At 33.1% G+C, this 72,089-nt stretch overlaps 5 protein-coding genes across 6 annotated transcripts in view; 4 read left to right on the top strand and 1 right to left on the bottom strand.

Moving 5' to 3' along the window:
• Window positions 1-4,561, bottom strand: part of LOC133204907 (protein NDNF-like) — a 23,219-nt gene extending 18,658 nt beyond the window's left edge. Inside the window, exon 1 of one of the 2 annotated variants that reach the window (XM_061340659.1) lies at window positions 4,317-4,561. The gene's annotated coding sequence lies outside the window, so the exon portion shown is untranslated. Of the gene's footprint in view, window positions 1-3,844; window positions 3,883-4,316 lie in introns of those variants that run through there. The other variant, XM_061340678.1, reaches the window with a different exon arrangement.
• A 23,962-nt stretch (window positions 4,562-28,523) lies between these two features.
• Window positions 28,524-30,536, top strand: LOC133178335 (actin-binding protein IPP-like). The gene has a single exon (XM_061313068.1). The coding sequence runs from the start codon at window positions 28,758-28,760 to the stop codon at window positions 30,531-30,533; it is 1,776 nt and encodes a 591-aa protein (XP_061169052.1). The 5' UTR covers window positions 28,524-28,757; the 3' UTR covers window positions 30,534-30,536.
• A 439-nt stretch (window positions 30,537-30,975) lies between these two features.
• Window positions 30,976-34,294, top strand: LOC133178334 (kelch-like protein 24). Its single transcript, XM_061313067.1, has 2 exons — window positions 30,976-31,019; window positions 32,400-34,294. Exons 1-2 carry the CDS (start codon window positions 30,998-31,000, stop codon window positions 34,115-34,117), a joined length of 1,740 nt encoding a protein of 579 aa, XP_061169051.1. The 5' UTR covers window positions 30,976-30,997; the 3' UTR covers window positions 34,118-34,294.
• A 1,609-nt stretch (window positions 34,295-35,903) lies between these two features.
• On the top strand, window positions 35,904-59,775 carry LOC133178333 (WW domain binding protein 1-like). The gene is made up of 8 exons (XM_061313066.1): window positions 35,904-35,992; window positions 36,588-36,624; window positions 49,698-49,769; window positions 52,411-53,112; window positions 57,366-57,399; window positions 57,546-57,605; window positions 57,702-57,901; window positions 59,479-59,775. Exons 4-8 carry the CDS (start codon window positions 53,044-53,046, stop codon window positions 59,497-59,499), a joined length of 384 nt encoding a protein of 127 aa, XP_061169050.1. The 5' UTR covers window positions 35,904-35,992; window positions 36,588-36,624; window positions 49,698-49,769; window positions 52,411-53,043; the 3' UTR covers window positions 59,500-59,775.
• Window positions 59,776-59,995: 220 nt separating this feature from the next.
• Window positions 59,996-67,406, top strand: LOC133178332 (WW domain binding protein 1-like). The gene is made up of 5 exons (XM_061313065.1): window positions 59,996-60,076; window positions 64,489-64,531; window positions 64,643-64,708; window positions 65,136-65,347; window positions 66,861-67,406. Exons 1-5 carry the CDS (start codon window positions 60,011-60,013, stop codon window positions 66,879-66,881), a joined length of 408 nt encoding a protein of 135 aa, XP_061169049.1. The 5' UTR covers window positions 59,996-60,010; the 3' UTR covers window positions 66,882-67,406.
• The last annotated feature ends 4,683 nt before the right edge of the window (window positions 67,407-72,089 follow it).

The following is a 72,089-nucleotide window of genomic DNA, read 5'->3' as shown; positions in this document are numbered from 1 at the left end:
GAAAAAAAGAGGAGGATTCAGTAAAGACATATTGTATCATGTCACATGCACCGTCAGTATGAGATAAAGGCGGGAAAACAATGACTAATGTAAATAGTTTTTTTCTGCGATATGATTTTATCAATAGGATTCATGTAATGCCTATAATTATTTTCATGACTTCACGCAAATGGAAAAAAGGTGATTTACACTTTACATCGACCCAGTTTTTATTTACAATTTGAAGAAGAAAAAAATATTTATAATAAATATAAATTAAGGCAGAACCAGATAAAAAATAATTCATTATTAACAAAAAAAAAATACAGACTCGTTGATCTACATAGAAACAAATTGAAAGGGAGGGGGGGGGGGCTAATTGAAAGAGAAAAAAAATTTCAAAACTTGACAACCAAGGAAAAAAAAGGAAAATTGAAAATTGTCCAGACCCGAAAATTCTATTTCGTGTGTGTGTGTGTGTGGGGGGGGGGGGGGTTGAACTCTTTCAGTACCAATACATTGAAAAAAAAAAGTGGGGGGAGAGGGGCTAAGCCCCCCCCCCCCTTCTGACGCCTATGTTCCAGGAGACCCTACAAAGGGTAGATCTTCAGGGGTTCCCATCGCTATTCCGTATTTTCTTGGTTCCCTTCCCTATTCCGTTTTTTCTTGGTACCTTAACTTTAGAGCATCAGTGCAGCAAGACATCATGTTGAAATCTATATCTTGAAGGCCAGTCTCTTTTTCCCAAAAAACCTTAACCTTAGGCTTTAGCGTACACAAGGTCAGTAACACTGCTATAAAGAAGACATCTATTTGTTTTATAAACGTATCACTATTCACTAATAATTTAAGCTGTCTATGTATGTAAATAACAGGCAAAACCAAATTGGTTTCAAAGCCATTTCGATAGTACAAAGTGTTGACGAGGGCGTGGAGTATTATGAACCATATACCACAAGCCATAGTAATGATTCCAAAATAGCAGCTTGCTGGATAACAAACCAGTAAGTCCTAAAGCCGTGGTTTCCATCTTCACCAATGACGTCACGTATTAAATGTTTCTAATTTTATGTTTCCGGACAAACAAAAGGTCAGAAATCGTGGGTCCCATGTTGAAAGAGCCGCCATCACTTTAATTAAGAATTGATTGATTATCCATGACTTCACAGATTTCCATTCATCGATATTCAGCATAACAGATCCGATTCTGGTCCTATGTTCGGGTTTTATTTTGTCTGAATAAATATAAATTCACTTTCCTGGGATTTATCTGTTGATATAACAAGATATTACAATGTCTTTAAAGCCAAGAAGTTAGAGACTTTAAAAATCTGACATAAATTGGATTAGAAATTTAATGATATTTTGGAGAAGTTCCATATCAATATATTTATGCACGATCTCTGAACGCCTAATTATTTATATCATTGTGTAAATCCTTATCTTCAAAGAATACACATAATTATATGCAATAGCATACAGTTCAAAAGGAGTGATATCGCACATCAGCCTGCATGACATCTAAACCTGTAGTATAAATATTATTAAATTTGAAAATTTTGACGATGGAATGACAATTTGAAAAAAAAAATGACTCGGCATATTTGCGACCAAACTTTAAAATGAGAATTCAGGTCAATCAAACATTAGAAATTCAATTTGTAAGGAAGTAATAATGAAATGTCTATGTCATTAATTAACAGCAAAACAATTCACGGAAGAGACAATTCAATTGTTCAACATGTCTTCTGTTCAAAATTCGAAGCCTCTGGCATCAGTTAACTAGGCATTCATGGCCCTTAGATTTACTATATATGTTTGAGATGCCTTGTATAGCTATCACTCAAGAACTATTGATTCACACGTTCAGACTTTATTGTGTTTGTGACATTAAAAACAAACGCATGGAATTTCATTTATTGTTCAAAACATGATATGTGAACCCTTCAAGAGTTTATCTATATCGGGTTATGATTAGCAAGGGTTGTCTCATTCTTAAAGTAGAGGCTTCCTAGTAAGACACCGTCAAAATCCTGGATCAGAAAGATGGGAACTATCAAAGGTTCCCAACATTCTTAAGGTTAGCGGGATTATTCGAGGAGGGTGGTATCCGGAGACCCATGATTAATATGAGATTGTGAACGATACATCACAAAGAGCACAAAAAGCAAAACTGTAGATGTTTCCAATATCCCCACAAAATAATTGGTCCGGTCTCCTCGGCATGGGGTAGAAATGTGACATTTTTACACATCTCCTTATCAAGGCGGAGATATAGAAATATAATATAAGTGTATTTTGTAACAATATCGGGTATTATTTGGATAATAATGATGTATTCAGAGAGATTGTTACGTAGGCCGGGTAGGATGACATAAAGCATTATAGGCGTCTTTTCTCCTTCTTCCAAATCACCTTGAATTACAAAGTACGATTTTAAGGAATCCCGCCAGTTGCATGCTATGTGGAGGGGTTTAAATTCCTAAATAGGGATAGGGGTAGGATGACGGATAAACGCCAAAATTACCGGTTACGCTTTTTAAACCGAAGGAGAATGACCACGCTTCATTAAGAAATGTTACTAAAATTACAGAAGATACACGTTACCAAAGACAAAAATAGGGACCATTTTTTTTCTCATTTTCATGGTTGTCACCTGATGAAAGGTAGTGTGTTATTTTAATAATCAATTATGCTATGGAGTACAATTTTCTCTCGAAAGTCGAGACACCTATTCCCATACACACGGGATAAGAGATGTGGTGAATTCTGAAAGCACGCAGTCATATCGTTAGGTTATCAAAATATGAATCTGCCACTCATTTCTTTATAAGCCTTTTCTGACAGCTGGAGAACATTCGAGCTCTTGTTGCTAAAGACAGCTTTTTTTTTGTAGAATTTATTTGATGTCAACTAATGATATTAAGTGTCATCCCTGTGTTTAACACGGAATACAAAATAACATTTAATAAATGTACCGTGGAAAGATATCCCCGTTGAAATATTGTATAATTGTATCTTCTGATATTTGCCATTAGAGAAGTTGAAATATAGGTGCATGCCTTCCGACAGTAAAAAGTTAAATATAATTTTAAAAATGTATCGTTTTCTAAAGTTGTATGCAATTTCTTACGTGTGAAATTTAAAGAATTTGACTAAAGTTTTTATTTTGACGAGTGTTGTTAAATGGATAGACGTAATCATTTGAATATGTGACTCTGTCGTTTTAAGAATTAAAAAAAATCAACCTTTTACATCATGAATAATGAAATTTAGATATGAAATTCTCAACATTAAATAAAAGTAACAAATATTTCCTCGTCAAAATGTGTGCTTAGTTTAACATAGATAATACATTTTTTGTACATTTCTTTAATATATATAAAGCCCGGTTTATGAAGCATTGCCTGAATTAAACAGATGTTGGACCGCTATGAATACATGTTGGTAATCTCCGATCGCACGTTCCAGTTGAGTGCCCAATTCTACTCCCTGTGACAATTTCAGCTAACCGGGGTATAAATTACATAAATTTTTACAAACATTCGGACAATAACAATCTGCCTCGATATCTATAATCCTATTTAGAAGAAGTCATTCCGATTTTAACAAGTAGTTCATGTTTTTACTACGGATATCGATTCTTGCTAAGTCATGATAAGAAGTCATACAGTTCTAAAACAGAAATATTCTGCTGATTCTCAAATTAAGACATACTCCTTTTTTATATAAAAAAAAAAAAAACGACTCAACGATTTTTTTTTTAAAGTAATCTAAATTTTAAACAATAAAAACTCAAATAAAAAAGAGCGCTTATAATAACATCTTATCGTTAAAAGACGAATATATTTACAGGTAAACTTACCTGGTGAACTGCACATTAAAATTTCTCACATATATTCACTTAAAGTATTCCTCCATCAATACCAGATGAATGACTATTTAACTTTAGCATAGCCCACTGAGCTGTATTTTGTGCCCAAAATTAAATATTTTTAAAGAACCCATCATACTAAAACATTTATCGTAAATTGACATTTTTCATTGTGCCATTTATGTATTTTACTCCCACCGAAAGGCGGGGCTTTTGTTTTCAATGAAAAAAAAAAAAAGAAAATCGCGCCAATCTCTGAATCTCAATATCCCGCTTAAATTGAATTATATTTACTTCAAGGTTTGCGTCTTGCATGGAGAGGAAAGGGCCACAAATTACTTTTCATTGTATAAAAAAATGAGCAAACAATGTTGTATTTGAAATCTGAAAAAAAATGAAACAAGATTGAATCATTTTCTTGCTGTATATACAAATAACACATGCAACGTTTGACCGCACTAACCTGTACGAGTTCTCCTAAGGCGAATTGTCCGTTTTATTCCTTAACCACATACAAGGGCGAACTGGGGACCCTCACAGCGAATAAAGCACACTTGGAATTGAAATATTACTCCACAATTAAACCAAGGAACTAATTTATATATGATTCATAAAAATGATTTGAAAGACTCCGTCGATCTAGTTACAGAGAATCCACGACTAACTATGGAGCAATCAGTGCAGATTCATCAACCTGGCTCATTAGATGTCGAAGGCTAAACTGCCAACTTGGACTCCTCTGTCAATAAATACTCTATCGACGTTTAAAGTTTGTTGCTTTTTAATTTCAATATTTATTTATTGTTATTTAAACCAAGAAAACATTGCCTGCATACCCAACACGAGATATTCAACAGTGGCTAGGGATGCCTTCTTATTTTCACGAAAGAGTTCAATACAGACAAAATCAAAATATCGGCATAGTATTATCAATTAATAAACACAAGAAGCCATGACAAATGATTTTTTGATTTTGTGATCGACCTTATAACCGACATGTATTTAATTAAAGATCATCAAATACTCATGTTTAACATTTGATTAAACAGAATTCCCCGCGCTCTTCTTGAGACAGAAAGAATGTCAAGAAATATCAAACGAATGTATATGAGCTAATTTGGTGACAGCGGACAATTTTATAAACTAATTGCTTATTTATTAAAGACACCATTTCTTATCAGAGCGTACTTTTGCATTGACAATCATTAGCGAAACAAGAATGCTAAAGCCCCTCCCTTGCAGGTAATGTTAGTCTAGAAAGAGACAAAAGATGTTTCAGACTAATCAAGGGCGCATTCCAAATCGCTTTAAATGTACACCCTAGTAAACGTCAAAAAGAAAAACGTCAAACAAGGGAAGTAATTCAAAACTAGATCCATACAAGGTCATTTGCAAAATACCAGAAATACCAAACAGGCATAAAATATGGTCCCCGTGAAGGAAAGACCGCACAATTTGATATCAAAGTAAATATTGTCATATCTACACACATTTTGGTTGTCACTTGAAAGTTTTATATCAAATCTGATTTATTATTGACACAAGTAATCCATCTAAACACTCTGTGATAGCTTTAATTCATTTTCAATACCGATCATCTAATGCTTTTACAGAAGGGGTCCTTCATTTCAAGAAGTTTATTATAAACATTTAATCCTGTGGTATGTTTTTGAAAATGCTAACAATGTGGACAATATTGGCTTCCTGGAATGGACTAAAAATACACACTAGTATCTTAATATATTTATAGAAGTATATTTTGCAATATTTGAAATACACAGCTAGAAAAAAATAGCGGGTGTTGCTACTAGACAGCGAAGAAAAGAATTACAGGAAAAAAAAACTCATAGTACAAGGTCTTGTTTCAACGTCATGGTTTCACTGTTACTCGTTTTACCTGAATTATCTTACCGACAAAAGCTTAATCCATCCCTAATACCGTGTTCTTTATAATAAATGTATGTTATACGCCTTCTTTTCTTTCTTAAATGATGTTTATCGCAATCAAAATCTTTACGGTTAAACAGTTCATAATGTTGTCAGTTATTGTTGCTGCTGCTGATGATGATGATATATATATATATTCTTCATCACCAACAACTTTATAATATTATGCATATAAATATATATTAATTTCTTCATTTATCATTTAGATATTTTGTGGTTTCTATAAAAGCACTTTTTAAACAGTGAAAAGCTGTAATTTATCTATTATAAATAAATATGGTATTTTTCACAGTACTATTTTTCTCCTTGAAAAGACTCGAGATTTTCCTTCCCTTAAGGACAGTGTTAAAAATACCCCTCTTATAGGATGTATTCAAACCATCCTGACACGGACTTTATTTAAAAAAAAACTGCTGAAGTTTCTCCAATTTGTTGTTAAAATCCATTGTTTACATTTTTCAATCTCAAAATTGCTTAGCTATGACGTCTCTCACAACTGCTCAATTATGACATCATAGCTTACGACACTTCGCTACGAAAAAAATCAAAGAAAATGTAATCAACGTTTTGTAACTGGATATGGAATTTATTTCATTCGTGAAATTTTATATTTTCACTTCTAAACTCGAGAAAAATCTTTTAAAAAGTGAAGTAAATTTCATAACCAACTACAATACATTTAATATCCTCTTATTAAAACACTTTCAAGCGATCTCTACACCTACATGTGGCACACAAAAACTATTCTCTAGAGTCTGTTGGGCGTATGAATACAAGAACTACTTAGTTTTACAAACACAACGTCTGCTTACGAGTAATGTTGACTACGTCACAAGCGTCAAACGTCGCAACGTCATAAGCGGAAATCCAATAACGGTCCTTCGAAAAGTAACGGTTGCTCCACCAATTCAGCTATATTTCCGTGTATACCCAACTCCTCCACTGTAAGCAGAAAACACGCTGCGCTCCTCTCTGAATTGTTCGTCAATTTGTTTTTCCCTTGTATCCCTTAGATTTTACCTTAAACATTATTTTTTGAACTGTTAACAAATAATGCAGTTATCGGGATTACAATCCGTCACCCAAACGTTTTCTATCATTGCATTGATTTTTGCAATTTGTTTCTTGTCCTCTCAAAAATAATATAATATTAAAAGATAGTTTTTAATGATTTAAAATAGAATGTAATTGTATTAAATAAAAATATTTACATTTCACATGTATTTTGCTTATAAAGCGTGAGGAAAGCTACGGCATTCATCAACCATAACACGGACAGGGGGTCAAAAGGTTAAAGTAGGCGTTTTATTTTTACGTCACAAACGTTGAGCGTCGTTGAAATGCAATATCATAAGCGAAAATCAAAATTCACGCTCACATTGAACAGAAGGCTGTTGCAACGACTCTTCCATTAATTGTAACTTACCCGAAGGATAATACAGGGATTTTGAAATATAAATCACATTTGCAATCAAGGCAAGGAGTTAAAAAATATAAATATAAGCACTGAATCATTATTGCAACGGTGTGCTGACGCGCGTTATGAAAATTGGTTTGCACACACCGTTGCAGTTATAAGACTATATCATTAAAAAAAAATCATGATTCAATGCTTAAGTAACAACAGCAGCAAAAATAATATTAACATAACGTCTTTCGGCTGCAATAACGACGTATTATAACATTCTCCCCAACGTGCAGTGCATAACTGTAACAGCAAATGTAGACGAAAAATAAAATATTCAACATGGTATGTCCAGTGATTCCTTTGACATCAACCTTCCTAAATATGGCTGACAGATGCAAATAAGTATATGGTGTCACCTATGTCAGAGATATCGATATGATATACCGCATAGGTGGAAAAGTGCTTACTGATTTTACAAAATATATGTAGATACATTAGATTCGGTGAAATAACTAAATTTCTGACGCATTCTTGAATGGACTGTTATAATGTCTCGATATTTGAATGTAGAAAAATTATATCATAATCACATTCGTGTATAAACAATATGGAGTTTCCCGAAAGTGACGGAGATGGGGGTAGTGACGGAGTTGAGGGGTTAGACGATACAAGTAACAAGTACGGTGTGTGGCATAATTTATTCAAAAAGGTAATATTTTATCAATACACCATATATATATATATATATATATAGATCGGTCCTTCGGATGAGACCGTATAAACCTAGGCCCCGTGTCGCAGTAGGTGCTGGCACGAAAAAGATCCCTCACTGCTCAATGACCCTAAGTGCCGAGTATAGGTCAAAAATTTTGCAGCCATCCACTGGCGTCTCCATATGAGTAAAAAAAATTCGTTAAACAACAAACAAAACAAACAAACATAACTGCAACGGTGTGTGCAAACAAATTGAGTAACGCGCTTTAGCGCCTTGCATTTGCAAATGTAAATATATGTAAATTTAGGTCATATAAATACTTCATAAATATTGAATTGTAATTTTGGACGTTCATCGTTTAATTTGTTTGATTTGAACATACTTTATTGTTTAACACAAAAGGATTAGAAATAAGTTCTTACAACTTACATGTTCTTCTTTAATTACATGGACGGCTGTGCAGTCAGATTTTCATAACGCGCGGTTTTGTCGATACAGGCGTCCGTGTTATGTCAAGATGAGTGTCACCATGCTTGATGATTTGCACACATCTTTGCTAACAAAGGCTTTTCGGTCCACTCAATCACGGGGGATAGGCCTAAACCATGATTGTGTCTTTTATTAATTTTCAATCTAAAGTTGAAAATGACTACATTAACTTTAGATTGAAAATTAAAAAAAAAACAATAGTAACGTGTGATTGTACAGATTTCAGTTCTGGAATACACGTAAGACGGAATTATTTCTTCTTCGATTTACTTATATTATTTAATTTACTTGGACTTAACAACTTGATTATGATCTATAAAAAAAGTCCATGTACTTTCTTAACAAAAATATTTGTAATCTGTAAATTTGCGAACTGTTTTTTTTCTTTATCATAACAAAAGGGAAGTAATCATATCACGTAGACAAAAGGAATGTATTTGCTTTACCAAAGTGATAATCACATGTATATTCTTTTTGATTCTCGGGTTTGTGCATGTTCTTAAAAAATTTCTGATCCTCGAAATGCGTAAAATCAGATTAAAGAGCCTTAATGATTTTTACTCACAAAGATAAAAAAATCAGTTATTTGCAGAACTGATAATCTTCAAAAATCATGCACAGAATAACAAACAGTCCAAGTGTTTGATCAGCCACATAAATATCATATTATATTGATATAACAAAAAAAAGAAAGAAAGAAAAGAGAAGAAAACAAGAGAAAAAACAAAAAGGAATAAAAGTTCGCAGAATATAACTACACGCATTGTTAAAATACCAAAGGAAGGCAACCTGAATGTCTGCAACAATTGGCGAAGAATATCAAATTATCGGTGTCATTCATTTATACAAACTGTACAAGTTCAAGTTCAGTTTATTCTCTTGAAACCTTGTAAATGGTACATGAGGTACAAAGGACATATATACTCGTACATATAATACATGTACAATGGGTCAAGAGAGAGGTTTGATTCAAGTCTAGCTATAGGAAGAACACATAATTTCACAGAACTTTAAAGTGTTTGGCTTACAACAAAATTTCTGGTTTAAGAACGCTTTCCACAAATATCCAAAAGCATTACATTCTAAGAATATAATATATAATATTTATCTTCTCTTTTAACTATCGCATAAATTACAGAGTCGTTCATTTCTCTGAGTACAATTCCATGTGCCTGTTTCAACTGGGAGATAGTCATTTGTTGTTTTATTTTACAAGAGTTTTCCTTTTACATGGTAACAGAGATAAATATTTTTCACATTCAAAATTGGGTTTAAAAATTATATATATATATATATATATATATATATATATATATATATATATATATATATATATATATATATATATATATATATATATATATATATATATATATATATATATATACTTTTGAAGATTCTTGAACTTCAATATTTCACTTTTGAATATAGTGATCGTTTAAACTTTGTTTACTGTTCAATTATCCATTATACATTGTAAAAAGTTTGCTCCTATCATAAGTTTTATAAACTACATTTGTACAAAGGAAGCCCAAAGGTTTAGCACTTCACCTTTATCATATTGTTTTACGTAGATACAAATATACAATTGTAGACAACTTATTTTCTTTTTCATACACAAGTTTTGTCCAGTATAACTCTAAATCATGTACACTAATGTAAAATGGAAACCGACCGGTTTTTTCCCATATATCATATTACTTGAGCATACTGCTTTTTAAATTCAAAAAATGTTTCACATAGCGTAATTGTACTCGTTCAATATTATCAAGAATTTCGAATCCCTTATTTCACAGTCATACAAAAATAGAAGTAAAACTATTTTATCAAACAAATCGAAGACTTTCGAAGGGTAGATTAAATTGTCTGATCTTACGTATCACATTGCCTTTTGTGTTTGTTCACATAAAAGTTTTCTTGCTTTACATAATGAGCCTGAACGTGAATAAACTATTCCCAAATAATTAAATTCCTTTACAATTTCTTACGTATTACCATTGTATGTAAAAGTATGATTTGGCGGTCCAACCTTTGAAAAATTAAGTATATTTGTCTGACCTATTACTATCCGTTTTTGTCCGTCGGCGTTCGTCGTGCATTAACATTTGAACGTTTTCAGCTTCTTCTCTGAAACCACTGAACCAATTTTAACCAATTTTGGCTTATAGCATCTATGGATAAATGGGAACAAAACTGTGAATTTCATGGTCCCTGAACCCCTGGAGCCTATGGGGTGGGGGTAAAACCACCAAAATTAATGCAATCTTTAAAAACTCTTCTTCTTTACTCCAAGTAGTCAAACTGGTGGCATGTAATTAGCATTTAGCCCTCTACTAAAATTGGGATATTCATGGCCTCAGGGTCAGGGGTTCTGATGCTAGAGCGGGACTATATAGATCATATAGTGAAAGTGTATTTTTTTCTTTGAAAATCTTCTTCTCTTCTCCTGATTAGGTACATAGTTATGATGAGGAAGGGTGCTTCTTCCAAAAATTGTGAATTTCATGGCCCCTGGGTCAGGAGATCTGGTGTTAGGGCGGAGCTCAATTGATTAAATATAGTGTAAAAGCATTCCTTTCGATCAAAAAGAAGTCCTCTTGATCGTAAATATGCAATGAAAATAGGAATGGTGATACATTTTCTCCCTGTCGTACATCAACATTGCAATTGAAAAAGTCGTATGACAGCCCTTCATCTGTATTTTGGATTTAATATCATTGTATTTTTTTTTTTTATAAAAGTAAAGCATTTACCATTAACACCACTTCTAAAAAGGTTTACACCAGAGACCATACCGCCAACCTGTATCAAATGCTTGCTTAAAATCTATAAATGCATAAAACTATTTTCTTCTACTATTATGGAGTGTTTGAGACATAAATTGAAGTAATAGGATGTTATCCAAAGTAGAGTATCCTTCTCTGAATCCAGTCCAGTTTCTTTGATAAGAGCTATTTGTACATCTACCGCATAATTCTCTAAATGATTATTAAAATTAAAAAAAAAACTTCTTAAAAGAGTAATTGGCGATAATTCTCAAGAAGAATTGGATCACATTAATTTATTTTAATTATCTTGACAATAAAGATTAACCATTTTTCTGGTACAAATCCTCTTTCAAAAAAAGAGATTAAATAAGTTTTCATAAACTGGTTAAAAATATGACAGAGTTGTTCGAATGTGCGCATTCACAACATTAGCAAAAGCCGGAGCCTTGCTGTTCTTTAAATTATTAATTAACTGACAAAGAAATTTCTTCCCTAGTAATAGGGTGGGCTAGCATCTTATTAATAATAATATTATCCATGTACTTTTTTCCATTGACTTCATTCGTTTATGAATGAAATTACACGAATGCTTATCTCCACGGGCCCCAATACGTGAATATGTTATTTTTTCAATCTGAAGTTGAAAATAATTAGATGACAAATTAACATTTTTATAAACATACATGTGTATTGAGAAACAGAAAGTTTTTCTAGCTCCGTCACAAATGTCGTTTATGAATTTTCAGTTAGGAGTTTAATATGACTACATGACAAAATTAACAGACAAAAAACATACTATTTTGATACTTAACCGTTGATGTTACAAATGTTACGTTATTTGTATGTGAGCGAAAAACAAAAAACGGGTAATCAGCGCTTTCCCTTGTCAGAATTTCACGGGCGTTTCCAGCATATGAGTAATAAAGAAATGCGCCAATTTTAAAGCACATTGCGTGAATGAAGAATTTGTCCTCTGGGAACAAAGATACTTTTTCATTGATGTTAGGTAGGAAATGGTTGTAGCTATGATTTTTTTTGAAGACAATAGTTCCCGCGGAAAGCCATTTTCTCTCATTTAAACTCAAATGAGAATACGTCAATGAACACTTGCGTGTCATGAGTTTTTCCTTAGGAGGACAGAAAACTAATGCATTTTTGGACTATTTAACGTTTCATTGCATGGTACAGCAAACTGAACTTCCAACCAATAGGCAATAGGGATACCGCAAAGTACAGAGTATTTAAGAAACAATAAAACGTAAAACTCTTGGAAGGGATGGGCAAACAAAGCAATAAGGTTGATGAAGAAGACTAATTTAAGATTTTAACGAAGACAAAAATTTCTTTGCATAAAATGGTTATGGTTAGTTTGCATTATTCTATCCTCGTATTACGAAACAGGAGATTCTATTGTAAGACACGGTAATTACAATATTATAAAGAATGGCAGTGGCTCTCTTATTAAAGTATTATTAGGCTATGCAATAACAGTATTATGAGTCTCTTTAATACTAGTATTATTTGAGGCTGTAGTGACGGTATAAATAGGCGATTAGGCGCTGTAATTAGTATTATTAGGCGCGGTAATGTCAGTATTATTAGGGACTGTAATGATAATATAATTAGGCACTGTGGTAAAATATTATTAGGCTCTGTAATGCCAGCTACTGTTTTATTAGGCATTGTGGCACTTATCGGATATCATCTGATCTCTGTATACTAATATACCCACGTCTTGTAAATGACAGAATCTTTAACGACTTTTAAAGGTTAACAATGTAAATCAGATTATTAATCATTGAATGGCTTTTACATTAACTGAGTTCAGAAAACACTGCAACCACCATAAAAGTTAAATCTTACAAAGAGAGACAATGGCTTAATGTAGAAACAGAACTTTAAATCCAAATCCAAATAATTAAACCAAAACGATTACATGTAAATATAATCATTAAACTGTCATTAACTAAGTGATCCAGTAACCGATACTGTGTCGCTGATCTTTCATATTACCAGAGCATTTGCTTATATGTTTGGTATGGATGTACATATGTCTGTTGTACAAGAACATTTATAATGGTTATGTATACATAACAGACCAATGTATATAAGAGACTTCATCTTTGTTTATCTGGAATTTGGTATTATCTTTAAGTAAAGTTAGGCTTTGTGACCTTTCAGGTCAAGCCCAAAAGCTCAATTGCCCATTAAACCAGTGTTACACAACATGCTGCTACGAAGGACTCGACCACAAACTATTTCAAAATATTTTAAAAACTACAATATCAAGGTTATACTGTTATACGTCTAATTATTTCACAGAAACTCGTTTTTCAATGATTTTTCACGCTGACAGAAAATGTCTCTTCAAAGCTATTTAACTTAATTGATAGATTAAGAGATTTTTTTTTAAGTTTTAAAAAACTAAAAGAAAGATTACATTCTAACTATAATATGTCAGGGAGACGAAAAACTAGAGTCAGCTGTTTTCTTACTCGCAATTTGTCAAAAAGATACAAAAGAGAAGTTGCATGCGGTCTCTTAAGCTTGATAGAGACTTCGTGTTCTCAAGCCCACTCATTTTCCAATATACAAATCTAAATACTGTTTTGTTCCACGACAACATGGAAAACTTTGATTTGTATATGTTCTTCCGGATATTGTCACAAGAAATCGACTTCCGGAAGTACTACCACATTTTTAGTCACCATGATTCAAAAAGAAATATATTCATCGTGTCGCACAAGAGATTGGAAAGAGAGATTTGGCAGATATGTCACTATATATCACAATCATTAAACAAGGAAAACTGCAATTAAGTTAATTAAACATTTCTCTGTTATACTTTGTCAGGTTTTCATCAAAATTGAAAGGTCCGAGTTAATTATTTCTTCATTATAATAACATATAATAAAAAGGTATAGGTGCAAAATTCCCGAAAAGAAATGATGTGTCATACTAATAAAGGTAAATTAAGAACTTAATTTAAATGAATCTTACCTATACTTGAAATACCTGACAACATTCAAGATTTACAACAAATGCATTGGAGTAAAATTACTTAAACCCAAATTCTTTGGTCTAACTTAGACTGAAATAGATCGAGCATTATTTAGGAATTTATATTGATAAACAAAAATGCTACCCAAAGTATGTGTTAACATTTCGTTAAAAAACTCTTAGTTCTAAGATGTGAATAAGCTGAATTTAAAATGTCATCAACTGTATATCTCTCAAAACAATCCACATTTGCCTAAGACTGAAGATTGATTCGTTAAAAGAACTAAAATCATCAGAATTAATTTAATCAGCTATGAGCCCATGGTCCTCTGTAATGCAGACTGATTGTTTTTTAAACGGGCCGTTGAAACTTCGGTATCAAATTTAAATGCACTGTTCTTCTTATCAGGAATGTACCCCAGCTATTGATGGCGAGATATATAAATATATATAAATTTGTGTGTCCATAAAAGGTCCGCTAAACGTAGGTATTATGAGAGGATAATTTTTATTTACGATGTGCCACGCCGTGTAGGTTGACAAACTCGTACGAAATGCAGTGCCTGTAGCTTAGTGGTATGCAATATTTACTTAAATTCAACAACTTAACACCCAAAGTTACAAAGCTTTTAATTGAAAATGAAGCCAAACAATTTCCAAAGAACAGTTTAGTTAAAAAAAAAAATGGCCTAAATGTTTGCGAAACCACGTTCTTGTTTGAATTGCGGTATTTTCGTTTGTTCATTAAATGTGATAAAATATACCTAGTGTTTTCTTTGGATGAAGTCCGAGTGTTTGTGTTTTGTTTATCATCTGAACTGAATAGTACAAGTGCGACTGCGGTTGACAGACAGAATAGGCATTATCGCTCTAAATAAAGAGGCAGTGAATATTTATAGTATTACGTGCATAAATTGATATTTGATTAATTTTCAATTCCCCAAAATTTATCAAAGAAAACCTGATTCGATTATATATATATATATATATATATATATATATATATATATATATATATATATATATATATATATATATATATATATATATATAGTAAATAAATATCAAATTGTTTGAGTGGAGAAAAATACATATTTTGTATGTCCTTTTCTTTTGGTTTTGTTTTATTTTGTTTAGGATAATCAATTTTAAAAACTGACTGGTAAAATCAAAACTTAAAACCGTTAATATAGTTTATGCATATTAAAAAACCAATTTTGCTTGGCGAAAATTAAATGATACTAATACATACGCTAGGAAAGCTTTGATTAAAAGAGTCTCATAAATTAATATATGATATATTAAAATTGCTGCGTCACAAAGGCATCTGTATCTATTTCATTCAGCATTTTTTTTCCATACTAGGAATTTGTCCTGGAGACAACCATCAAACGAGGGACGAGATCGATTTCCGGCAATTAACACGACTTCAAAGATAGAATATCACTCCGAGTGTCAAAAATAGAAGACAAATAGATGGAGGCGATAGCTGAGGTTGCAATTGTCTCTTCTTAGAACATAATAAAAAATCCGCCCTGCCTCTGAAACTCCCAGCATTCCATTCATAAAATACCATCTAGAAAGGTGTAATTTCATTTGACTAACGAATTGGATAACGATAGACTGGAATTTCCTAATCAATCAATCAATCGATTTTTTTATCAAACAGTTCAGTGTGGGTGTAAGAGTAAGGGCGAACGGTAGCCGATGTTCAAACATTAGTGCTACTGTTGTTTATCTGTCCTGGAGATATAATCACGTGATAGCAATTGATGGAGAAGTTTAGCCGTTAAATAAATAGCCAATGATGTTTTATGGCCAATAAAGTCTATAAATTGCATTTTCTACTTTAAGAAATCGATACAGAAACCCCCCTGAAAAGTCAAAAATTTAAAGAATCACAAAATTTCAATCATCAAAAAATGTGAAGCATTAATATATATATATATATATATATATATATATATATATATATATATATATATATATATATATATATATATATATATATATATATATATCTGTGTGTGTGTGTGTGCGTGTGTTCTATAATGTAAGATTCCTATTTTGATTGAAAAATTAACGTATTACATGCGTAACAGTATTGTAAATAGATAGTGTGTCTTCCAAGAGGCCGACTTCCATTTATTTAGAAAGTGTAGGGGTTATTTTTATCGCCAAATGTCAAGAAATTTGACAGTAATTAAAATTAAGAAGCCGAGTACAGTGCATATCTTCCCATCACTGAATTTAAGAAAGTCAGCTTTATATTTTAGAAAAAATGTGAACAAAATTTATTATATGTCACTATTTTCGCAACAGAAAATAAATGAGCGACCGTTGAGTCACTTGAAGAAAACCCCCTAACTGGTCAAATTGTCAAGGTCGCCGTAGTCAAGAGTGCATCATATCGCAAGTCAAATTCTAGGTTAAGAATTCTAGATTCAAGTTAAAAACTTCCATCTCAACCATTAACTAATAGGGCCTCTGCTGGTGTCCTATTTTTTTCTTTTCATAACTCACGCCTTTAAGATATGGTAACCTATTAAGATAGTTGAGGGTTCAAGTCTCCTTAATGATTTTGTAACCTCTTAAGTAATATCAGGGTTCGAATCCATTTAATGAAGATTATTTGATAATCGGCTCGAATCTCTTGATAATTTGGTAAACTGTTAAAAGTTAGACTGTAGATGGTTCGAGTCCCGTAAATGATGTAGCAATCTTTAAGATGAGATGGTCAAGGGTTCGAGTCCTTTTTCTTTTAACTGTAGTAGATGGTTGAGGGTTCATTGGGCTAGTTCATGTTCTCATTAACAATATTTTAACCACTGTTGTGACAACTGAGAGTTCAAGTCCCTTTAACAATATTGAAATGCAGTAAATTTGGATGGTTTAGCATTCAAGTTCAAATCGGATATGCATTAATGACTACACAAGCTAGACAAGTAATTGGACCTGCATTGACAAGGGGGAAATGTTTTGGGTAACTTTCTGGACACGCTGCAGATTATGTAAAAATCGTCATCAAATCAAAAAGGATCTTTATTATTATTATGAAGCTGGAATATGGATGCATACAAAACACGAACCTCTCGATATAAGACTTAGAAAGGACAGTTTAAAAGTACATCATAAAATAGTTTTAAGGCAGGTAGAAAGCCATAGAAAAATGATTGTTACACTTGTTGGCGCCATTATTAACGCAAAATATTTTTGACATAAGTGTAAACTAGAACAAAATGTAATTTCTGAAAGAATATTTTATGACTGTTGCCGTTTTTCATCTATCTTATGATTAGTCATCAACTGCTAAAAGGCCTAACATTCTCAAAAGATTAATTAGGCATACTTTCATGGGTCATTTTGTAAATATCCCTTTACTATGAGTTGAACTGTAGAATTCTTTCAATACAAACTATTTTTCAATTTCATATTCGTTTTGAATAATTAAGCATTGGATTTGCCGAAAGGATAAACCAAATGCTTACATTGGCACTTTACAAATGTCTTTCCAACAATAACTCATGAATACCAAAGGAGAATATCAAGAAGAAAAAATTAAATTATTTTAAAAATAAAACTTTTAAATTGTGATTCATCTGACAGAGAGACGGACAATATATTCCCGGCTTTTCACAGCAGCTAGTTCTGAAAAGGAACTGTATTTTGTATCTAAATGGCGTCGAAGAATATAGTTGTCATCCCTGAAGCCAGATTACGACGGTCAATGTTTATAATACCGGAACCCGGGACACTCCACAAGAGTGTCGCCGACATATCTGCTAGGCTATGTTTATCATAGAGATTTTGAAATGTATAGACAGTGTTATAAATATTACACCTTGAGGATAATTTGTGAAGAATTCTTGAATTATTATAGATGGCCGCAGGATTCAAGAGAACTCGAAGTAAATTTAGTAGAATAGTCAGAGACTATTGGTAACATATCAATAGGCCAAATTTGTGTACGAACTTAAAGATAGATAAAAATACAGATAGACGCTGCATCATGAAGACACTATGACGGGTACCTGAACAGTCACTTGATGACGTAATGGCATATCTGCGTCAGAGGTCTACTTCCATTTTTCTCTATATAGTACAGTCCGTGTGTACTTTATGAATAGAAGGTACAGAAGGAAGAGAACGATAGTAACTTTATCGGAACAAGATTGCGTACTCTGTGACCTCCAGTCGGCGGGTCATCATTAGAAGAGCCGGGTGGACTTCGTTATGTTCCAATCAGTCTATATCTCAGGTGGAAACTGCCATTGCAAGCATTAAAAAATGAAAAGTAAATTTTTGTTGTATGAAGAGATAAAAATTATATAACTTTTCGATTGTTGAAAATCTACAGCTTCTGTTGCAAAGCTGGTTGTAATTAAATCAATTATATAACACACAAAATCCCGCTGAATGGTGTGCAAGATTTATCGAAGACTTTACGAAAACTTCAGTTTGTATTAATTAAATTCGAGAAAAGGTGACCAAATTCCTAGTAAGAGTTCATGTCTTTCTTTAAGTCCATTTTCTAAAATCTAACATCCTACGAGGTCAGTAACCCAGTTTTTGCTACCTTTGCCCAAGTTGGACGTAGCAGGTACACTAAGAACCCGTGAGTGCACTAGAGTAATGTCTGAAATAGACAGGGGTTGTCATAATTGTTGTTTCAATGTTGTTGAATGGATTTTGAATTAGTTGTTCACTGGAAAGAAATGTTATGGTATCACTGGGAGCACTTTCATATGACTTTAATTTAGCATTTCCGTCATAAAACAAGACATATTTTTTGTTTTCCGTTTAAAACCTTACCGAAATCCCACGTTTAAAGTGCACATTTGTATGAAATAAGAATCATACAGACAGACTTTCCTTTGACGTAATTTTGTTATGATGAATCTGTATAACATGCCTTTTTTCATTTTAAGGTCCTGAAAATCAGTGGGGAATTCAAAAACCAAACCAGACAGGGAGGGAACCAGTCAAATGATCTCGTGTGTGTTTCATTCATTGAAATTACGATTTTTTACACCGACTTCAATATTAACTATTATGAAAGTTTTTAAACACTAAAAACGATGTTCTTTTCTTGATACTTTTTTCTAAAAACTCCTGCGGAGCTTATGAGTTTTTTAAAGTTATCTTCCTGCGCAAAGACTGGGCACAGAATTCAATTAGATTCGTTAAACCCTCTTGGTTTTCCGAACCATTATTCGGGGGCGATACATCTTCTTATTCAATATTGTTTATTAGCTAGTTTGCACGGCGAGGAAAGCCACAAAAACGGTTTGTTACGAAAGGGGAGAATAAGTAATAAAAATATAATAGAGAAAACCTCGGAGTCAGTAGCTGTTCTGGTAATTAGCGGAGTTCATTGTCTGTTAGAAGTTATATAAATTAGTCTAGAACATTATTGCCGTCTGGTAACAGTGAGCTCGATCAGCAACCTGTCGCATTCAATAAGAGAAACAGACAGGTCGAGGCCAGATATACTGTCAATATTTTATTGTGAGTCGATAATACTACCAATCATACTTTGAAAAACATTGTTAATTTATGCTACACGTCTTCCCCTCTTTGACCTTCTGTTAGTTTTTAAGCCTTACTATCAATAGTAGTGAATAAAAACAATATTTGCCGTTTAACTCAATATAAGAAAATAAAAACATTGATTTTTTTGTCTTTAATTTAAACAATTCCCTGGTTCTTGTACTATCAGTGCACATTAAACACAGCTTATACACATCAGTTGACTTGTATAGGTTTTTGCAGGTGAAAACTTGTTTGCTTAACAGAATTTCAAGGGTTTACCTATTAATAAAAAACAATGGAGAATTCTATTTTATTAATTTAAATTGATGTTACGTATAGAGGAAACTACGAAGACGCATACACAACAAGCAAATCTCGCTGTATCCTCAAAAGTGCTGCAAATAATTGAACTGAATTCAATCTTTGCATTGATATTATTCCGTGATGGTATAGAGGGACTGAAATTAATTTGTCATATACCATGTCCTATAGTCATCGCCTATTAGGTAAGTCTTTGGAACTCTCGCCAAATTAGCGACAATATCTTATTTAGTCTAATAAATTGTTGTCTTGTTAGCTCCGGACTACTTGATACCCAATAAAAATGTTTGCAAGCGATGTAGAACTTAAACACCTATGCGAGTTCCTCCTAATGTATATTTTATCACAAAGATTAAGCTAAGATTCAGTCTCCTAAGGTTATCCTAGTATAATTGAATTTAAGGTTCATCGATAGACGGACCACAACAAAAATATCTATCCTACGTCATGTTTTGACTTATAATAGTTAAGGGTAGGGTATAAGTGATGAAAAGAAACTCGGACATTAAAAGTGCGTCTTTTATAAATGGTATCAAATGCATAAACCCATAGGCTTCATGGATGACTTTCGTCAAAAATACATTTCCAATACATAACATAGATCTGAAACTTTTATACTTTGCTTCTTGATTTACAAATATAAAATCTCTAAACAGTAAGAAAATTTTATTTCATGCATTAGTTTTTGACACCCAGCAATGAAAGAAGACTCTCAGTTTGAAATATCACAAGCGGATGCACTTTATAGACTGCTTTTGTCTTTTATTATGTTGAAGATCACATCTAGTGGGGGCTGAATATTGTTGTAAATATTGTTATTTTCCTGCTTAAATCTGTCAAAATTGACGTAAAAACTCACTCTGGGGGTGATAATATTTTTCAAAGCTTCTCAAATATATATATTAAATCATTATTACATAGCAAAAATATGCAGCTGGCCACACGTATTAGTACCTGAAAATACTACATTAATTATTTTGGGGGGATATTAAATTACAATCTACACAGACTTAGGATTATCCCAATTGTTCTAAGGTATTTGATTGTCTCCATAATCCTTGAACACAAAAGGGACACAGACTGAAGTTTAATATCAATACATTGTTACTATTCCTACAATGTATACTCTTTATAGATCAAGGCAATAAAATTTCGTGTGAAAGGACCTCGATATTAAAAACTTCACAAAATTTATTGAGCTTCGCTTCTCTGTAATTAAGTTATCCCAGCTGAAAAGAATATTTCGCCATATAAAAGATTGCTTAATTATATTTGTCAAACATTGATAAAGAGTAGCAATTCCTGGGCGATTTATCAGCCCCCATTGTCCTCGGGGTGGCACAAGTCCCCCGCAAGGTTCATCGTGGAGGAGAAGTCTACGAGGACTAGATGATCCTAATGTAAGCGGCTGATGTAAAGTCATTTCACTTGTAGGGAAGGTTCGTGTGGACTTTCTGTTGAGAAAATGAGAGAATCTGATGAAGATTTATTGTGAGGTGAAGGAGACCTCGGATTTCCTTTTGTCCGCTTTTATACGTGTGTGGTAAAACAGCTTTAAACACAATTATTTACAATGTTACAAATCTTATAATGTTGTGAACATTATAGAAAGACACTGGAAAGTGTGTAATTAAATGTTCAAATATTTAGTAATTAATCTAGTATTTGTGTGTGGCTCAAAGCAGGAGGTATTCATAATGTTCAACGATCATAACAAGGCCCGCGCCTGTCGATTGGTTCGGAACTCTATGTATCATGAAAGATAATCCAAACTCTGAAATTGTCGAGGGATTTTACCTCCCTTAAAACAACTTGATATATCGAACAGTCTAAATCATTTAATAAACACCTTGACCTTTATATTAATAGGAAATATTTAGTGAATTTAAAAGCGGAATACAAAATATGGTCGGAAATCAAAATTTCATTTGATCTCAATAACTGACATCCACGAATTTTCCAAATCAATGTTTAAAAAAAAGATTAAACATATTTTTTCTATTTTGCACCAAGGCAAACATGTAAAATGGAGAAAGTTCAAACATTAATTGAATCTTAACGTTTAACAATGTTTACCCCTCCCCCCCCCCTTTGACCATGTTTAAACCTCACCCATCCACCCAGGTTTGAAAAGATACACATAGACTGCAAACTTGCTAAATCAAAATAGATTTAACATTCTGATAAGTTATAACTTTGCTGAAAAATACAGAATTAATTGTATTTACCAAAGAAATCTAATAATTATCTTAATGGTTTGGGGGGGGGGGGACACCGATTTGGTTGTGCAGCGCTTTCTGTGGCATCCATAAGCTTTTAGATCACTTTATTCGACTGATTTACCTAGGAATAATATATAAATGGTGCCTGTTTTGGAGGGTAACGGTCGAATTTGACACCCCAATGAAAACCATTGTCAACCAACGCGTCAGTGTATGTTGCTAACGCTGAGGTTAACATTACGGATTAAATGCGTCTTAAACAATCATATTTTAGTATTTAACATGAAAGTATAATAGAAAATATTATACCCCCGGTGTGTCAGTGAATTAAATCGGTCTAAAAGCCTATGGTAGCACCACCAAGTATTGTGCTCGGAGTGGTAGTCTTTTAGACCGCAAACAATGTAATATAACAAGGTGGTATCTTAAGCCCATCTCTCCTTAACACTTTTTATCAATAGTATTGTTCATGAACTTAAAACAGGCAGTTGTAATCCTGTTCAAATTGGTGAAATATCTCTAAATTGTTTATTACATGCTGACGACATTGTTTTATTGTCCGAAAGTAAGACTGGATTACAGAATTGTTTGAGCATTCTTGCAAGAATCGAGCATTGTTCCAAAGGGAAACTACAGGTTAATGGTGAGAAGTCTAAAATTCTTATTTTTAACTTAAATGGTAAATAATGTGTCAATGAGTTTCCATGTACATATGCATGATGGAAATGTTCTTCAAACAGTATCAGAATTTTGATATTTATGTTCCCCAAACGGAGTTTGGGAACATATTGTTTTTACTCTGTTTCTTCTTCTTCTTATTATTATTATTATTATTTTTTTTTTTTTTTTATTCTTATTTCTTCTCCGGTACTTTTTGTTCCGCTCATCCAATTGAGTTAAAACCTTTTTAGGGTTAATAGGTATGTTGTGTAGATGTGCGGAACGAAGGTCATTTTGCGCGCACATGCATGCACGTGCGGGCGCGTGCAATGAGTGAAATGACTGACATAATTTATATAGCCGTAACTTTTACATTTTTTTATGAAATGCTTTGAAACTCATAACATAAGTATATATTAGTAGAGTAAACAAGATGAAATTGATGAATTAGCATGAACTCACGCGCATGCACGTGCGCTTCTCTCTGATTGGCTGAAACAAAAGTCTTAATATCTTCCTTGTTTTTTGACAAAATACTTTGAAATTTAAAACATAGTCATACATTAGAAGGTTCTACAATATAGTATATAAGAATTTTCATGAAAACACGCGCATGCGCGTGTGCTGCAATCTGATTGGCTTAAACTTTAAATGGCTATATCTCTCTTGGTTCTCAACAAAACAGGATGAAATTTAGAATATAAATAGGTATAATGGATTCCTACATTATGCTACTATCAAAATTGAATTCAAGACCATGCATGCGCGTGCGCGCACGTGCAATGCGAAAAATGACCAATATAATTGATATAGCTGTAACTTCTATACTTTTTGTTGAAATGCTTTGATACTTACACTATAGACAGATACTAAGAGTGTAGAAAAGTTGATATGGTCAACATGCACGTGCGCGCGAGTGCAATGCTAAAATGACCTATAAAATTGATATAGCTGCAACTTTTATACTTTTTGATGAAATGCTTCAATACTTATAATATAGAAAGATATTAATGGTGTAGACAAGATAGTTTGGTAAACATGTACATGCATGCACGTGCGCGCGCGTGCAATGCTAAAATAACCTATACACTTATATAACCGTAACTTTAATACTTTTCGATGAAGTGATTTAATATTCATTATATAAAAATATATTAATAGTGTAGACAAGATGATATGGTCAACATGCGCGTGCATGCAATGCTAAAATGACCTATATACTTGATTTAGCTGTAACATTTATAATATTTTATGAAATGCTTTGATACTCATTATTTTAAGATATATTGATCATACAGACAAAATGGTGTGGTCATCCTGCACTTGCGCACGCATGAAATTCTAAAATGACTCATATACCTGATATAGCCATAACTTAAAACATTTTTTGATGAAATGTTTTGACACTCAGAATATAAAGATGTATTAATAGTATAGACAAGATGACATGGTCAGCATGCACATGCATGCACGTGCGCGCTCGTGTAATGCGTAAAACAACCAATGTACTTGATTGCCTTATTTAATGAAACTTATTGGAAATAAGACACCAAAAGGAGGTTGGGGAGCGTTTGGGGAACATCTGTAACGGTCCCCGTTACAATTATAACTAGTTTGAATTAACTTTGGAATGTAATAGAAACCTGAATTTACACTATAGCTATGTCGGTAATAGTGGAAAAGGCAAAAAAAGCTCATTCTAAGATTAAGAAAACCATTGATTTGGATAATCCATGTAAACTTTGGAAACCTTTATGGCTCTATTTGTAACACTGATTCTTCTGTATCGCTTTCAGATTTGGAGTAATATTAATCTTCTTGAAAATTTTATAACTGAAAATTTCACATGAAGTTTATAAAGGAGATTTTAAGAGAACATTGTAAAACTACTAATGCTCCTTGTAGAGCAGATTTTGATAGATAACCTCTATGAACAAGAATTCATTTTTTATGTACAAAATTTTGGAACCATCTTTTTAATTCTAAGAATATATTGACATCTATAAAATCTATAAAGCAACATCCCAAACAAACTCTTGGACTAAGAATTATTTTTTTATTTTTAATTGATAAGTTAGAATTTTCATTTATCACTAAAAAAGAAGAAAAAATTTTATTCACAGATGTAAGAGTGAATAGGATTGGGCAGCAGGCTCAGCCTATTTTAGCCCTCTCCCTACATCAAGGTCAAGGTGAATACATAATAAATTAATAATTAAAGCAAAAGTAAGAATGTACAAAAGAAGAAAGCAAATACAAAAATGAACAAAGTTACAGAAAAGAAAAGGAGCAAAATTGCAAAAAGAGAGAAAAAAAAGACGTAGTGCACATAAATCTAGCATAGAAAAAGGGAGACACTTGTCTATACCAAGAGATGAACGATTTTGCAATATTTGTAACACAGGAGCGTTTGAAGAGGAATTTCATTTTCTATTCAGCTGTCAAAAATACAATAATCGTAGGTTAACTTTTGAAGGAAACTTGATGAATTGTATTGAAGGAAAAAAGATTTCAGACAGGCAAACAAAAAAAGTTCATCAGACGTTTTAATGGAGGGGCACAAGCATATAGAAGCTATGTTTTCTATAGTAATCTATATATCGACAAAATTATAGGGGGCACGCCTCCTTCCTACGGCCATGTCAGATATGTCTAATACTAAAAAAAGTTTTAAAGTTTTGTTTTGATAGCAAATGTCCAAAAATACTGAAAATAACACACTCATTTATTAACAAATGTAATTTATCTCGAACTGATTGTGCTACATAATTATTGTATAAATGATTGTATGATTTATGCACGTCTTTACATAAGATCTAAAACATTGAATACATGTATGACCCAAAGACGCTCCCCATCTAAATCAGCAAGTTTAAAAAAAAATGTACCCCTACACTATAGAATTAACAAGGCCTGCAACTAGCCGCCATTTTCATCCCCTAATCTCGTCGGTAAGTGCCTGAAGTCTGTAACTACGTTTGTTTCAAGCATTGTATGATATATATTTTCATAAACAGTTTACATTCATAGATGATCAGTTATTTTGTTCAGAATTATGTCAAACACTTTGACTACTTCCGGCCGAAATATAATAGCCAAAATAGCGGAAGTTGGAGGCCTTGTTCAGTTGTTGGCGTCGGAAGCAAATTGAAAGTGGGGGGCTAATTGAAAGGGGGGGGGCTAAACCAACGAAAAAAGATAAGCCCCTATTTTCAATGCCTATATTATGTCTATCTTTGCAAAAGAAGTGGGGGTGGGGGCTAAGCCCCCCTAGCCCCCTCCCCTCGGTTCCGACGCCTTTGTATAGTGTATAGTGTTTTTTTAATTATTGATTTAGATGGGGAGCACCTATTTTATGAGAAAATGATGATTCTTATATGTTGAGCATAAAAGTTGCTGTTATAAGAACCCTGTTATTTACATAATGAGGAGTATCAATCGCAACTTCTAGGGCCTTAATTTCCGATGTGTTATGTAGGCGTCCATGACAACCACCCTTTTCAGAAACATTGAAATAAATGTAGGAAAATCTAAGAGTACGACCATTTGTTTGATTTTGAAGGGGGATGAGGGGGCTGGAAGATTTTGGAAATAATAATCTGTCCTCAAAAAAGTTGGAAATAAATAATCCGTCCTCGACTGGCAAGAAAATAAATAATCTGCCCTTGACTGGTGCTAACCACCCACCCCTCCCCACCCCTTCCAGGATATAGAAGTTAGGAGTTTTGCTCTCTTTTTTTCTTTTTTTTTTGGGGGGGGGGGGGGGTTAAGACTTTTTTCGTGAACCCGTTCTCCGTGATATTTGCAATGATAACCTTTTTTTTCCTTCTGGAAAAAATTAAGGAGCACGTTCTATATACTGTCTAAATTTGGGTTGCTTTGCTTATTTTTTTTCAATCTGTTTATTTATATATATAATTTAAATATATTATTGGATTAATCCAAATTCCCACTACTCCTTTCCCATAGCATAAATATAGTGTTACTGGCTGTTCTTCCTTAAGTATACGATTAAAGTTTTAAACAATGAAATATACATCTAATTTCTCCACGATACTGAGTAAACTTCGCTGATTCACACAACAATGTACAATTATTATAAGTGATACCCAGTATTGATGTACACGTACAACAAATCCCCCCTTTTTTTTAAATTCTGGCAATATATGATTTTCTCTCTTAAAAACCTCAAAACATAAAGGTGTTTTGTACGATCCAATTTTTGCTTTGAGTTTCCCGCTGCAATTTACTCAGGCATGACCTTGACACTGACCCGATTACTCGTGTTTACCGGGTATCGACGTCTTCTGTTGGAATGATTGAATGATCTTGTTTTCTTTCAAAGGTAGGTGGATTATTTTTGGTTTCAAAATGTGGAAAAAATTGTACAAACAAATTTTTACTTTTTTACACAATCATAAACACTAAAGCAGATATATTGATCATGATATATAACGTTAAGGTAAATTATAAAGGCCAATGTTAATTAACTCGTACGTATGATAGGACAAAAAATACTAGGGCCCGTTTCACGAAACTATCTTATGACTAGACCGAAAATATTATTTAAAGCTGTTTCACGAAACTGTTCTTGGCTTATCTTGTGATAAACTTAACTAGTATCAATCTTAATCACATGTCATTTACATGTCTCAATTCAAATTTTAAGAAGGTGGAAGCCTACCTTTTGGTTCTAAACATTAGGCACTTGAGAGAAAAATTGAATAAATAGTGAAAGGAGCAGCTTCTTGGACTATATGAATGATTAATAGGAAGATCCAGCTGCTGGACCAGAGGGTTTGGACTCCCTTCATGTTATCAACTTTATATAGTAATGTTTCAAAAAGTGAGCTTAGCCCCACTAGGAAACACGTACCCCTCGTAAATTGGTAAGAGCTAGGAGTTTTGCATGTATTGTACGTGAAGGAAAACGCTTGTTGGAATGTCCATTAGAAGTTTCCAAGCTCACCCCTCTTTACAAAATAGGTTTTACGTTCTGTTCTTTGTTGTCGGTTTTTTAATTTTGCTTGTCAAAAATTTCTTATAAGGATCTCGTATTTTTTCTTTTTTAGAGTTATTTAGTTATTTAATGTTAATCAATATTTAATTTCTCCTGCATGAATTCGAACTTGTTCACATTTTAGAGAGTAATTTAGCAGTCCCCCCCCCCTCCCTCAGTAATAATGAAAAAGAACGTAAATTTGTAGTTGGGGCATTCACAATTTATTTTTAAACTTATAAATAATATTTTTAAATTTTACTTTAAAAGCTTAAAATACTATTCTTTAAAGAATCACTATCATGTAAAAATAATTAAATATTAAAAATCGAATAAAAGCAAAATCCAGATAACTTTGAGCAAGCTTAATTTTTTTTGCAAGTTCCTATAAAATTGTGGTATGAAATTTGTTTTAGTACCTGTCTTAATAATTCTAATACTTAGATAGCTTTGTGAATGGCAGTGACATACATGCATCTTATAATCGTCATAAGTCATATCTTAAGATAGTCTTAAGTCGATTCCAGGACAGATCTTGCGATAGTTAAGAGAAACCCAGCCGTGAATTGTAGGAATTTAACTTTTATTTACTATATCTTGTAGATGAACACTCGCCACAGCCAGCTTCTAATAAAAGAACTGTCCCGACTAAGAGAGGAAAAAAGACACGTAGATTTCTTACTGATCTGCAAGGAGAACAAAACGTATTGTCGTAAAGTCGTTCTGGCCATATTTTCGCAAAGGGTATATGATGTTTGTTTGGGATCGCTTTTAACTGAACTGAACACAAAGGAAAATGCAGATTATCTAATAGAGAAGCTCTATAAAGCGTCATATGACGGCATGGAAGGCGATGTCTTTGAATTTGTCAACAAAATAGCTAAACCTGCAGATGAACTCGACATTAAGTTTCTTATTAAATCCAAAAAAGTTACATCTTGGGAAGACATTGAGCGGGAAAGGCTAAGAGTATTTTCAAAACAAATGATAGAATTTTGGAAGAAAGAAAAATTTACAGATGTAGTCTTACAGGTTAGTGGAAAGGAATTCGGATGTCATAAAGTCGTTTTGGCGGCCATGTCTCCTTACTTTGACGCCATGTTTTTGTCTGGCATGAAGGAAACTGGAAAAAATGCTATTGAACTGCATGGATTTGATAAGAAAACAGTTGGAAAGATAATAGAATATATCTACACAGGAGAATGCGCCATTGACAATAATAACGCTGATTTTATATTCACAGCGTCCGTGTACTTTCAAGTTAAACCACTACAAAGATTATGTGAGCGATTTCTTGCTTCTCATATAGACTTAGATAATTGTATTGATTTACTAAGGTTGGCAGAATCATGCAGTTGTGAAATTCTAATAAACGATGTCACGAATTTTATGAAGAAAACTATCGTGAAATCATTTCGAAATCGATCTTTCGCAAAACTCAACTACGAGACACTAGTAAGATTAGTATCAAGCGACGACTTGATAGTTTCTGAGGAGATTCATGTTTTAGATTTGATTCTTCAATGGTTTGATGGCCAGGACAGTAAAGACGAAGGGACTCTTCTATCTCTAATGGAGCATATTGCATGTTCCCAAATCAAACTGGAAGTTCTTCAGCACTTCTGTGAAACAAATAAATACTTGCAACAATATCCCTCGTGCAAAAGAAAGCTACTGGATGCCGAAAGAGGCAACGCGAACTCATGTAAATTCAGAAATGATGAAGTATTACTTGTTGTTAGACCCAACACTTTTTCAGATCATGTAGACATTGTGTGTTACAGTTTGATGCAAAACAGTTGGTTTTCATTGAACAAGATAATAAATTACAAAACAGGAGCTAGCCCAGGAGTATGCTATCACGAGAAAAATGTCTTCATATCCGGGGGATCCGGAAATCTCACAAATTTCATCAGGTACGATTGCCACACAAATGAATGGCAGTATTTGCCACGAATGAAATTGGGGCGTTTTGGTCATTGTATGTGTGGGACCGAGACAAGCATATTTGTTATTGGCGGGAAAACAATGTCTCATGACAGCTTTAACTCCATTGAGAAATACAGTTTAGTTGAAAATAAATGGTCAGAAGAGGGTAAACTACTTGTTTCAGTTTCGGATGCCACTTGTGCATATGTGGAGTCAAAGATTTTTGTATTCGGAGGTTCACAAAATGCTTTTAGCTTTACTCATGCCATTCAGTGCTACGATATGAAAACCAAAAATTGCACCCAAATAAGCACCTTTCCAAAAGGGGTCCTTACTGGAATAATGAGAATTTGTTGGTGTGAAGACTACTTTTACCATGTGACTGCAGAAGGAAAAGTTTTACAATCTAATAGAACAAATCCTTGCGCCCCGGAGCCTAGATACATAGGGACCATTCAGAAGCGCCTGATGATGTCTGGCTATTCTGTTGTCTACTACAGAGGAAGTATTCTACTGGTCAGTGATACAAAGACTGCTCAGGGAGAGAGTAAGGTCATTCAGTATGGGATATCGGAAAATAAACGTTTACTTTGTGATATTAAGCAGATCCCATTTCCTCCTGATTCAAACCAGTATTTTGCGGTCATTACAAATATTAGCAAGAAATTTTTGATTTCAATAGTTAGCTAATCATGTAAATGATATTGTTGAATAAAAGTTTTGAACATTTATGAAGATATATTTTAAATTTATTCATCAAATTATAGACTAGGAGGAAGGGACTAGGATGTAATTGCAGAAAAAATCAAATTAACAAACATTTAACGTAATTGTATAATTCAAAAGAAGTACAATGTACATGTACAGTAGGTATATACCACGACCTTCACTGGTCTGACAATTTATGATACGTTTGACCCTTGATGATTCTATACTTATATAGGAAAAAATTTATACCATAACCTTGATGATAGATTATGGTAAAATCCCTATTATCTTAATTACAAAATGTCTTTGTTTTGATGTAGAATAATATCACGTCAAAAGTCTACGAATTATAAATTATAAATTTTCTTCAAAGCTCCGTACATGGTTTATTCAGTATTATGGAGTTATCTTTCTTGGAATCCTGTCCAAACAAGTTAAGACGTTAAATGTCGTATTGCATGGAGAAAGGTAGGGTAAGATAAAATGTTGTTGTCTAGATATAAGATATATATTTACCTTTTATGTTATCGAGTGATTATGTCTTGTTTACATTGTTTGCTAATCAGTATGTTGTATAGGTACATACAGTGGATCACAGTGAATTATCAGAAACACGAGTGCACACTTCCAGTGAATCTCTATCGATCATCACAGCATAAAAACACACGTTTTTTTTAATTCTGCATTTTTGATACGAATTATTTTTAATATTATGTGTACCTCTTGTGAACTTATCTTAAGAGGTTCATATTTCAGCGCCTTGCACGCTATCTTTTAAATCATATTAATCTATTGAATGTAAACAGATATAATGATTTCGCTATAAGGCTGCTCTAAATTTTGATATACGAGATAAGTACTCTAGGGTGGCATATTTCTGCCCCCTACATGCAAGATAAACTATGTCAACATGTGAGAAAAGTATATCAACATATGCAAGATAATTAGTAACTTGCATGTCAACATAATTATCTTACATGTAGACATAATTATCTTGCATGTTGACATACTTTTCTCGCATGTTGACATAATTTATCTTGCATGAAGGCGACAGAAATATGCAACCAGAGTACTCTTACTGTTATTAGTCCCCTACCGGTGAAACCGGAGGGGACTTTAGGTTTCCTCTGAGTCTGTCCGTCCGTCTGTCCGTCCGTCTGTCTGTCTGTCTGTCCGTCTGTCTGTCTGTCTGTCCCTCTGTCTGTCTGTCAGTCTGTCCCACTTGGTTTTCCGCACTTTTTTCCTAAACGCTTGCAGATATTAAGCTGATTTTTGGTATGTGAGTGTATCTTGATGAGTTACAGATCAAGTTTGCATTTCGTTCCGCTTCACTGATTTTTGACGGAATTACGGCTTTTTCAATTTTTACGGGTTTTCCGCAATTTTCTTCTAAACGCTTGTAGATATTGAGCTGATTTTTAGTATGTGGCTTTACCTTGATTAGTTATAGATCAAGTTTGCATTTCGTCCCGCTTCATTAATTTTTGACGGAATTATGGCATTTTCAATTCTTACGGGAACCAGATTACACTTGCCGGTAGGGGACTAGTATTGCTAATGCAATACTCTCAGAATGCTTGTTATTTAACAATCATAACCTGGCTAATTCAGATGACTTTGTCCACACATCTTTTTCATATATGTAGAAAACCCACTCAATTAACCCAATAAATAAACTTTATGTACAGATACAAATAAGCTATAGTGGTAACTTACCATTAGTATTGTGCAGTTGTAGTACAGATTAAACAAACAACACAATAAATTAAACTGAATGCATCGATACATGTATATCTAAATCATGAGTTGTTATTTAAATTCTAATGACGAGCACTTCTTTCATTTCAGACATCATGGGAAAGACAGAATCGGATCGTCTACAGTCTGACTACATCACAGCAATGGTTTCTGGTCTACAACAGTTGTACGAGTCTTCTCAGTATACTGATGTGGAAATCGTAGTTGAAAGCAGGACTTTCCACTGCCATCGTCTTATCCTAGCCGCCATGTCACCTTACTTTGATGCCATGTTTTCATCCGGGATGATAGAATCCCAAAATCATAAAGTCAATATTCAGAATGTTCCAAGCTCCACGTTTAATCTAATACTTCAGTTCATTTACAGTGGAACACTCGCCTTAGATGAAGAGAATGTAGGTGATGTGTTGCAAACTTCCGTTATGATGCAGATTAAATGTCTTAAAGAACGTTGTGAAGAGTTTATGATATCGAAAGTTGACATCGAGAACTGTATCGGCACGTGGAAGCTTGCTCAGGGCCATGGTTGTCATTACTTGACTCAGAAATCCTTTCGTTTCATCCTGCATTACTTCGCTGAGGTCTGCCAAACTGAGGATTTTAGAACCCTGGATGTTTTTGAAGTCATCAGTATTATAAGTGACAATGATCTCAATGTGAAAAATGAAGAGATAGTGATTGAAACAGTATTTGATTGGCTACATGCTGACATTTGTAATCGAAAACAGCACATTAAAACTTTGTTCGAACATCTTAGACTTCCACTTCTGCAACCAGAGTACCTACTTGAAGTAGTTGAACAAAATCCTTTGATTCAAAATGAGACAGAATGCAAAGAAATTTTGGATGAAGCAAAGCGTTATCATCTCCTGCCTGCAAGAAGACAGGAGTTTATATCTCCAAGACTGGTTTATAGAAATTTAGGGGATTTCGAAGAGGTCGTCGTCTGCATCGGCGGAAGTAATGAAAGGGAACAAACGACGAGAACAGTAGTGTGTTGCCGTAAGAACAAGAATTGGAACTATCTAGAATCGCTACCATACGATCCTGGTGTTGAATTTGCGACGTGTTCTTATGGAAATGCGATATTTGTGTCTGGTGGAAGCTCAAAACTGAAAGGAATGCTGTGCTTCCACAGTAATCAAAACATCTGGACACGGTGCCAGTCCATGTTGCTAGGGAGAAGACGTCATTCTATGGAAGCTGTCGGGGATTCTGTTTATGTTTTGGGAGGCTTTGATGATGCAAATGAAGAAGAGTTTCAAACGATATTAGCTATAGAGAAATTTAAGCTTTCTACTGGTGAATGGGAAGACTGTGGATATCTCAGTACACCAGTCCGATCGGCTTCTTCCGCTGTTGATCGTGAGAAAATATTCTTGTTCGGTGGAGTGACAGGAGAAAACTTTGATACAAAGATTGTTCAGTGTTTTGATACTCGCAGAAACACGTGCAGTGTTATTTCCCAACTTCCAGTTTTCTGTCGTTTATCGTCTGCTATTGGTTATCAAAGAAAAGTTATCATAGTATGCCCTGATGGGAAAATATTGTCATTCGAGGATGGAACAGTTGAGGACATTGGATGCATTCCAGGATTTGAGCGATACAGTTTTGGATCAGTACTGCAGGGTGATTCAATTAATATATATGGCGGTATTAAGTCGTCTGAAGTATTTAATGACGTAATAAGTTTCAATTTATCAAGCAAAACAGCTTCCTTAACGGGAACATATATGCCAGAAAGTGTGTTTGGGTTTGGTTGCGCAAAATGTGTTATTCATAAAAAGTATTTGAATAAACCAGTGTAAAAACAGAAGTGTGTCTCCGAGGATCAGAGATGACTACTTTATAATCTATCAAAGCTGTTCAATGAATTCTCTTGTCGCGCCATATATATACTTTATAAGGCATTAGTATATGGTTTATCTTTGTTGTTTAGGGGTCTCCTCTTAATTTTACTATCATTCTTGCGATGGGGTATTGTTCCAAATTACTAGGTCATTGACACTATATAAATCCAATGAAAGCTAAATATTTCCTCCATGCTGTTCATACCAATTATCACATCATTCTCTATATGACTCCGCATTAGGATCTCCCGTGGTGCAAAGCAATTAGTCCTATTCTGCACTTCATGCAGATACTGTTTTATATTTATAATCGTTTGCAGCATGCAGATTACAATATAGACCGCTGTGACTTCTAGTGTATCCTCTACAGAGGTCCAGTGTGTACATTTCACTAAACTTCCCTTCACATGCGCCCAATAAATCTTAGATGTAAATTTTACTCCAGTTACTCATATATGGCGTGTAAAATGTTGCATTATTATACTTTTTTGTTATTCCTATTCAAAATTTTGTTATTCTTATTCTAAAACACATCATTCCTATTCGATAAAGTGCGATTCCTATTCGATAAGTTGCCATTCTTTTCCGAAAAAATGTGATTTCTATTCGATAATTTATCATTCGATAACTTGTTATTCCTATTCGAAAACATGTGATTCCTTTTCGATAATTTTGTTATTCCTATTCGATAATTTTGTCATTCTTATTCGATAATTAAATGATCTGAATAAAAATCGTATGTTTTCAAATAGGAATGATATGTTTTCGAATAGGAATAACAAGTGTATTGCTTATAAATCACATTATTATCGAATGGCAAAATTATCGAATAAGAATGACAAAATTATCGAATAGGAATCACATGTTCTCGAATATGAATGGCATATAATCGAATAGGAAACACAATGTCATGTTTTCGAATATGATTGATATAATGTGGAATAGGAATCACATTTCTTCCAGAAGGAATAACAATTTATCGAATTGAAATGACGAATTAACGAATAGGAATCTTTTTTTTTAAATAGAAATGATAACTTACCGAATAGGAATGACATTTTATCAAATAGGAATGATGTGTTATAGAATAAAAATGATGAATCTTTGAATAAGAATAACAAAAATGTATAATAATGCAACGTTTAGATCGCCATACTTTTATGTGTAAACTTAAGAAAATGCTACTTAAAACAATATTTGAATTGACATAGAAGGTGACTGCTCTTACCTAATCAATATAGAACATGATGCAAGTTTTATGGAAAGACTGCAAAGTTGTTTTTTTTAGACAATTTAGGATGAAAATTTTGGTATGCGTACATGTGGCTAAAACACTCAAGGAAATTTATTTGCACTTAGTCTGACTAGATGTATTTTGCACTAGGATCAAAAATACTCACATACTAACATGCCAAAATTTGTGCATATGGAAAATTTAAATGAGTGCATGTAATCATGGCTATTCTTTAGGAATAATTTCCTTAATGTACATCAGGGATAAAGTTAAGTGTACCTCAATCAGATAGTATTTCTCATCTGTTTTTCAGTCTTATTCTTTGATGTGTATCTACTAGTATGTAAAGAGCACTTGGGAATACTTTAAGGAAATGAAAACGGAAATACCAAACAAGTGCTTATGTCTTTCTATTTATATATTGATAATATGTTTCCCCCTTATAAAATTCATTTGCTTGGCAATTTCCTGGTTTATATGAATAGTTAAGCGTTCATTTACATGAGATTGAAAATCATGATAATGTGAAGTGAAGAATGGATGATCGAATATTTATCTTTGTTTTCATTACTTTTTGTGCTGCTATAATCTCATCTGAGGTAAGAAAAAAGATAAAACTTTAGAATTTAAAAACAAAGTTATATTGGTCGGTCAATAACTCTAATCAGAGACGGAAGAAATGGTTTCAGTTTTGTTTGGAAATGATACAATTTATTGACTTATTTTAGATTTTTGAAGATTATTTTACAAATAATATCTAACTTAATCTTATTTTAATCTAAAGCACAAATCAATTTTGAGATTCCTTTTCACAAAAATACGTAATAAATTCGAAAATGGAAAACATTATTAATTCTCGGGTATTTCTTCATAAAAGAATTATGTAACTGACTCAAGGTTTAAGTCAGATTCATAAATTCTTACATGAAAAAAAAATACACAGAAAAACTTGAGACAAACAATAGTCGAATGATTTTTTTGGGAAAAGGTCAATTGATCTTCATTGACGTATGTCTTGGAGGAATTCACAACATAAAGTCTTCCTTGTAAATCTTATGATTTTCTCTGTACAAACTTTGAAAAAATAATTTTAAGAATTAAGGAATTTGATATAAACACGTATACTGTGCACGATTTTTCTTCATTTGCATCATGGTTATAACTTGTAAGACTTCATACTGAATTCATTTATAGGGACACAAGCACTGTAAGTCTAAGGTCTGTCCGGAGGGTGAGTATTATTATTAAAATTGCAAATTTCTTTCAAAGACCTAACTAATTAACCTGTCTTATTTAATTAATTTTTCTTCGTAAAAATGTCAGTTTCTGTTCATGATGAAAAAAAAATCAAACTTTCACCAAAATTTCTCATATTTTTAATAGCTTGTAACTTAATGAATTTTAAATTAATTCAATATATCTATTAATTTTGCAAACAAAAAAAATGGTGTTGTTCACGAATACCCGGTTATTCGTCGAACGATGTGAAAATCGATTAACTCGGGTTACTCGGCAGCACCTGATCCCACCTTTTTGTGTTTCCGGGGGTCCGTATTTTCGTCCTGTTCACGATTCGTTTTGTCTAAAGTTACTATTCAATATTTACCGCGAGAAGGATGTTTAGAGGTCTAAAGAAAAGTCATGCGAGTAACCGGGTACTCGATCGGAAATTAAGCGATTAATTAGTTACTAAAAATCGTCCGATTTGACAACACTAAAAAATGTAATTATACTTACATTGAAGAAAATTATATAGCTAGTAAATATGATAAAACATGCCAAAACTTAGCATCGTTGTGCTAGAAAAAAAAATGTATATAGATTTTTAAGTGAGAAACATACATTTATTTTATTGATGAATAACATGTGCTGCAAAATTTATATTTTTAATGTTCCCTTAAAGAAAAGGGTTTTTTCCATATATAAATGTTGATTACTTGTGTTTATTTATAGATATAAATAATTTACATCTTGCATTTGTATGACATAGGTTCAATGGGCAGGGTACAAAATGACTTATTATTTTTACAGAGCGAAGTCATTGTGTAGGTCCAGGGGGCGAACCCCCCCCCCCCCCCCTGAAGCTCTTGAATTTTAAGAGTAGAATAAAATGTGAGGGTAATGAACATTTATTCTCAATGCTCAATTGAACATTAAGAATTGAGATCTTTGCAAAAACTCCTGGAAACATCAAGGACTTTTTACATCCATATTAAATGATAGATTAAACGATTTTTCAAACGAATATGAAATATTGCAGGAAAATCAAACTGGTTTTAGAAAACAATATTCAACTGTTGATCATATATTTTCCATACATATTATATCAGAATTATTGAAACTAAATAAGAAAAAACTTTTTTGTGCTTTCATAGACTTCGAGAAAGCATTTGATAATGTATGGCGAAAAGCTCTTTGGTTTAAATTGTGTGCAAACAATATTAATGGAAATATGTACAATGTTATTACGAATATGTATAATCAAATCAAATCAAGGATAGTCTATGATAATAACGTTACTGATTTTTTTAATTGTGAAAATGGTTTCAGACAAGGTGAAAACTTGTCATCTTTTTTATTTTCAATTTATCTAAATGACCTGCAGAATTTTTTCCAACAAAATATGTCAATTGGTTTACCTACTATATCTGTTATGTTTGAACAACATTTAAATGTGTATTTGACATTATTTGCACTATTATATGCCGATGACACCGTATTGATAGCTGAATCTGCCGAGCACTTACAAGCAAAAATTAATTGTTTTGAAAAATATTGCAGAAAATGGAATTTGAAGATTAATATTAACAAAACAAAAGTTTTGATAATAAGTAAAGGAAAGAAAAAAGAAAAGCCTGAGTTTAAATACGGCGAACAGCTGATTGAAGTTGTAAATGAAATTAATTATTTGGGTATTTTATTTAGTACGTCAGGTTCTTTCAAGGAAGCAAAGCAGAAACAAGTTGACAAAGCAAATAAAGCAATATTTGAAAGGCCGCTTACATAATCTATCAATACGATGTCAGTTAGACCTGTTCGATAAAATTGTTCAGCCTATATTGTTGTACGGATGTGAAGTATGGGGATTTTCGAACAATGCAATTGTAGACAGAGTACATCTAAAATTTTGTAAATTACTTCTTAACCTTAAACAATCTACTCCGGACTGTATGGTGTATGGTGAACTCGGTCGACATCCCATGTCCATTGAAATACAAACGCGTATTATTTCCTATTGGTGTAAACTTAAACTTGGAAAAGAAACAAAAATATCAAGTCTGCTGTTTAAATTAAGTGATACCGTAAATCAAAAGACTAAGAAGATTGCTTGGATAAATAATGTCTTAAATATCTTAAACGATTGTGGACTTTCAAATATATGGAACAGTCAAGCCTTCAATCCAAATTGGTTAAGAGCGAAAGTAAAACTAACTTTAATAGATCAATTTAAACAAAAATGGAATTCGGATGTTCAAAATTTATCAAAGACCCTAAATTATAGAATATACAAAGACGAACTAAAATTTGAAAAATATTTAGAAATTCTATCACGAAAAGAAGCCATAAATTTCTGCAAATTCCGTACTTGTAATCATTATTTGCCAATTGAAACTGGACGTTGGTTAAATGAACCAAGAGAGATTAGACTATGTAAGAAATGTCAATTAAATGAAATAGGAGATGAATTCCATTACATATTAAATTGCACGGCAATGACACGTGAAAGAAATAAATGTTTAACACAAAAACAATTACGATTCAAAAATACAATTACATTTAGAGAAATAATGAATTCAGATAAACAGCCATTTTTAAGAAAACTGTGTATATTTATAAAAAAAATTACTAAAACGTGCTCCCCAAACTAGTAAAGACCTAAACCTATAATTGTACTATTTGTCTATCCTCATACTCACGCATGCCATATATGTGTTTTTATTTTTCATCATTGTAGTTTACATTTATATCTCGCTATACAATTGTAAAATTGTGAAGAGATCAATAAATTCAGTTCAGTTCAGTTCAGGAGGGGATCATGGAGGAGTAATCATTCCCTGTTGACCAATCAAAACCATCCTGATCACTTTGTCTTAATTGTATAAACAAGAGTAATTCGTAGACAAATTAGTACGAAAAAATGGCCTACCGACTCAGTTTTTTATCCTGAGTCAGGAGAGGGGCAAACAAACATTTTTTTTTACAGATGACCCTATTAATTAATATTAAAAATGTCAGTCAACATTCGATCTAATAACAGATTGTACATGTATTTACAAACAAGGTCAACATATCGAAAATAACATTTGGATAAGTTGACTTTAAAGGAGATTGCTGATACCCTTGTAACATCAAGTTACTTTTACAGTAGCTGCCTCGAAATTAGAATTTAGAAATTATCATAGGTAGAACATGCTCTTGATATCGAATCAACCGAGCCATAAACATCATATGCAGCTATGATAAGTGTGCATTGCTACATAAATGAGAGAAGTTGACGATGTAAGAGTTGAAGTCATGGTGTTTATCATAAAGTTGCCGTTTGCCATTAATTTCCTTTTTTAGTAAAACATCCAAATGTTAAACAGATATGTCAGACTCTGTGGTGTCTCTTATATACAATTTTGTTGGATATATCGAATCAACGTATGAATGAAGATGAAAATTGTTAATTGATAAACGTCGTTGATTGGCTAACAAAATAGAACAAAATGAATTATGGATGGAATTCCCAAATATTGGAAAACCTGGTCTCCAAATCACGCACACATGTATAACTCAAATAATGCTGAGTTTATGGAACGCCATAGCTGCCTGAAGGTCATTTTCATATTATATGAGGTGGTATAACCTTTATGTGAAGTGGTGAAGTCATTATATAAAGTGGTAAAATCATTACATTCAATGAAAACTTTATAATATGCAGTGGTTTTATCATTATATACAGTGATAAAATCATTATATTCATTGAAAACTTTATTATATGCAGTTGTTTTATCATTATATACAGTGATAAAATCATTATTTTCATTGATAACTTTATTGTATGCAGTGGTTTTATCATTATATTCAGTGGCAATGTCATTATATGTATTGGTTAAATAATGTAATGAAGTGATAATATCGATACATTATGTTGTAAAATCATTATATGCAGTGGTTTTTCCATTTCATACATTGCTGATATCTTTCTGTGATGTGATGAATTCAATATATACAGTACAAACATAATTTGTGTAATAAAGCAATCATTACATTGTATGAAACCCGCTGCATGTGAAGTGCCAAGTTAATTTCATTCAGTGCGACACCTTTACATGAAGTGAAAAATCTATTATGTGCAGTACTAACATCATTATATTATAGAGGGCGGAGCCCTCTCACGGGCCCGAAGGGCCCGTGAGAGCGAAGCTCTCCCTATAGGTAACACGTATGTATGTAAAATATATTGAATTCTATTGTAAACTATATTTTTGTTACAATACCTATGGAACTGAGAACCTTGTCGCCAATATGGCGTCCATAGTCTTTTCCATCTTGAATCTCGCGACAAATTCCCGCATAAACGAGATGCTGGAGAATCGTAATTTTAATTCCAATCCTGCCTTAATGAAGTTTTATCAATTCTAATAATCAAAAACACCCTTATAGTACACATCTTTGTTACTTTCGTTTTCAACTAGCAATCGATCGTCATAGACCTGACATGTGACGTCATTCATTGGCTGAATCAGCGGAAACTGTTGAATTTTTAACAACCTGTAATAATTGATATTTCATATGCGTACTCTGTTTTTAAAGGAAGATTTATTCAACTTTTAATAAACTTACTAAGTTTTTGGTGAAACAAAAAAACTCATTTCAACGAATTCCAATGACGTCACTGTCTAGACTGCGTACTACGCACTATGGAGGGGAGGATCTTTCTGTGGCCCCTTTCACCAGACTTTACGGAAAAGACACAACTCTACTTTATTTGTTAATAAAATTTATTAATTACGAATGTTTTCAGGATTATTTTCAATACACAAACTAGAAATATAAGATTTTTGTGACATAGTATGATTTTCCTCTTGAATAATACATTTAAAAAAATGTTTTAGTGGTAAAATATTGCATGAAAAGCTTTACTGAATTCTGGTATGAACTCAAGAAGGGGGGAAGGGGTATGCAATTTAATTCTTTTAAATTTTATTTTTATTATTTATTCATTCATTCTTGTTTTAATTACCTGATTGTTCCTATATGTTTGCAGGTGGAGGCCTGTGTCTCATTTTTTTGTTGTGATTTTTTTTCTCAAAAGTTTTACCATTTAATTAAGTGTCAAATTTCAGTTTTGTGAAGCTCATCATCAAAAGAAAAATCTTTGGACATGTCTGAAGCTCAATCTACCACATCAAACACATGTTCCATTTATACATGTGGATACGCTTCAACGCCGGGATAAAATAAAATGATTTCTAATTTTTATTTTAAAAAGTACTTTTAAAAATATAGAACAGAAAATTTATTCAGCCAGTTGGAACCTATGGTGGATTATGAAAGTGTATAAAGTCCAAAATCATATGATAAAAACTAAGTTAAACAATGCATTAGGGACTGCAAAACACATGACATGTATATTAATAAAGTTTAATGTTCTTTTGGTTAAAAAAAAACGCAAATACAGAATCTTCATTTGACATTACCCATGGTAATCCATGTAAAGACTTAGAGGTCAATGTTGTTGATTAGAACTAAAAATTTTTTTTTAAGCTTCCATATATGATCCTTTTTATTAATTATGTGGTGGATAGGGATGTCACAAAACATCAATTACTGATGTAGAAGGGGGGGGGGTGTTTGATACAACGATACATATTCAATTCGATACTTCCCAGAAATGTACCCTATTATTCACAAGTTTTGGTTTTAAAATTCTAATAGTTTTCGCATAAACAATTTAATATCTGGAAAAAAAACCTTTTATTGTGTTAAATTTGTTTTTCCAGATATTAAAAAGAAAAGATTTTTACCTTGCTTTTATGTTAGTTTTAGAAAGCAATAAAGACTATTCGAATCAGATAAGTTTTTTAAAAAATTCAGAAACGTTAAATTTATTCTACATTTTTTCCATAAAAACTAAGAAAATAATTCTCAGAAATTTTGCGATGCTGATACTTTTAGCCCTCACGATACACAGCCCTAGTGTTGGTCAGATGATCAGTTTCCAAGTGTCTTGATAACCCAGGAGTTAGATCATCTTACTGTAGTTTGGGTCCCAAGTTCGACTTCTGATGTAGTCCCCGACAATTGTTTTTATTTGCATTTAATGTCATGACCATACATTGGAAGTAAAAGATGAGAATTAAATGACTTGATGTTTCTGGATTGAGGTTTTTAAATTAAGTCGTGAAAGATAAAGAAATGATGCTCATGCAAGTTCACGTATTAATTGTTGGACAGATACATAGGTGAAAGAGTTAACGTTTAAGAGTTCTTGGGCCTTGGTCGGTTGAATCCTTGACTGGTCCAGTGTACACTCTTTCCCCGTTATGCTATTTGATTTTGAGTGCTCTGGCTAGGCAATTCATGATGAAATATCTTAGTAAAAGTTTTCCAGATTTATAAAACCAAATACCCTTAAATTTCTTTATTTGAAATGAAAAATATTTGAGGTAGGAGAACTTAAAGCTTTTTTTTATAAAAAGGACTGAGGTCTTTGTTATGATTTTCTGACACTAATTACAATTTGATTTTAACACTGATTTTTAATTACACAATAAAATGTAGAAATCTGAAATGTTCACTTGATGGCTCCGCCCTCACCAACGGTCACACCGTCTAACATATTATAGTTAAATTATATATATATTCCTTAAATCATACTTTGCAGTGGTAACATCTTTATATGAGGTGGTTAATTAATTATATGATGTTGTTAATTTGTTATATGATGTGGTCAAATCTTTATATGCATTAGTGCAGTGGTAACTTCTTTATCATCATCTAAACTGGTCCTTTTTTTAAAAAAAAATGCGCGGAGTTCCAGTTTAAAGAGTGTTTGAAAATAGGAAACCCGGGCCGTGGCAAATTAAAAGCCGGGGCTATTCGAGATTTTTCTAATTTCTGATTCTGTTATACAGCTTCCTGATTTTATCAACTGTGCTGAAATTTTAAGACTCATTTTTATAGGTTAATGTGTATTCGCTGTAAAAATTGCATTTAATTTTAAAATACTTAGTAATTCAGATTTTCTTGGCGATTGTTGATTTCCAAGTTCAGTGGTGGATTCAGGAATCTTGAAAAGGGGGGCCCGATAAGTTTTTGGTCAGGGTAGGTAGCCCACAGCCAAACCAAAAAACAATTGATTTATTAAATCTTATGTATATTTTGGACACAAGGGGGGGGGGGGTTCCCATAAGCCCTCTCTGAATCCGCCCGTCAGGTTGGTAAATCGGTTAGGCAATCAAGTAGACATTTTACGTGTTTTGTTTGTTTGTTGTTTTTTGTTTGTTTGTTTGTTTTTTTGTTTGTTTGTTTTTTTTACCATATTTGACAGAAAGCTAATAAACTTTTAAATTATTCTGATGTTAAAAATTATTCATTCTTTGAAAGGCATTTTTTGAGTGAAATGACACGTTTAAGAAAAACCGGTTCACATAGGCGTCGGAACCGGGGGGGGGGGGGGCGCTATTGCCCCCCCCCCCTTTTTTTTTTTTTTTTACAAAGGTAGACATAATATAGGCATTGAAAATTCGGGCGTAGGTCTAGCCTCCCACCCCCCTCCCCACTTTCTACAGGCACGATTCATTGTAGTGAAAGAAAGGTAATTGGTAGTGTTTAAAAGAATTTGGTACTGAAAGATGTTCGACCAAACCCCCCACCCCCACCCACCCACACCCCCGAAATAGGATTTTCGGGTTTGGAGAAAGAACAATTTTCCTTTTTTTTTTTTTTTGCTTGTCAAGTTTTTTTCAGGTTTGATTTTTTTTTCTATTTCAGTTAGCCACCCAACTATCAATTTCCTTTCGACGCCAATGGTTCATTAAAATCGGATTTGATCTCCCGGAAGTCAAACATAAAAAATCCGATATACTTGTTCATTATCTTCATGTCATTTGATAAAATATAAATTAATTAAAGAATTATCACATATGCATGTAATTATAGGACTATTAATGCAAAGCCTTGTGTCAAACTTTAATCACGCGTGAGTTGCTTGGTTTAAGGATATCCGATCCTCAGCCTTGAAGGATAACTCTTAATTTTATCATTTTATTCAAAAAGGCTAAAATGATTTTAATTTGGTTGTTTGTTTGCTGTTTAACGTCCCTCTCGAGAATTTTTCACTCATATGGAGATGCCACAATTTGCCAGTGGAGAGCTGCAAATTCTGTCCTATACTCGGCACTTACGGCCATTGAGCAGTGAGGGATTTTTTTCGTGCCAACACCTACTGTGGCACGGGACCTCGGTTTATGGCTTTATGCGGTCTCTTACGAAGGATCGGTCTCAACGTCCCACTGTCGGATTCGAACCCGTGACGTAAGGATTGACTCCTTATTCCTCGTCTCTTAGAGCAGACACTCTAATCACCGTGCCACGTTGGCGACGGCAAAGATGAAACTTGAAAATGAAATGTTTTCATGCGGCAATTTTTATTTTAAGCATTTCAATGTGATTTAAGGTTTTCTGAAGTCTTAGAAACAGTCTTATAAATAGTTGATATTAGTAATTTACATCTCCCCCCAGAAAAAAGTATTAAACAAATTACAAATTTAACGTAATCCAGTTTCCTTCCATCTACTAGCATATAGATACATGTACACCAGTGCACATTTGCATATTATGAAATTAGAAATGATTTATGGTGTTTTGCACCAGGTTCTTCCCGGATGATCGGATCTGGTTTAATAATCCTTTTTTTTAATGAAAATGTGTATTTTGCATAAAAATAGCATTTTCAAATAAAGAAATAACTATCAAAAAGAAATATTTTTTTTAGTTAAAATACAGTGTTTAACATCGGAATAATTTTTAAGTTTATTAGATTTTTATCAAATATGTCAAAAAAAAACACACACACATAAAATATCGCCAACCCAGTCTACCCATTTTACCAACATGGAAATCAACAATCGCCAAAAAAAAAAAAAAAAAAAAAAAAAAAAAAAAAAAAAAAAAACTAAAATACTAAGTACTTATAGCACAATAGATAAAATATTAAATCAGAAAATTGAAACTGCCTACCAATTTTAATTGAAACCAAAAATCGTCAAGAAAATCTAAAATACCAAGAATTTAAATACAATTTTTACAGCGAAAACACATTAGCCTAAAAAAAGAGTCTGAAAATTTTAAATCAGAAATTAGAAAAATCTCGAATAGTCCCGGCTTTTAATTTGCCACGGCCCGGGTTTCCTATTTTCAAACACTCTTTAAACTGGAACTCCGCGCATTTTAAAAAAAATGTTTTTGCAAGAGGACCAGTTTAGATGATGATAAAGAAGTTACCACTGCATTACATGAAACGACTAATGCATATAAAGAATTGACCACATCATATAACAAATTAACAACATCATATAACAAATTAACCACCTCATATAAAGATGTTACCACTGCAAAGTATGATTTTAGGAATATATACAATAATTTTACTATATAATATAATGATGTTAGTACTGCACATAATCGATTTTTCACTTCATGTAAAGGTGTCGCACTGAATGAAATTAACTTGGCACTTCACATGCAGCGGGTTTCATACAATGTAATGATTGCTTTATCACACAAATTATGTTTGTACTGTATATATTGAATTTATCACATCACAGAAAGATTTCAGTAATGTATAAAATGGAAAAACCACTGCATATAATGATTTTACAACATAATATATCGATATTATCACTTCATTACATTATTTAACCACTATATATAAGGACATTGCCACTGAATATAATGATAAAACCACTGCATATAATAAAGTTATCAATGAATATAATGATTTTATCACTGTATATAATGATTTTATCACTGTATATAAAGATAAAACCACTGCATATAATAAAGTTTTCATTGAATATAATGATTTTACCACTATATATAATGACTTCACATAAAGGTTATACCACCTGATATAAAATGAAAATGACCTTCAGGCAGCTGTGGCGTTCCATATGAGTTTATCTATTTTTTTTATCGTGTTTGAATATATACAAGTAAATATTTTTAAAAATTTATCATGACACATTTTCGATTTTAGTGTATATTTATAAATACGTAATGAGAAAGATGAAGAAAACGAATATAGTTATCAATCTCAGAAACCAGAGGTTTGATCAAAATGAATCGTGTCAGTCAAAATACGACCCAACGGACAACGACCATAGAATTTAACTTGTGAAATTTAAACCTGATTGCTGAAAGTCCTGTATTTGTAACACTAAGTTATTTATCAGTAGACTGCCTCGGTTTATAAATTGCTCTTGCTAACCTTTAATTCGAAGACATAAACGCATCTGCAAGTGAAATTAGAATATTACCAGATAAAAAGGGAAAGTTGACGATGAAAAACCTAAAGTCAACCAGTTTGTCGATCAGTTTAGTTGTAAGTTGGCAATAAACATTTATTATCATTAATACTTCCAAAATGTGGTAAGCTTTGTGGTGTATTTCATTTCGGGTTCACTGATATATCAGTCGACAAATGAATGACATATCTATTGTAAATTTAATCAAAAAGAAAGATATATGTAAATGATGAATTGAAGGCCACAGCAACAGTTATCTTTTCATCTTAATATTTTTGAATAAATTCTGCTTCATAAGAACTTTTGAATTTTAGGGGGGGGGGGGTTACTTTTCCATTATGTGAATAGTAAAAGCCGCTTTAATAAAGAATTACTTACTATACACATGTACATGGCTAGCTTAGTTTGATTACTGTACTAATCTCCATACCAAGGTATCCATTTTAAATCTCTAGTTTCATTATTCTATAAATTTACACCTTTCAAAACATAGGAGTCATTGCTAATATGATCAAATGTGTGACATGGCAAAAGAAGCAGTTATTAATAAAGGTAAATATGGAATATAAACAGGATTAAGATCTACACCCAGATATCGAACATCTGTTACATAATCCTCCTACGTGTTCATGTTCTTCTTCACCCTTCAACTATAGTCCTACTGGTGACGTAAAAATACGGTAATTAATAATAATGAGGATCTTAAATTAATGATTTAAAAAAAAATAATAAAAAATTTAGAGAGCCCTAATCTTTCACTTGGCGACAAAATTTCATAACACTATGAATACTGCCGAAGATTATGCCAGATGATAGGTCAAATATAAAGAAGACCTTCACACTTTGTCAGAATGGATAAAATGGATTTAAGGTAGTTCTGTTCAGGTTATGAAAATAATTGAAAATGCTCACAAAAATGTCTGATTTCATAGAGTAACATGAACTTACCCATGGTATTTCTTCAAAGTTCATCATTATAGTTAATCATATTATATAGGGGAATTATTAAATCTCAAATATGTTTTCAGGAAATGCGAATAAAAACACCAGCAATGCACTTTCTAATTGAAATTGATCAACAAATATATTTTAGATTAAAAAAATATAGGTATCCAGACATCTGAGAAAATTTCATTTTTTTATGCATATATAGTATTTTAGTTCCTCTATTTACGTCAATTGTTATATAATACATAGTGTAAAAAGCTTGTGCTATCATTGCTAGACATCACATATCATGTGTAATTTCATATCATGCAAATAAGCATTGGTATCTAATGCTAGATTAAAGGAAATTCAATTTCAATAAAAATGAATTTATTTTTGTCATTTATGGGGTACAAAAGTCAACTTTTTATAAGACACTTTCTAAGACTCCAAAGAACCTATTGAGAAGCATAAAATGAAAATTGTTGCACAAAAAAATTCCAATTTCAAGCTTCATTTTTGAGACTTTTTTTTTGATAAAATAATAAATTTAAGAGTTATCCTTCCTAGGTGAGGATCGGATATCCTTAAAACTTTGTATGAAAGAGGCAATATGAAAACCATATATCTATATTCAGTAATTCATAAGTAACTAAAGAATTAGATAGATAACATGATCAATATTTACTGGCTCCAGCTGAAGAAGTAGGTAACAACAGAGTCTTTGTAAGGCTCATTATCACAACTGCATTAAAGAGGAACTTAAACTCATATACCTTTTCTAAAGAAAAGATTCTTCAAAATCATATGTCAGTTTTAAATATTCTTAATATTCCCAACAACCAAATTTATTTAGAATTACCATATCTATTCAGATTCCAGAATATGTTTAAAATCCTCACAAACCACTAAAGAAACATAGCGGGATCTAGCGGGACCAAGTCTTCCAACATTTCTGTTGAAATTCCCAAATGTAATAATTGTTCCCCTTTACTAGCAGACCTGTTTTTTTTTTCTCATGAAGCGGAATTTATTGAGTAGCTTCTACATGAGAAGAAGTCTCTTGTTGGGGCCTTAAGTATTAAGTAAATTTATAAATTGATTTGAAATATCCCATTGAATTTGAAGTACTAGTACACTCTCAACACCTGTTTTATATTTGGATATTTTACTTGAGAAAGACATTGATGGCAAAACAATTAAACTTTATGATAATCGTGATGACTTCATATTTTCAATCCTCAACTTCCCTTGTGTTTGAAACAATATATTCAATACCATTATCATCTGCATATGGGGTATATGTCACCCATGCAGTTCAATTGATACGCAAGCGCATGTTCTACATACGAACCAGGGCAGGCTATTGACAAATAACTTAATGGTACAAGTGTATCAACAATCTTGTTTAAAGTCAACGTTTCACAAATTCTATGATTGATACAATAACCGTGTTTACAAATACAATCTGTCGTTATGTGGAATATTGTATGACGTTTTTCGTACAAATTGTTAGATCAATATTTTCATATTGAATTATCTGCGTTTTCTCCGTAGGCCCGATCATGACAAGGAGCTCAAGCAAGTGTGACCGGTCGAAAAGAAATGCTTACTCCTCCATGGCACCTAATCCCAGTTCCGACTCAGGGACTCTTGCTTGTTCTGCTCTGAGTTTGTAATGCTTAGTTCTACTTTTGAGCATGGGTGCTGGTTCTTATCTTCGCATTTCGTTTACAAACCAATACGTATATGTGTGAAGGGTAGAATAAAATTTTTTAATTAAAAAAATTGTATTGTTATCTTTTTAGAGTTCTTAATATTTCCGCCGTTTGTTCAGAGAAAGAACATTTTAATTTTTTAGATTCTCACTGCTGTAATAGAGGAACAGAATGCTGTAAGCATTATTCTACATATCGTACGTATGAACAGTGGTGTAAGTATAAACACATGTTTATCATTGTGGAAATCTTATTTCAAACAAAATTTGAAAAGACTTTGATAATTTCATATTCATGCATCTATTTTTCAGTCTTGGCAGTCACTTATTAAGTCACTTGACTCACTCAGGTGACCCATTGCAATCTGTTTTCGTCGTGTTTCGTCAATCGTGCGTTAACATTTGAACATTTTCAGCTTCTTTTCTGGAACCACTGAGCCAATTTCAACCAATTTTGGCATAGAACATCTATGAGTAAAGAGGAACAAAAATTATGAATTTCATAGTCCCTGCCAAACTAGGGCCTTAGGGTGGTGATAAAACATCAAAATTAGTATTATCTTTTAAATATTCTTATTTACTCCTGGACATCAAGCAATCAAAATGTTGGTATGATTATATTAAGCATTGAGTCCTCTATCAAAATAGTGAAATATAATCCCTGGGTCAGGGGTTCTGGAGTTAGGGTGGGGCTTTAATGATCATATAGTGAAATTCATTAATTCTTTGAAAAATCTTCTTTCCATTGTATACAAAGCAGATAAGTAAAGTGCATGGTAATGATAATCAAATGTGCCTCTCCAAAATTGTGAAATTTGTGCCCCCAGGGTGAAGGAGTTCTGCGGGAGGGGGTCTATTGATTATATAGTAAAAGTGCATTATTTCTTTAAAAATCTTCTTTTTTTCCTTATCCTGTGTAGTAAGCAAATAAACCAAGTATATTGTATAAGGGTGTCTCTTCAAAACTTGTGAATTTCTGGGCCCCAGGGTCAGGGGTTCTGTTGTTAGGATGGGTTCTATTGATTGTAAAGTGAAAATGTATTAATTCTTTGAAAATCCTCTTCTCTGCTACTGGTTATGATGAACAAGTGCTTCTGCCAAAATTTTAAAATTTGTGGCCCCAGGGTCACGGGTTCTGCGGGAAAGGGCTCTATTGATTATATAGTGAAAGTCCATTATTTCTACGAAAACATTCTCTGCCCCTGGGTATTTTTCAGATAAATGAAGCACATAGTTACATTGAGCGAGGATGCCTCTTCAAAAATTATGAATTTGATGGCCTCTGGGTAAGAGGCTTCGGTGTTAGGGTGGGGTCTATGGATTATATAGTGAAAATGTATCAATTCTTTGAAAATGCTCTTTTCTGCTTCTGTGTATTAAGCAGATTAACAATGTGTACTGTTATGATGATCAGGAGTGCTTCTTCCAAAATTGTGAAATTTGTGACCCCGGGGTCAGAGGTTCGAGGGGAGGGGGTTAATGATTTTAAAGTGAAAGTGCGTTATTTCTTTGAAATCTTCTCTGCTACTGAGATTTAAACAAACAAACCAAGTGCATGGGTATGGTGAGGAAGGGTGCCTTTTGAAAATTATGAATTTCATAGCCCCTGAGTCAGATGTTCTAGTGTCAGGTCTGGGCTCTATTGATTATATAGTGAAAGTGTATTAATGCTTTGAAAATCTTCTCTGTTTTTGAGTATTCAGCAGATAAACTAAGTGAATGGTTATGTTAAGCAAGGATGCCTCTTGCAAAATTGTGAAATTTGTGACCCCAAGGTCAGGGTTTTAGGAGGTGGGGTTTGTTGAATATATAGTGAAAATGACTATACATTGAAAATGCATTATTTCTTGGAAAAATTTCTGCTCTGGTCCTGGGTATTCAACAGACAAACTAATCGCATGGTCATGATGACCAAGGATGCTTTTCAAAAAGTTTGAAATTCATGACACCTGGGTCAGGGATTTTTGTGTTAGAGTGGGGCTCTTTTGAGCATATATCAAAAATGCGTTATTTCTTTGTAAATGATTCTCCTATGCCCATTGGTATTTAGCAAACATACTATATGATGATCGAGCAAGGGTGCTTCATCAAAAATTGAGAAATTCTTGGCTACCGGGTCAAGTGCTCTGGTGTTGGGGTGGGGCTATGTTGAATCTGTAGTGAAAATGCATTATTTCTTAGCAAATCTTTTTCTCTGCTCCAGGACATCTAGGAGGCAAGCAGAGTACTAGAATATAAAGTTGTATTAAGCAAATCTATTTTTTCTAAATTCTGCATCATTTGGTCTATTTATTAATCTGTATTCTACTGAGAGAAGTTATTCCCTTTTGCTATTCACATATGATAATTAATCACTCTTAATAGTGTAATTTAAGGCAATTGAATAACATAAGTATACAATTTTTTTTTATAATATTTAATATAAAAAAGTTCTTTCATAGTTTTCAATGGTCAGGTAGACTTTTAAATAATAGATGACTAAAATGGGACAAAACTACCTTCTCTTTGTACATGAAATATATTCAAAGACTAAGAGAGGCCAATGTGAGAGGGAATGTGATGGGTCTACTAATATTGCTCAAGAACGATTGTTTTTTTTATCCCACATAGGGATAGTGACAAATGGGGGCAAGTGCAGTAAATAGATCAACCACTGAGCACTAAGTTTATTATTTTGCTCATCTCTGTTCATCCTTTTTCTCTTGTTTTTTGGGCAACACAGCTTCATTTATCATCGTATATTGTTTTATTTCATATTCAATTATTGGATCCTTTATAGTGTTACATTATACTTAGGTGACCGTCTTGGCCCTTGGGCCTTTTGATAGAAACACCATCATTTTTTTTTTATTTCCAGGGTTTTGGGCGATAATATTAGCTGGATGCTTGATGTTTGGAGCTGGGCTTTATGGCATCATAACGTGTAAAAGAATGTATTATTACAGGAATATTTATAGAGAAATCTAGAATCCTTACAGCACACAATCAGACATCATCAGCAATAATTATTGAAGTCGAGAGGAAGTTTGATAAATCATACACACGGTCGAAACAATGGTCTTATATAATCACGCCAATATTTTGTGAACACAGCTGTCATCTAAGGATTCTTATATAAAATGTTAAAGCATCGAAAGGCACATTTTCTTTACTTGGGGAAAAAGTTGAACGCTTTTGCTAAAAAGATGTATAAGACCAAGACATGCACATTTAAGTATTATTTTAAAAGAATTAATTTCTCATGGATTTAGTCTGTTTTTCCTTCCAAAGTTAAAAGGTTTGGGTGCTTTAAACTAGCCACTGTTTTGAATCGCTTTCAAATTAGTATGTATGTTACTTTAATAATCATATCAGATACACACGGCCTTTGTTCATGTTGAATGCAGTTGCTCTAAACTGACTTATAAAAAGGGTCTTTCTTATGTATGCATGTGACAGGATACATTGTACTCGCCTATATAAATTATGATTGTTGTTAAATATACCAAAAATGGAGCATTTCTTATGTCTGTATATTTTATTTCTATTTGATTTGCATTACCAAATAAAGCTAGTACAGGTAGGTTATCTTTTTTTAGCATATATAATTAAAAAATATGACAGATATAGATATTTTTGTAAAGCTAGCTTGAATAAAAATGTTACTAAGCTACTTTCTACTCCAAATGATGGACACATTTATACATATGCATTGCAGTTACAGTATACATTTAATAAGTACCCTATCGCTCAGTCTACTGCCGCCTTCAACATTCAGATATATTGACGACGTTTTATCAATTTACAATAGTTACTTCCATCCATATGTCAACTCAATATATCCCATTGAACTTGAAGTAACAGGTACCACAGAATCTGTCACATGTTTCATATTTGGATGTTTTACTGGCTATCGACAATAAGGGCCAACTAACAACTAAATTATATGACTGATGAGATGACTTCAACTTATTCGATACTCAAGAGCATGCCCTAAGTACGATCAATTTTTAAACCGAGGCAGGCGACTGAAAGAAAAGTTGATGTTACAGGGATTTAAACAATCTCGTTTAAAGTCAGTATTTCGTAAATTGTATGGTCCTTATAATGACGTAAATAGCAAGTATAACCTATCATTAGGTCTTATTTTGGCTGACGTGTTTCATACCAATTGTTAGGTCTTTTTTAAATAACTAATTTCACTACGGAGTATACCTGATCAAAACATAGGCCTCACGGCAGATGTGATTGGTCAACAGTGAATGCTCACTCCTCCTTGGCACCTGATACTTGTTTTATGCTCTATTCACAGATTTGTATTGTTTGTAGGTTTATGCCCTGTTCACAGATTTGTATTGTTTGTAGGTTTATGCCCTGTTCACAGATTTGTATTGTTTGTAGGTTTATGCCCTGTTCACAGATCTGTATTGTTTGTAGGTTTATGCCCTGTTCACAGATCTGTATTGTTTGTAGGTTTCTTGAGATCGATCACTCTTCGTCGTCTTCACTTTCTTATTTTATTTAAACAGAGGTATAGGATAGGATATTTTACTTTATGCATTATAACCTTAGCTCAAACAAGGCAAATGATTATGTATGACTTTTTATTGGTGACCATTGAAAAGTCATCGTCTTGAAAATGAAACATATGTAAAAGCTTGATTGAATAATGATTAAAATATACCACTAGAGAAACATACTTAAGTTATACACAATATATATACCGATATTAAGAGGTTTAGCTTTCAGTGTTGAAAGTACCGTAATCGTAATTTTTTTTTTTTTTGGTTTTCATAACATTTTCTTGCTAGTTTTACATTAGTAATATTACATTTTTCATATTTTCCTTGTTTTTAAATTATTATCTTGTGAGCTTTTACAAAAAAAATGTGTTTGTTTTTTCTTAAATGTCATAGATTTTCTACAAAACATGCTATAAAGAATTCTTGCGGATTATGCAAACCAACATAGCTTCATACTGTAAATTTTTAGTTTATTAGGTTATATAAAATTTACAGTAAAACGACTAATATTGTAAATGTGTTTACTGCTACTAGATAATAAAAATCTACACTAAGACACAATTTATATCAATAGTAGGTCATGCCATTCATTAAATTTTCCGACAGTTTAAGAACATTGGGAATTTATTGGAATATTTTGGTAAAAATAGGCTACTATATTCTGTAGATTCCTTATTTTATGTGAGTACTTTATATCTCGAAATGACTTGTAGACTCTAAATCGCGAAAATCGGAATTTGCGAGCATTCTTTTGATACTTTGTGAGTCTACTAGTACATAGGCTTCAATGCGACAGTCCAAGTCGTGCATTAGCTTGCTGAGTGAACTTTAATGAATTATCTTAAATAGGTTCTCCAGAATGTCGGACAGAGAGACGCGGAGGAAATCTATATCCCCCTCCGATTTCACCGTTAGGGGTGACTAATAAAACTCTAATCTATATCGGCTAACACGGAAAAATTAGAGCTCATCAAATGGGCAGATAAATCAAGGTACAACAGGAACACTTTTTATAGCGACATCGTAGACACGGTTTGGATTTAGATTCTAGTACCAATAATTTAATTTCACTTGGGATCTGTAATTAAGTTTGCAATTTGTTTTCTCATTATATAATGATTATAACACCAATAAAAATCGTCATTAATAATTTTGAACTGTATCATAAACTTCTGATATATGATATAATTTCATCTATGAACAACGATCTCCCAAACTAAGTATGGTAAAGGACGAGGAAAGGATAAATCTGTTGTACAGGTAGCATTTATATTATGAATTATTTAACTACAGATGTAAAAATGTGTACCATAGGAAATTTATTTAGTATATAATAGAGAACTTTTAATTATTTTTCACTACACTGTTTAATTTACTCATGTGTAGATATACTCATGAGCAAATTTGCATCTGTGTGCAAAAGTAAATTTGTCATGTGTTCACGTGGGAAATAGTACACTCTGAGTATATCATCATATTCCAAATGTTCATTTGAAAAAAAAAAGACTTCAGAGAGGCTTGTTTCCTCACGGAGAAAATGTATACGTGTGTTTTAACTATTGTAACTACATGTATTCGGATAACAGTTGATTGTTCCCATGAACGAGATGTCGAGAAAAAACAGAGATTATTTGAATGGTTTCAAAAAGAAGTCCTTCAAAAACGTACATGGTCGAATGATGGTTGGAAAATTTCAGAATACACAAAAATATACTCGTATTCATTTTTTAGGCGGCCCCACAAATCACAATGGAAGGGGCAGCGTTCATATGAAGAGAATAGAACACAGGAACAAAATATTTGCTTAATTTTGCTTATTGATAAACAGTTTTGCACCTATTCCAAACTACAGTAAAACTCGTTTAGTACGAACACGGATAAAGCACATTCACGGATATAGCGAATTTTTCTTAGATCCCCAGCTATATAAACTTAACGAAATTCTTATACGGATATAACGAATTACGGATATAGCGAAGTAATTTCACAGGTCCCAGTGACTTCGTTATAACCGAGTTTGATTGTAGTATATTTTGCAAACACTGTGAAATTATTAATTTTCATAGGGGTTACTCGTCGTTATTTCGTGGTATGAAGAGACCTTCTAATTCATGTCCTCCACGAAATGTTAAATTTGAAATATTGAACAACACAACACTTCCTCAACCACAGAATTAAATCCCCACAAGCCAATATTTTTTCCTTAAATTATGATAATTTGATTCCACAAAGTTAAGTGATTTACAGTAAGAAAATGATTTTCTTAAATGAGTATGTTTACACATGTGACAATGAAACAGAGGTTTAGAGAAATGACCGTTAATATGTATTTTTTTCTCTTTTCATTGTCAAATCACATGAATTCGTTTGACAAGGAGCTCTCTGTTAAACTTAGATATATTTTTCAAATTGTAAATCAGATTTACGTTGTTTCCTTTCATTGTTTTAATGTCTTAAAATGATTAAAAGTTCAGAGCTTAATTTTGAACTTAGTCTTTCTTATTTGATATGATTAGCTATTTATGTATGTGTGACTGGCTCCGACCTAGTTTGATTCATCACATGGCTATCTATTTATGTCTGTGTTACCGGCTAATATCCCTCTCCAGGCTAGCTATTTATGTCTGTGTTACTGGTTAATATCCCTCTCCAGGCTAGCTATTTATGTCTGTGTTACCGGCTAATATCCCTCTCCAGGCTAGCTATTTATGTATGTGTAGCTGGCTGGGATCTCTCTCCAGCCTAGCTATTTATGTATATGTGTAGCTTGCTAAGACCCCTCTCAAGTCTATAGATATTTATGTATGTGTTAGTGGCTGAGACCCTTGTCCAGGCTAGCTATTTATGTATGTGTAGCTGGTTGAGACTCTTCTCCAGGCTAGCTATTTATGTATGTGTGGCTGGCTGAGACTCTTCTCCAGGCTAGCTATTTATGTATGTGTGGCTGGTTGAGACTCTTCTCCAGGCTAGCTATTTATGTATGTGTGGCTGGTTGAGACTCTTCTCCAGGCTAGCTATTTATGTATGTGTGGCTGGCTGAGACCCTCTTCAGGTTTGCTATGTTTGTATCTTAGGCCTAGTTTGATTCCTCTCAAAATCTTATGTCTCTGCCAATCTGACTGATTTAAACAACTAACCATTTTACAATGTTAATGATATTTACGAGAACCACACATATCAGTTGCCTTTGGTGAGCTAAAATCTATGCGGAGAACTATATAAAGGTGGATGATATGGATGTTGTATATTTAATGAATTTTATATACAGTTAGAAACTTTTACAAATACCGTGATCTTTAATCTATTTCAGGCTTCAAAGTGCAGACCACATATTGTTTGTCCCGGTAAGTTTTCTATAAGATATTATTTTATGAAAATTGAAATTTAAATAATCTTGATAACAATGTTTCTATATATCCATTATAAACTAAAACCATTCAAACCATGAACAAACGTTTGCTATCTTAGTAAAAGTTACATTGCATTTCAGATCAACAGTGCTGTCATGGAGGAAAAAGATGTTGTGATTCCAATCTGTACCACCTATGGTGTAAGTATTGTCACCAAAGGATGCTAAAAGATTAAAAGTTACCTGTTAAATGTTATAAACCCTCCTTCTGATGGACTTTTTATTATCTTATACCAGGGTTCTGGTTTGGTGTCGTGGTGGCCCTGTTCCTGATATTGATTTGTATAATAGCACTGCAAAGACGAAGACAAAACAGGAGGGAATATACACGTTTTGATTTCCCCGCATACGGAGGGGCCGTCGCACAACCTAGACGCCCTCTGTATCATCAAAATGATCCCCCGCCTCCTTATTTATCCACTATGGCTTTAGATCAGGTCTGTATTCTTTTTTCAGAACACTATTGATACTTGTTCCAATATAGAGTTTCTCTTCTTCACATAACTTTTTAAATGTATTTTACATCCCCCAACGGATGATTTATTTTGGCAGGGTTTTCTGTCTGTCTGTTTGTTCCAGATCATTTTTTACAAATTCCGAGGCTTTGTTGAAATGGACTCAAATTAAGTATATTGTTGCCCATGTCCTAAAGATGTATCATAATCGTTTTTCATAGGTCAAGATCACTTTGATATAGTCTTATGCTGTCTGTGCTATATTTCTAAAACCCTTAATTAAGGGTGAATTCAGAAACTTGAGTACATGAAATAAGGAAATCGAATACATTTTAATAGAAGTTTACAAATGTACATTTACTTGATATTTGATATGTGACATAAATCTATTTTGGTATTCAGACATCAACATATTTAAAACTGAATTTATTCCAATGCAGGATTCTTAGTCTATCTGTTTCGTTTGTGCAATTATTTATTTTTAAAATTAATTTGGTATTCTTAATAGGTGTATGTGGTGTGTTCATGAGTTTCTTTTTTTCAAGTTTTTGTTGGGCTCAAAGTTGTAGTAACAAACTTGAAAGTCAACGGGGAAGGGGTGGGGCCAGGCTCTTTGCCGAATAAATGTTTCCCATGCAGTTTGGCGACATAAAGCTTGACAAGACAAAAAGAAAAAAAATCAAGATGTGTTTGTTAAATACTGATACTCCCGCATGACATCTCATGGCTAAGGTTGAGTTTTTTTAACTGCAGGTCAAACTCCAAGGTCATGAGGTAGAAAATATTGGTAGTCAAAGAAAGGTCTTGTCATAAGGACTATACAGGTGAAATATGAAAGCCCTAGCATCAACTGTTCAAAAGTTATGACCAAGGTTAAAGTTTAGTAAAGTTTTTCCAAAAGCAGGTTAAACCCCAAGGTCAAGAGGTCGAAAATATTGATAATCAAAGAATGCCTTGTCACAATGACTACATCTGTGAAATGAAAGCATTAGTCTTAGCATCAATCAAAAGTTATGGCGAAGGTTTAATTCTGGTATTTTCTTTCATAAGTAAGTCAAACTCCAAGGTCAAGATAAAGAGGTAAAAATATTGGTATCCAAAGAAGGTCTTGTCACAAGACCTACAAATGTGCAATGTGAAAGCCCTAGCCCAACCGTTCAAAAGCTGTGGCCAAGGTTAACATTTTTGCAGACAAACAGACAGCTAGACAGACCGAAACTTATATGCCCCTGAATCTTCGAGTACGAGGGCATAAAAAAGGAGAAGAAATATTACATTAGATCAAAAAAAGGAAGGAGGGTCAAAGTATCTTCCAGATTATTGGCGAATACCTTAGCTGCAGATCTATAGCTCGGTTCTCTGAAAAAAAAAATGATATTAGGATGGACGTCCCAATTTTTTCAGACCACCGAACTACGTACAGATCCAAATACTACAAATATAGCTTCAAATACCTTTGACAAGTATAAAAAAATCTTTTTCATACAAATAACCTACATTTTTGGGTTTGTATTTACTATTCCGACAATTGTTTACACGGAATTTTCTTTTCTTTTCAGAAACCGCCGTCATACCAGTAAACAGAACATTGATCTTAGACCAGCAGATAATTGTATTCTTATTTTCTCCGGTGCATTTGATCACTCATATTGTCTTATTATTTCGATAAATAAATAAAAGATATAAACTCAAGTTTATTTAAAACAATTTATATTTGTATAAAGTCTCGTGATCCAAATAGATTTTTAGTTTTCCTTTTAAGGACCATGAACTGTAAATGCAGATACTGTGTTAAAATTAATTTTATCTCCTTTCTGAGTAAATAAAGGAATTCTGTCATGTGTGCCTCCTTGGTATATGAGTTTTTGACATAGTGTTTACTTCTATTTTGCCATCACTAGAGTTTTGAAGCTGAAGATCACTACGCACTTTTGAGAAAATCTGTTCTTGTTTAAAGTATGCAAGATTTTGCGGTGATACGTTTTATTTAGACATCTCTGCGCAACAATTTTGTACTGTACTGTATACGGACCTTCTCTGTCACATGACAATATTGTGTTTATAAATAGAAATAGGACTCAAATCATCAAGATGGACGCAGCAAGAATTTGGTCGACTATATTTGGTCTGTTGGCGTTTTTCTGTCAGACAATTTCTGTAAGTTTTTATTACCGATATATTTCCATGGTTTGAATATAGATCAGTACTTGACCCTCATTTTTATCTCTGTATCATTTAACATCATTGTACAATGGAGATAAAAACAACCAACTCATCGTCTGTACTGAAAAAAAAGAGAAAAAAAAATATTTTGTTGACAGGTTTTTCAGAGAGATATTGATGGCTATTTTACAGCTGGTTACTACATACAGGGCTATTATTGTGAAGTATGATACAAAAAATAAAGTCTGCACATCATACAACTCACGTGCCTTGATAGCAATTCTGAACTTTTACAGCCTTTATATACGTTAGTAACATTTATTTATTGTTATATATGTCTGGTTATTTTATTTATATTTTTCAATTATAAAATTTCTTCAAGAAAAAGAGTGTTGAAACAAGTGAAAATTCAATATAAAGATGGTGATGTCATGTACACATGCCATCGACGAACAAGGAAGTACACAAGTTGTAAATAAATAAATTTACATATATATCGTGTCACAGGCACCTGACACATGAATGATGTACCCCCCCCCCCTTTCTGATATTTTTAGTCACCATCAAAAATACTTGAATTCCTAGCATATCGTCTAAATTCTGCATTTTATCATTTTCCAATTAAAAAAAATATTCCAGATTGCCCTAATAACTATGAAATACTTAGTATATACTAGACGCTAGGCAATCTCTACAACTTTTCAAAATTGGAAAACAGAATTTAAGAATGATAACGCTAGAAATTCATGTATTTCGATAAGTTATAAAAATCATACATGGCTTGGAGGTGAGGAGGAGGGGGTGATACACCATCGATACGTCAGGTGCTTGTGGTTCAACTCTACATCCACAGAATATTTTTTTTTATTAATTATGACAAAAAATTGCTCTTTTTCTACAGCAAAGAAAGAAAAAAAAAACGCAGTTTGCGTTTTAACTTCAAGACGTGTCAAATGTCAACTTTCATGGCTCTTCCATCAACGTAACGTACGAGTCGATAAAACAATATTTTACGGTTTTCCAACCATGCACTTATTGAATATGAATAAATCTAATTTAATGACGCGGGTTATATATTTTTTTCTGCAAATTTGCAACAGTTCATCCCCGTTTATAGGCGGCAAAGACGGATTTCCTGTTTCCAATGAATAACTTGATAATTAGATAAGCAATATGTGGACAGTAAAAATAACACTTCAAATATTTGTACTTTTGATGAAATTCCAGTATCTCTAGGTTCATTTTCTTCCTTTAGTTTTATAAATCTAGGTGTGATATAACCCTATGACGCATAAACAGGGAAAAACGACCAAAAAGGCTACTCATTTCAATGTACAAGCTGGATGATATTTATGCAGTCAATAGGCCTAGATGCTGAGTGAACTATTTTTATTTCTTTCGTCATAATGTTTCAGTACACATTTACATGGTAAACTAAATTGTAAAAAAAAATTCAACTGTGGATTAGAATTGAAAATAGAAGTACAGTTAATGAATGGAGTCCAAAAAGGTTTTGGATAAGGTTGTATTTAATTGATAATATATTTATGATTGATTTTCTTAGCATATATGCATTGAACTTAAAATTAAAGAAATTATCTTCCTTCATAGATTTCAAGCACCTTTTGTTATTCTTTTGAGAAATGGCCTATGGACATTGTAAAAAGTGGAAAAGATGAAAAATGTTATAGATTGACCGAAAATATGTATGTATTAAATCAAAGCAACAGATAGGTCAATGTTTGTACGATTTTTTTTTAATTAAGAGTACTAGTAACTGGTACATGTTAGAAAGGGGGAAAATTTGTTGCATTTTGTATTTTCATTGTTGAATTAATGACCTGGAAGATTATTCAACAAGAAATCAAGTATAGATGGTTTTATACGTCAAAGTCTACAAATGCAAGATTACATTTGTTATGTTAGAACTTGGTAGACTTCTTTATGCCATTGACACGGTTTTAATGTCCGAATCTGCTCTGATTCATATGTTTGCTGAATATTGTGATTTATGAAAACTGTTTCAACACAGCCAGAGCAAATTAAAGTCCCTTTGTTTTCTAAGCAGATACAGAACAGGTCGAAAAACTTGCTAGACTTATTTCTTTTTGTTAAGCGGGAAAGTCAGTAATGTGTAAAAGTAATCTAGCTGAATTCCACTGTTGCAATCTTACCACAAAAAGAGACTAAATCAAGGATCATTATTCTATTTATTGCTGTTGCAAAGTTTCAAGTCCAAGTGGTACATTTCTCTTCCTTTATTATAAGTACAAAACTACGGAAGCGTATTAGGGCCGCAGCAGTATCTTTTTTTAATTTGTTTAAACAAATTATTAATTTGTTTTACGTATTATCAATTTGTTATAATAAATTATCAATTTGTAAAAACAAATTAGTAATTTGTTTTAACAAATTATCAATTTGATATAACAAATTATCAATTTGTTATAACAATTTAATAATTTTTTATAACAAATTAGTAATTTGTTATAACAGATTAGTAATTTGTTATAACAAATTATCAATTTGATATAACAAATTATCAATTTGTTGTAACAAATTAATAATTTGATATAACAAATTATCAATTTGTTATAACAAATTATTAATTTGTTATAACAAATTATTAATTTGTTATAACAAATAACTATTTTTGATAAAGTGAAGGTGTATACAAATCTGCGGAAGCCAGATGAGATCAGAAATCTTATTATATTAAGTTGGATTTGTGAAAACAATAAATATATAAGCTCTCTAGTTACAGCTTTTGACCAAAACGTTAATCTGGTTTTACATCTTTTAGCACTTAGAGTTTTCACTGTCAAACATTATTGTTATAAAGATACAATGCATCAAATTCTTCGGTTCTTAATTCCTTATTCTTAGGAGTTCTAATTGAATATTGACCTTCCGTGCCCCCCGTCCCCCACCAGGGCTCCGTCCTGGACTCCCATCTACCAGGTTATTGCATCCCCGTTCGTATGCTAGGAAAAAAAATGTCTTATCTAAGACATGTTATTTTGAGAGGGAATTTTTCCCACCCTGAATCAACATGTTCAACATAATGTTTTCTTTTTCAATATGTCTTCTTTTTTATTTTATTTCATTTTACTCCCCCTCTCTCTCGATTCATTCTATACATGTACCAAATGACGATCTACTTTACGTACTGTTTTTCAATTTTTAAATGTACCATTAATTTTATGCATGTATGTACTTAGAAAAATGGAGAGACTAATTATAGGCATTTATGCCTACTGTTCAATCCAGTTTATGTATAATGAATAAAATATATTTTAAACTAAACACCGTTCTTAGTGCAAAAACCTGAATCTGCTCCTCTGGTGAACCTCCTTGGCCCCAATTTACGCTGGGGGCAATAAAGGCAACATTGACAAAAATGAATTTGTAGATAAATTATCACAGAAAAAATGATAAACACTCTGTAATAACCTTCTCTGAAAACGAAAATAAACAATATTCTTGAGTGGGTAGTACTTGGTAAAATTTGGATTAAGATACCTTGTGAAATTTTTTTCATGTATGTATGTAATTTTTATAATCAAAATATGTGCCTTTTGGAAAAACCCTCAAAGTCCCACTAAAACCTTCATAACATTATTGGCTGAAAACTTTGACAGTTGTTTCTTCAAATTCATATTTAATCTGATCTGATCTGGCTTCCGTAGATCTGTTTACACCTTCATATTTTGTCAAAAATAGTAATTTGTTAAATAAAATTACTAATTTGTTATATCAAATTATTAATATGTTATAACAAATTACTAATCTGTTATAACAAATTAGTAACCTGTCATGACAAATTTAAATTTGTTGTAACAAATTTATAATTTTTTATATCAAATTGATAATTTGTTATATAAAATTATTAATTTGTTATAACAAATTAGTAATTTGTTATAACAAATTACTCGAAATTAGTAATTTGTTTAAACAAATTAATAAAAGATACTGCTGCGGCCCTAATACGCTTCCGTACAAAACAGAAGACTCGACAGACACTTCTAGTTCTTTCTTTATTTAAATTAAAACTTCTGAACCCTTTTACAACTGAATGTGTACGTAATATCTTTTTGTACTTCTATACATGTATATTGTCTGTGTTCACATGTGTTAATACTTGAATCGGATCCTCATATAACAGTAATCAGGGTTTTGAGTGAACAAAAAATTGGAATTGAATAGAAATCACTAAAGTAAAATAAAATAACGAAATAACGACAGTCTTGAAACAGTAAGTAAAATCATGAAAAATGAAAATGATTAGAACTAAGCACACTTGGAAAATCGTCGTAGTAGCACGACTGTAGAATATACGCATGTTTGTAAAAGCTCACTCACTACCGGTTTAGCACAATAATGATTTATTTCTCAACACTTTTTAGAGTGAGGTGTGTTACAACAGTTTCGGTACCAGATACTACTGTTGTAAGTAATCTTATCATACTCATCTATTTGTACCTACATATAAGTAAATTAGAAGCTTTAAAACACACAATGTGCTATTTGCTTTTAATTAAAATAGTGTCGTATTTTCAGTTGGTGATGATTACTGCTGTGGCAGTACACAATGCTGCACACATTACTACGTCTACCAAGTGTGGTGTAAGTAAAATTTTCCTCAATAATAGCTACAGTTACTGTATATAGTAAGTTACGGGTACCAACTCCTCAATTATTGCTACAGTTATTGTGTACAGTTAGTTTAACGCATACAGTTGTAAGTGAAATATACTTGTCAGTTATTTCTACAGTCATTGTATACAGAAGTTACATGTACCGGTTGTGGAATTCTCCTTAATAATTGCTACATTTATTGTTTACAAATAGTTATGTGTACCAACTTCTTAATTATTGTCACAGTTAGTGCATACATTTAGTTACGTGTACCAGTTGTAATTGAAATTCTTCTCGATCAATTATTGCTATGTACATTTTATACGTGACTACGTGTAGATATGCTGCTTTACATACGGTATTGCAACATTTATTGTATATATTATTTTTAATTTGCGTAACTTCACGTCTTTAGGGTTCTGGTTCATCTGGGTTATCATTTTCCTGCTCATTGTAAGTTGCATCATTGGGTTGCGCAGGCGCAGAAACCGTCTGCAGTACATTAGGGTAGCTCAACCAGCCTATGGAACTTCCACTGCAACTACCGCGACAACAGCTTACCCACCGGCCGGTGCTTATCAACAACCCCCACCCACAGCCCCAGCGTACCCACCCCAATACTCACAGGTAACTAAATACAGTCCCATAAGCTAATGCAGCTAACTATATTTCAATTAAACAGGAAAAGCAATTATTTTGAAAATTTACTTACATTTTTAGCTCACCTGAGCCGATGGTTCAAGTGAGCTTTTCTGATCACTTTTTGTCCGGCGTCCGTCTGTTTGTCTGTCCGTCTGTCTGTCTGTAAACTTTTAACATTTTCGACTTCTTCTCAAGAACCACTGGGCCAATTTCAACCAAACTTGCCACAAAGTATTCTTAGGTGAAGGGGATTCAAGTTTGTTCAAATGAAGGGCCACGCCCTCTTTCAAGGGGAGATAATAAAGAGTTAGTGAAAAATTAATAGCATCTTTTAAAAATCTTCTTCTCAAGAACCACAGGGCCAGGAAAGATGAAACTCATGTGGAAGCATCCTCACGTAGTGTAGATTCAAGTTTGTTCAAATCATGACCCCCGGTGGTAGGGTGGGGCCACAATGGAGGATCAAAGTTTTGCGTAGAAATGCATAGGAAAAATCTTTAAAAGTCTTCTTCTCAAGAACAGCAAAGCCATGATGAGTCATATTTATAAGGAAGCATCCTCAGGTAGTATAGATTCAAGTTTGTTTAAATCATGACACCCTGGGGGTAGGGTGGGGCCACAATGGAGGATCAAAGTTTTACATAGAAATATATAGGAAAAATCTTTAAAAATCTTCTTCTCAAGAACAGCAAAGCCATGATGAGTCATATTTATATGGAAGCATCCTCAGGTAGTGTAGATTCAAATTTGTTCATATCATGACCCTTGGGGGTAGGACCAGGCCACAATGGACTATCAAAGTTTTACATAGAAATATATAGGAAAAATCTTCTTTTCAAGAACAGCAAAACCATGTGTCATATTTATATGGAAGCATCCTCAGGTAGTGTAGATTCAAATTTATTCAAATCATGACCCCCGGGGATAGGGCGGGGCCACAGTGGAGGAAAGTTTTACATAGAAATATATAGGAAAAATTTTAAAAATCTTCTTCCCAGGAACAGCAAAGTCCTGATTGATCATATTTATGTGGAAGCATCCTCAGGTAGTGTAGATTCTTTTTTTGTTCAAATCATGACCCCCGGGGGTAGGGCGGGGCCACAAATGAAGATCAAAGTCTTAGATAGAAATATATGTAGGAAAATATTTTCTTCTGAAGAACTGCAAAGCCATGATTAGTCATTTTGATGTGGAAGCATCCTCAGGTAGTGTAGATTCAAGTTTGTTCAAATGATGACCCCTGGGATTGGGAGGAGCCACAATGGGGGATCAAATTTTTACAAAAGAATATATGGGAAAAATTGTTCAAAATCTTCTCAAGTACAACAAAGCCATTTGTTATATTGACATGGAAGCATCATCAGGTAGTTTAAAATTCAAGCCCCCCCCCCCCCCTCATAATTTTTTCAATACTGAACTGATTTGTGTTTTTGTCTAGCCAATGTGCTCAGGTGAGCGATGTGGCCCATGGGCCTCTTGTTTAAATTATATCTTTCAGAAACCGCCACCATACCAGTAATTACACCATCGAGGAAAAATATCGAACTTTGGAATTCTCTTTAGTTGTATGGTGTACAAGGGGTATTGCAAATTACAATGTTATCAGACATTGCACATTTTATTTACATATTTTGAAAGAGAGAGAGGGGGGGGGGGAGAGAAAGAGAGCCAAAAAAAGTACCATACAGTTTGTAAAAACTTTTTAAGTAATCTTTATTTTGAATTTAGTTTCAGTTGTTTGTAAAATCGTTCTTTCTAAAGCCCCAATAGTACTATGCGCTCTTGTTTGCCTTTTTTTCAAATATTGAAAAAATGCCATTATTTTGTCAAACAGGTTGATTTTTTTTGCAATCACATGTGATATATGTTATCATTTGTCGTATTCTACTATCATGACATTGGTGCAATATTTGATAGGTTTTGTTGCCTAAATTTTAAATTTATTGTAGACATTCTTTCTTTTGTAAAATATCTATACAAATTTGTAAACTTTTTTTATTTGTGACTTTTCTTTGAATGTTTTCTTCCTTCAAAATGTTTTTTTTTTTTTGCGTCTGGAGTACCTTTGTGTCTTGCAAATATTGTTTTCTGAGAATTTTTACAAAAGTGCTATTTCAATTTCTTCATTAAATAAAAAAAAATGCCCATTGGGTGTGTGTCTATTATCCTTTCAGATACATCACTTTTCAGGTTCTTTGATTCCTGGTGATTATTTTGACAAAATTGTTTCATGAATGATTTTAAAATGATATCAAATCGTCTCTTCATCTAATAACCTATTAAATTTCTTGGTTCTGCCAGTTTCATTTCTTCTCGAAGTATTGTCCTTATATGAGGGGCTTTCAGTAAATAATGCAAAAGGTCAACACACAAAAAAAGATAAGAAGAAGACGAAGAGCAGTTTATATTTTTAATCCCTCTTAGTATTACCTGTGTACACATAATTACAAGAACACCTCGGCATACTCTTTTTTTTTGGGGGGGGGGGGTTGTTAGCTCAAAAGACACTGATGGACTCTCTGGGATAGGTCTAGAATTGTAACATCTTCTTTTCATTTCTTGGAATAAAAATATGTCGCAATGACTGAGATTTAGCCAATACAGGGTGGTTAAATTCTGTAAACGTTCCTTTCTTACACAGTTATTATACATATCTATGTTTATTTTCAGCAGCATTGTCAGGTATAAGAAAAATACCCTTGAGATTGGTATTTGGACTTTTCTTACAGAAAACCTGCTTAACTTTCCATCATACAATTTTAATATAAAAGCTTCCATTGATAATCCCTCCTTCGGGGATAACAACATGTATTACTGGACCTCTCGAAGAAAAAGAAAACCTGTATGAGACTTGTTTGGAGTTCTGGCCTCTCTTTGCAATAATAGGACGACAGCTTCCTCACTGATACTTCATTTTATCATTGATCTTGGCTTTTTGGGTTATAAAAAGAACAACCATGATTAACACCGGGTAAACACCTGTTCGATCGATACACGTGATAACTTCAATAATCTTGAAACTGAAGTGGAAAAATTTTTCGTTTGAATTGAATGTTTTGGTATTTCTTATACAGTTGTTGAACGTCGATTGTTACACAATGACACCTCCACTTCTTTAGAAACGAGAAAGCAATATTCGTCGCAATGTTTTCGGACACCATACTCTCTCCTAGCGACACTAATTTTGCTTAAATGGGGATTTTATGAAATTTGGCGCGAGACTTGGACTCTCTGCTTCTCTTCTGTAAAACTCACGTATTGCAACAAATATGTACATAACATGTATTTCTTATGTGTATTAAATTTATCACAACACGTGTATCGCTCGAACACTTGTTTATCAGGTTTATTTAGACTGCCACGTGCCAATCTGATTGGCTGTTGTATTTATGGAGTACTTGTTCTACAGGTATTCGAAATCGGAATGAAAGAAGAGAAGGCCGTGTCATTATATAACAGCCAGAGGTTGAAAAGAAAGTTCAAGACTTTCCATTCCAATGCAAAATTTTACCACTTCATGTACACCATTGTAAGTACATAATTCCCTGCAATACGTGAGTTTTACGGAATCGGGGGAGTCTCACTTTCTCTCCTTACTTCCTAAAAATCCCCATTTCAGCAAAAGTTGCATTAATAGTCGCAGAGATTGGGGTTTCTAAAACATTGCAATATTGCTTTGTCGTTCCTAAAGAAATGATTGATCGATTGATTGTGTGTAATTTAATGTCCAATTCCAGAATTTTTCACTCATATGGAGACGTCACCGTATGCCGGCGAAAGGCTTCATATTTATACCTATACTCGGCACTCTGGGCCATTGAGCAGTGAGGGTTCTTTATCGTGCAAACGCCTACGGTTACACGGGACCTCGGTTTTTAAAGTCTCATCCGAAAGACACGTTACTTTCACTTCTAGTACAGGGCGTTTGGCGAAGGAACAGTCATTACCTATGTTTACGTCTTAGGTTTGACGCGGCGCGGCGAACGTAAATCGAACCATGGTCTCCCGATAACGAAGCGAGCGCCCTACCACTAGACTACCGTGATCGGTTTTCTAAAGAAATGGGCGTGTCCAGTTTCGGTTTGATTTCAGTAATGACTGGCATACAAACACAGGCCTTTAGAACTCGGGGGGATGTGCAGGGGGGGGGGGGGGGGGTCCTCCACTTTTTTCTAAGTATAGTACTTAGAGTAGTCAATTATCCTTAAGATGCTCATTGCCCCCCTCCCCCTCTAATTTTGATGTTATAAGGTTGAGCACTGGCATATGAAATAAAATAAATGAAAGTCCTGTCTCTTTTAGAGCAAAAGCTAAGGCCAATGTTTAAAAAATAAATATGTCAATTTTTAGGTCAAAAATGATGTAAAATATGAAAGCCTTATTTTTTTCATTCAAGTTATGACCAATGTTTAAATTTTTGAAAAATACCGTAGGTTAAACTTCAAGGTCACGTGGTCAAAAACCATAGTGCATAAGACAAGGCCTTTAACAGGCAATAAATATGTCAAATATGAATGCCCCATCTTCTTTCATTCAAAAGTTATCACCCGCGCGTACTAATATTTTTGAAAAGTAGGTCAAACGTCAAAGTCACGGGGTCAAAAATCAAAGTAAATTTGGAAAGGGCTTGTCACAGGTAAATGCACTGTCGAATGTGAACACCGTATCTTCTCTCCGTCAAAAATTTTCACGAATGTTAAATTTTTTTGAAAAGTTGGTCAAACTTCAATTTCAAGGTTATGAGGTCAAAAATAATATAACACTTAGAAAGGTCTTGTCACAGGTAATTTACAAGTGAAATATGAAAGCTGTCTTCTCTCATCAATAGTTATGAACAATGTTTAAAATTTTGAAAAGCACTGCGAGTCACACTTCCAAAGGCAAGGTCACAAGGTCAATAACCATTGTCAATTCGGAAAGACCTTGTAACAGGTGATGTACATGTCAAATATGAACGCCCTATCTTCTCTCATTCAAAAGTTATTAAAAATGTTATCATTTCTGAAAAGTAGGTCAAACTTCAAGGTCAAGGTAGTGGGGTCAAAAACCATAGTATATTTGAAAAGGTCCTGTCACAGGTAGTGTACACTTGAAACATGGAAGCCCTAATTTTTTTCTCAATCAAATGTAATCACTAATTTTAAAATTTTTGAAAAATACGTCAAACTTCAAGGTCAAGGCGTCAAAAATCATAGTCCATTTAGAGAGGGTTTTTCACAGGTAATGTACTTGTGAAGTACGATTGCCCTAGGATACCTTTTCTCATTTAAAAGTTATGACCAAGATTAAATTTTTTTGTGACGAACAGACAGACAGATAAATAAGATTTAATGTCCCCTTGTTTTTGCAAAAGTGGGGACAATAAAATTTGGTACACAAATACATAATTATGTCCAAGAGAAATATGGTTTCACAAGAGGCCAAGGTCCTTAACGATCACCGAGTTTTTATTATCATAGGTTAATTATAATCATAGAGAAATAACTTCCTCAGAGTAGCGTAAAATTTCCCTAGATGATGGTGCCTTGCCTTAGCACCAGAACCTGTGAATGTGTTGCACAGTGTTACATGTTTGATAAAAATATCCTTGCTCATTACAACTACGTACTTAGTTTGCCTGTTAAATGATCCTGGGGTCATAAATTTCAGGCACACTCATCACAACCAAATAATTTGTTAAATACACAGGAACAGAGAAAAAGATTTTTCAAAGAATTAATGCATAAACCCTATACAGTCAATTGAGCACTTCCCTGACACTAGAACCCCGACTTAGGGCCATGAATTTCATAATTTTGGAAGAGGCATCCTGCTCAACATAACCATGCACTTAGTTTGTCCTGCAAAATCTAAACGGGTAGTGAATACTTTTGAAGAATAAATGTATTTTCACTGTATGACCAACTGAGCCCTACCCTAACACCAGAACCCCTGATCCTGGGGCCATGGAGTTCACAATTTTGGAAGAGGTACTCTATCATCATAACCATGCACTTAGTTTGTTTGCTTAAAAAACAAGGGGGAAAAAGAATTTTTTTAAAGAATTAATGTATTTTCACTAAATGATCAATAGAGCCCCTCCCTAACATCAGAACCCCTGATCCTGGGCCATGAATTTCACAATTTTAGAAGGCACTCCTGCTCATCATAATCATGCACTTAGTTTGTCTGAAAAATCTACAGTTGTAGAAAAATTTTAAAGAAAGAATTCATTCATTTTCACTATATGATCAATAGAGCCGTAACACTAGAACCAATTACAAAGAAGCCATAAATTTCATTAATTTTGAAGAGGCACTTGCTCATTATAACCATGCACTTGTTTGAAACTCTATAGGGTGAGAGGAGATTTTGGAAGACTTCATACATTTTTACTGTATGATCAATTAAGCTTCAACCTAACACTAGAACTCTTGACCCTGGGACCATGAATTTCACAATTATGGTAGAGGACTCAATGCTCATTAAAATCATGGCGTCAACAGTTTGGCTGCTTTATGTCCAGGAGTAGAGAATAAGATTTTTGAAGATTGCATTAATTTTGATAGTTTTGGCCCATCCCCTTGAAATTCACAATTTTTGTTCTCCTTAACCCATAGGTGCAACAAATCAAAATAGGTTATAATTTGATTCATCCGAAGACAAAAATGTTCAAAAGTTTATGTCATATGTACGATGGACAAAAACAAGATAGCTATAGGTCACCCAAGTGACTCAGGTGACCTAA

This window comes from Saccostrea echinata, unplaced genomic scaffold, assembly GCF_033153115.1.
Source record: "Saccostrea echinata isolate AGI-Se365-2 ecotype Australia unplaced genomic scaffold, CSIRO_AGI_Sech_v1 ptg000002l, whole genome shotgun sequence".
Taxonomy (NCBI): Eukaryota; Metazoa; Mollusca; class Bivalvia; order Ostreida; family Ostreidae; genus Saccostrea; species Saccostrea echinata.
Note: the sequence above shows the minus strand (reverse complement) of the source record. Positions and strands in the feature narration are given on the sequence as shown.

Coding starts and splice junctions, on each gene's coding strand:
- LOC133178335 (XM_061313068.1), top strand. CDS start 28,758: ATGGAAGGCGATGTCTTTGAATTTGTCAACAAAATAGCTAAACCTGCA.
- LOC133178334 (XM_061313067.1), top strand. CDS start 30,998: ATGTCGTATTGCATGGAGAAAG. Junction 31,020..32,399: donor GTCGTATTGCATGGAGAAAG/GTAGGGTAAGAT, acceptor CTTTCATTTCAG/ACATCATGGGAAAGACAGAA.
- LOC133178333 (XM_061313066.1), top strand. CDS start 53,044: ATGGAGCATTTCTTATGTCTGTATATTTTATTTCTATTTGATTTGCAT. Junction 53,113..57,365: donor ACCAAATAAAGCTAGTACAG/GTAGGTTATCTT, acceptor AATCTATTTCAG/GCTTCAAAGTGCAGACCACA. Junction 57,606..57,701: donor CAATCTGTACCACCTATGGT/GTAAGTATTGTC, acceptor ATCTTATACCAG/GGTTCTGGTTTGGTGTCGTG.
- LOC133178332 (XM_061313065.1), top strand. CDS start 60,011: ATGGACGCAGCAAGAATTTGGTCGACTATATTTGGTCTGTTGGCGTTT. Junction 60,077..64,488: donor TTTTCTGTCAGACAATTTCT/GTAAGTTTTTAT, acceptor AACACTTTTTAG/AGTGAGGTGTGTTACAACAG. Junction 64,709..65,135: donor CTACGTCTACCAAGTGTGGT/GTAAGTAAAATT, acceptor TCACGTCTTTAG/GGTTCTGGTTCATCTGGGTT.